The sequence below is a fragment of the Balaenoptera physalus genome (assembly GCF_965194825.1).
Source record: "Balaenoptera physalus genome assembly, chromosome: 4".
Lineage (NCBI taxonomy): Eukaryota > Metazoa > Chordata > Mammalia > Artiodactyla > Balaenopteridae > Balaenoptera > Balaenoptera physalus.
The window spans coordinates 32,827,026-32,899,114 of record NC_138891.1 but is presented as its reverse complement, the minus strand read 5'-3'; the positions used below and the strand labels follow the sequence as shown (position 1 = coordinate 32,899,114).

The window sequence follows — 72,089 nt, the reverse complement described above, 5'->3', positions numbered from 1 at the left end:
GTTCTCATCCAGGGTAAGCTGACTATGTTTCAGGGAAGTTCAAGACATAAGACAGAAGCAGGGTCCAGAGCCTCGCCAAGGGGCGGGTTAAAACTTGAACTGAGAAGACTGGTATCAAGAAAGAGCCAGAGAGAAGGCAGTAAAAGTTAAGGGACAAAGAATGAGGTGGAGTAGGAGTCAGGGACAGAGGGAGCAAAAGAAAGTGAGAAAACAAAGAAAGAAGGGGGGGAGGGAGAAGTCTGAAAAGACAGAGAGAGAGAGAAGCACTACAAAGAAAAGTGAGGAATAAAGCAAGAAGGACGAGGTTAACTCCAGCTCTGGAACCAAGAAGGCTGCCTGGGATCCAGCCCCTCCCCTCCAGCTGCCTTGGGATTTGGGCCTGGGGCCCCACCCGTAAACCTCTCCTGTTGGCACCACAAATGCACACCCATTCCCACCCATGGCCTCCACCTACTGCTTGAAGACCAGGCCTTTTTGTTTTAAGGTCTCTGCCGATTAAATGGACAGTGGTTTCCAAGAAGCTACAAGGATATAACTCAGCAGAAATTTCTCCCCTTTTTATTTTTTAACCTCCATGTAAACATAACAGGACACCGCTAAGCCTCAAAACCAGTCTACTTTGCTGACAAAAGTTAAAGCAAATTGAGAGGTTTAAAACTTTCTTCAGCCGTTGGCTGGTTAGGTAATCACGGGTCCTCCACTTAAACTCTGAGTTCCTGTAAACTTTTTTTTTTAAGTCTGTAAATCCATTCATCTCATCAGTCTACAAAATGACCTTCTCTGAGTATGAAGGTACAAAGACCTCGTAACACTCTGGTTTCAAGGAGCTTATTAATCCGCAGAGGGTGAACATATGTGTGGCCACAATTTTTTTAGGTTATGTCACTATCAGGGTGTCTCTTATTCAAGGAGCTGTTAGCTTCCTCTAAATATCCCTTAGGTGTTACTCTAGTTTTTTTTTTTTTTTTTTTAAGACTTTTTTTTTTTTTTTAAAGGAATTCCTTTATTTTTATTATTTATTTATTTATTTATTTATTTTTGGCTGTGTTGGGTCTTCGTTTCTGTGCAAGGGCTTTCTCTAGTTGCGGCAAGTGGGGGCCACTCTTCATCGCGGTGTGCGGGCCTCTCACTATCGCGGCCTCTCTTGTTGCGGAGCACAAGCTCCAGATGCGCAGGCTCAGTAGTTGTGGCTCACGGGCCCAGTTGCTCCTTGGCATGTGGGATCTTCCCAGACCAGGGCTCGAACCCGTGTCCCCTGCATTAGCAGGCAGATTCTCAACCACTGCGCCACCAGGGAAGCCCTACTCTAGTTTTTTTAATTGTTATTTTGTATTTGTTTTAAATAACAGCTTTATCGAGACCCACACTAGTTTTTTACGTGGCGCCCTAAGCTACCCCACCACCATCTTCCAAATGGTTTGCCTTCTTAATCCCCTTGTTCTAGAAATTCTGGAGTTCCCAACTGTGTCATAGGTCCCCAAGACCACACCCAGTTTTGGTGATTCACTAGGATTCACAGGACTCAGCAAATAATCATATTCATGGCTGCGATTGATTATGGAGAAAGGATATAAAGCAATCAGCAAAGGGAAGAGGCACATGGGTGGAAATCTGGAGGAAACCAGCATAGGCTTCCAAGAGGCCTCTCCCAATGGAGTCACACAGGATGTGCTTAGTTCCTCCCACAATAAATTGTGACATCAATTTCACATCAGTGTGAAATGTTGTCTACCAGGGAAGCTCACTGAAGATTCAGTGCCAGGGTTTTTACTGGGGGCTGGTCACACAGACATCCTCTGCCCAGCACATACCAAAATTCCAGACTCCCAGAAGGAAAGCAGCTGTTCAGACAGTTTAGGCAAGTAAGCCACTCTTACCGCTCAGTTTTCTATCAGTGTAGAGAACGGTTTACCATTCAAGTTCCCAGATACCAGCCAAGGACCAACCTGGCAAGTGGCCTTTTTAAGCATAGCAGCCTCAGCCTTGCTGGTTCATTATTTTCTGCATACCAACATTATTAAGCTATTTATTAGTTATAATAAATTCACCCTGCAATACTACCTTGGAATACCTGTCACTAACTAAAATGATAATATATTGTATATGTTATTCAGTTGCCTACTTGTTTATTTTCTGCCTCTCCTACTAGAACGTAAGCCTCAGGAGGGTAAGGACATTTTCACGTTCACTGCAGTATCTTTCCCACCTTGAACAGGGCCTCCCCCATCATAGGCACTCAACAAATATTGGCTGAAGGAATAAAAGAAGAGATCAACAGTTCAGCCTGGGCCAGATTCAAGTGTGAGCTTCCCGGGAGCATCTGGGGAGTAAAACTCCTTCATGGGTGACAATGACCATCAGATAAGACATGGGCCTAAGGAGTACTTTTCAAAGGCAGTTTCGTCACAGAGATCCCTGGTCTGGTAGGCATCTAAAGTCAGAGTCTCTGCCATGGAAGCAACCTAAATGTCCATCAACAGATGAATGGATAAAGAAGATGTGGTATATATGTACACAATGGAATATTACTCAGCCATTAAAAAGAATGAAATTATGCCATTTGCAGCAATATGGATGGACCTGGAGATTATCATACTAAGTGAAGTAAGTCAGACAGAGAAAGACAAATCTCATATGATATCGCTTATATGAGAAATCTAAAAAAAAAAATGACACAAATAAACTTATTTACAAAACAGAAACAGACTCACAGACATAGAAAACAAACTTGTGATTACCAAAGGGGAAAGGTCGGGGGGAAGGATAAGTTGGGAGTTTGGAATTGACATATGCACACTACTATATTTAAAATAGATAACCAACAAGGACCTACTATATACCACAGGGAACTCTGCTCAGTAATCTGTAATAACCTAAATGGGAAAAGAATTTGAAAAAGAATAGATATTTATGTATATGTATAACTGAATCACTTTGCTGTACATCTGAAACTAACACAACATTTTAAATCAGCTATAGTCCAATATAAAATACAATTTAAAAAAATAAATTAATTAAATTAAAAAAATAAAAATAAATAAAGGTCAGGTCGACTGTCAAAAAATAAATAAAGTCAGAGTCTCTGGGATCTCACCTGCAGCTGAGTCAAGAACAAAATGTAAGAATGTTCTGTATCTGCTTATTCCTTTCCCTCTCTCTTACAAAAGATAAACACGGCGTCAGTGAGTTTTTCATGTGTTCCTCCCCACTCTCGGAAACATTTCTAATGCCCAGATTAAGTAGCTCCTGGGGGTAGGAAAAACTATATTCCTTTCAAAAAATGGCAATCTGTGCAGCCTTGGAGAAACCCTCAAGGACTCATGAATGGAAAGGGATCTCCGGACCGAAAATCAGTTCTCACTTAATGTCTCCTCTCGCTGTTGCTCTGGCAGTTGAATGGGGTCAGGCTTTCATCTTATGTAATATGATGGGACAATTCAACTTCCAATGAGTGTAGCAAATTTCCCTAGAGCTACATAGGACAGAGCTAAGTGGTTACATAAACACATACGGAGACTTAGAAATTTTAAAGAGAGGCCAAATACTCGGAGGGATGTGTCACCCGCAGGGGAAATTAACAGCTGGGTCAACAAGCAGAACTCTCCAAGTTACACGTGGATCTAGGACACTTTGATGACTGCACCTCAAGAAGAGGAAATGGCTTTAGGTACACATTCTTTGTGCTCACTCTGAGAAGAAGAAAATCAACAACACATTTTATCTCAGGATACCAGGAGGAAGAAAAAGTACTGCTGCCAGAAATGACCACCAGGTGAAGGATTTGGGGTCAGAACAATGTATCAGTTGGGGAAACACACGCTCGGAAGGACTGGCTGAAAGAACTGAATGAAGGGACTTGTTTCAGGGGTGTGGACAGGTTAAGGGAACAAGGAGTGTGCCTTGTAAGGTGCCTCACCTAGGGACTAACAGCGGCAGGCAGCTTCTACTACGTTTAGGCCTGATGAGAGCAAAGGGCAGAAGGGGTGTCATTGGAACCAGCAAGCTCTGTAGTCCTGGAGGAAGAGCCACCCATCAGGAGCTGCAGCTGGACGCAGACGGGGTCCGAACCATAAGAAAATTCGGGGGAGCAGGGAAGGGGGATGATAAGTATCCCAGTCTCTTTTTCCTCCTACTCATCGATCTCCCGCTGATGCCTCCCACTGGCCAAAGGCAACAGGAAGCCAGGGGCAGGGAAACCTGTGTAAGATGGAACACGGAGGTCAGCTTCCTTGGGCTCAGTCAAGTCAGAGAAGTGATGAGCAAGCTGGAGAGGGCATGTGCACAAAAGTCAGCACAGGTGAGCTCTCCTACCCTCACCAGCCCTCAGCTGCCAGCAATGGTTGACATCTGTTGAATGGGTTAGGCACTGTCCTGTGTCCTTTACACGGATAATCCTACTGCGTACTCGTGAAGTGATTTACCATGAAATGAACCAACTTGAAGCTTCAGGGCCTCTCACTTCCACAGACATCTTTGAAGATCTTTAGAGGGATCTAAAAATGAGTTAACACAGTCACATTTTTAGAAAGTTTGTAAGCGGAAGATATATTTACCTTAATTAAGATGACTGACCAGGCTTCCCTTCTTGACCAGGCTTCAGGGGGCATTAAGTATCTGTGGGAATTTTTTGGATCTGACTAATGAGAAGTTGAGTTGGGATTACACTTAATTTGGATGCAGTGGCATCTTTTTAGGTGGTTTATAATCATCCCAGTGTAGGGATGGCTTCTAGAAATGCTCCTTCTGTCCACTATGCTGATTCATCATGAAATAAAGCTCAGGACCAGGGATCATATCCTGAGACGAAAGTGACCTACAGCACATGGTAGTGGGTATGTGGATGTGGAGGAGAAGCAAGATTTGAAAGCCACAGAGCCAGAAGCTAGTCTTTGGAAAATTCTTCCAATCATCAGACGTGAATTCTCATTGATGACTGGACAAAGTGGAAGTTCTCTCTTGGCAAGAATGATTCAGTGCATACAGTTGTAACTTCATTGTACTTTTCCCTCCATTTTTGATGGGAATTGTGTGAAATAATAGAATTCCTGTGCCTGTGGGGCATAAACCAATATCACCACCGATTATACGCAAGTTATGTAAGTTATTCTATATCTTACTATGTATTTTGTAAATTATATAAATAAAACTAGAGAAAAATAAATATGTAAATATATTCTAAAATAATGTATAATAATAACAGCTAATATTTACAGAGCTTATATGATGTGTCTGGAACTGTATTAAGTACTTGATAGATAATTCATTTAATCTTCACAAGAAACTTTTGAGGTAGGTATTGCCATCATCCTCTTCCTGGCTTTCATTTTCAAAAGCCGAAACCCATTGTGGAGACCAAAATTAGAGGTGAGAGATGAGTACTTTTCCGAGAAGCACGATCAAAGGACTTTTCTAGAACAAAGCCCCAGGGACTGGACCTCAGTGGCTGGGCCCCAGGCTGTAGCCATGATTTGCTAAGGATCAGCAAGGCCAAAGTGTGGTATGGAAATAGCTATAAATTAAAACATGATAACCATTAAAACATTGTACAATGGATAAACATGTTTTGTGAATTCAATGAGTACATGGAATATTTTCATGTCTGTCCTAAAAAGTCCTTTAAACACACGTAAGAATACTCAGTGGTCATCAAGATCAAATGAAATCAGCCACCATCCCATGTAAAATAATAACATTTAGCAAGTACTAATGTATGTGTGTGTGTATATAAATATATATGTATATTTTTTATACGAAACACGTATTAGCAAATAACACTAATACTTGCAGACCCTAAGGAAACACTTGGTCTGGGACAATGGGCACTTCAGCAGAAATTAGTAGACCATCTAACAGGACAGAGGCCTGAAATTGTGATAAAGTTGCTTTATAAACATTTTAAAAATGAATTTTTTTAGACCTCTGAGTTTGAGGACTAAGATGTATATCTGCTATCTAAGTTTAACGCTGAAAGCTGAATCGAAGGAATTATACAGTTTAGCTTCACCTCGTTTAGTATCTGAGTTAACTGACAAAAAGAACATTGGCTTTGAGCCCAAAATAACTAGCTTCAAATCCCAGTTCTGCTATTTATCAGCTAAGTGACCTTGGAAAATTTATAAAGTCTCCCTGAGCCTCAGTTTCCTCAACTGTAAAATGGGCGTCATTGTAGGAACTCACTTAGGTAGTACCTTTAAAACTCCGAGCTTGCTACTATATAATAGGCACTTAAAGATCGGTTCCCTTTTTAAAAGAAAATAAAATCTAAACACGTTTTCTGGAGGAAAGTGTTACAGAAGCACAAATTACATAGTCCTGTTCCAACACCACCTAGCTAATATGTTTTATGAAGAAACCCAACTGTAATTTAAAAAAATTTTGACTCACCCAACATTTTCCCCCTGCTTTCTAAAACTGGAAACCAAGGAGGTAACATGTATCCATCTGTGCACCCACACCCTTCTGAATATGAAATTTACATAAAAGCCTTCTCAGTCTGTTTATCCAGGCCTCCTTGGCTTTGAGGCAGATATATCTGCTTCAATTAGAACCTAATCCTGCTCACCTCATACTAAAACCAGTGAGAAAGAAAAACAATAGTCCATTTAATTAAATTATGCTAAAGCCTGAATTCAATCCATCGGTGTATTAAGAAGGAAGATTTTGAATATTGATTACTGTTCCCTTCATAAAAACCCCACTACCTTCTCCTGAATCTCCCCCTAGTAAAGAATGATGTTTCCCCTCCCCCCCAACCCCGGCAGATTTTATTTTATTTAAAAACCAATTAAATAAGTCCAGTTGTAGACAAAAAAAGAATGAGAGTTTCCCCTTCTCCCTTCTTTCAACAGTCTGTTTCTGGTTTCTGGGACTTTCTCTCTGTCCTTATCCCAACCATACGATGCTGGGGGAAGAGGGGCACCGTCCTCCTGGCGCCCACTGTGACTTTTCATTCCTTGGGCGGCACCCTGGGCTCCTAGGGTCTCTTTCCTCTCTGCCTGCCCTCTTTGTTCTGCTAACTACCCTTAAAGAGAGGCTTGGCTCTGCCTGGGCCGAGACCCTGAGCTACACTAGGCATCTCCCATTTTTGTTTGCCTACAAGTTACACAAACGGCTGTGCATAGAAACCTTGCGTTAACTGATGTCCTGCTTCTCACCTATTTGGGATGATTTGGAGGCTCATACAGAATCTGCACCCCAACCCAGCTCTGAAGGAAGGTGCACAATAAACTTCAGATTCCATACTGCTCTGTGTGAAAGGGGAAGGGGCTCCCCCTTGCAGGAATTGGCTAAGGAGGAAGAATTGCTGAGACAGATTGGATTCCGGATTAGATATTAGGGCAGTTACTTGCAAACCTGATTGTACCATGGAATCATCCAGGGAGCTTTTAAATAATATTGAAGTCCTAGCCCCATTTCACCCGATTTAATTCATCTGGTTGGGACTTAGGATGATATATATATATTTTAATTGTGGTAAAAAAAAAAAAAACCGCATAACATTTCCAGCATAACCATTTTAAAGTGTATACGTTCATTAGTGTTGTGAAAGAGATCACCAGTTCTTTTTTACCTTGCAGCTCTGAATTCTAACCCCACTAAACATTAACTCCTCTTTTTCCCCCTCTCTCCAGACCCTGGTAACCACCATACCACTTTCTGTCTCTATGAATTTGACTACTTCAGATATTTCATTTAAGTGGAATCATGCAGTATTTGTCCTTCTGTGACTGGCATATTTCACTTAGTATAAAGTCCTCAAATTTCATCCACGTTGTAGCATGTGACTAGTTTCCCTTTTTTTTTTTTAAAGGCTGAATAATATTCCTTTGTATATTTATACCATATCTTGTTTATCCATTTGTCTTTTGATGGATATTTGGTTTGCTTCCACCTCTTGGCTATTGTGAATAATGCTGCTTATGAACACGAGTGTGCAAATATCTCTTCAAGACCCTGCTTTAGATTCTTTTGGATACACATCCAGAAGTAGGATTGCTGGACCATATGATAGTTCTATCTTTAAGTTTTTGAGAAACCTCCATACTGTTTTCCATGATGGCTGCACAATTTTACATTCTTTTTTTTTTTTTTTCTTTTTTTTAAATTTTATAGCTACTTTTTATTTTTATTTATTTATTTTTATTTTTGGCTGTGCTGGGTCTTTCGGTTCGCGCGAGGGCTTTCTCTAGTTGCGGCAAGTGGGGGCCACTCTTCATCGCGGTGCGGGGACCGCTCTTCATCGCGGTGCGCGGGCCTTTCACTATCGCGGCCCCTCCCGTTGCGGGGCACAGGCTCCAGACGCGCAGGCTCAGTAGCTGTGGCTCACGGGCCCAGCTGCTCCGCGGCACGTGGGATCTTCCCAGACCAGGGCTCGAACCCGTGTCCCCTGCATTAGCAGGCAGATTCCCAACCACTGCGCCACCAGGGAAGCCCCACAATTTTACATTCTTATCAATGGTGTACAAGAGTTCTAATTTCTTCACACCCTTGCCAACATTTGCTATTTTGTGGGGTGTTTTTTGGTTTGTTTTGTAATAGCCATCTTAATGGGTGTGAGGAATGATGGTGATATCTCATTGTGATTTTAATATGAATTTCTCTGATAATTAGTGATATTGAGCATCTTTTATATGCCTGTTGTTGGCCATATATATATCATCTTTGGAGAAATATCTATTCAAGTCCTTTAGCCAATTTTTAATCAGGTTATTTAATTTTCTGTTGTTTTCGAGTTGTAGGAGTTCATTATATAGTCTGGATATCAATCCCTTATCAGATATTATGATTTGCAAATATTTTCTTCCATTCCATAGATTGCTTTTTCACTCTGTTGATTGCATCCTTTGATGCACAAAAGTTTTAAGTTTGACGTATTCCCATTTGTCTATTTTTGCTTTTGTTGTCTGTGCTTTTGATGTCATATCCAAGACACCATTGCCAAATCCAATGTAATTAAGGTTTTCCCCTATGTTTTCTTCTAGGAGGTTTATAGTTTTGGTTCTTACATTTAGGTCTTTACTGTATTTAGAGTTGACTTTTATATGTGGTAAGGGTCCAACCTCATTTTTTTTTTTTTTTTTTTTGCATATGGTTATCCAATTTTCCCAACACCTTTTTTTTTTTTTTTTGGCTGCGTTGGGTTCGTTGCTGCGGGCTTTTTCTCTGGTTGCGGCGAGTGGGGGCTACTCTTCGTTGAGGTGCACGAGCTTCTCATTGCAGTGGCTTCTCTTGTTGCGGAGCACAGGCTCTAGGTGCTCGGGCTTCAGTAGTTGTGGCTCACGGGCTCTAGAGCGCAGGCTCAGTAGTTGTGGCACACAGGCTTAGTTGCTCCGTGGCATGTGGGATCTTCCCGGACCAGGGCTCAAACCCGCGTCCTCTGCATTGGCAGGCGGATTCTCAACCACTGTGCCACCATGGAAGCCCCCAACACCATTTGTTGAAGAGACTTTCCTTTCTCCATCGAGTGGTCTTTGTACTTTTGTTGAAGATCATGTGACCATATAGGTAAGGGTTTATTTCTGGGCTCTCTATTCTATTCCACTGGTCTGTATTTCTGCCATTATGCCAGTTTCACATTGTTTGGATCACTGTAGCTTCATAATATGTTTTGAGATCAGGAGTGTGAGTCCTCCAACTTTGTTCTTCTTTTTCAAATTGTTTGGGCTATTTGGGATCACTTGAGATTTTATGTAAGTTTTAGGATGAATTTTTCTGTTTCTGAAAAAAACTGCCACTGGGATTTTGATAGGAATTACATTAAATCTGTAGATTATTTTGAGTAGTATGGACATCTTAATAATATTAAGTCTTCTAATCCATGAACACGATGTCTTTCCACTTATTTGTGCTTGTATTTTCCCCAGCCTCAGTAATTTCTTCAGAGATGGGTTCATTGCCCCTTCAGAGCCAATGAGACACAAGGAGAATTTTATTGAGATTTCTGAAACAAAAGCAAGCTCTAGTCCCATGTGCCTTGAACCTGAGGGGATATAGAGACTAAATCTGTTGTTACCATCAAGCCATGAAACCCGAGATGGATGTCAACACAGTAAAAGGCTGAGATAAGAGATGGAGTGATATCGAGCCTGGAGGATTTCCTCCGAGCCCTGAAGGCATCACTACTCCTGATCTTTTCAGTTACATGAGCCCAAACAGTTCCCTTTCTGCTTAAACAAGTTTTCAGGGAATTCCCTGGTGGTCCAGTGGTTAGGACTCCATGCTCTCACTTCCTAGGGCCCGGGGTTCAATTCCTGGTCGGAGAACTAAGATCCCACAAGCCGTGCAGCCAAAAATAAATAAATAAATAAAAATAAGATAGTTTTCGGTTGGCATTTCTGTCACTTGCAACCAAGATCCTCACTGATTTAGAAAACAAGATAGCTGTCAAAGAGTGGGTGACCAGGCAGCCAGAACCCAGGCCAACAGTCCTGGGCATGAGCTTTCAATGATCAGAATAATGCTGCCCTTGAACAGAACTTGATCACTGGTTGAGGCCAGTCTGCAATTCGAAAAGGTAGCCCAGCTTGCCAACCTTGCAAGAATCGCCAGAGTCCCCAAACCCATCACATCTGACTGGTTCTTGCAGATTACTCTTCCCTTCCTCCCAGCACTCATCTATTCTGCCCATCAACACTGCTCTCAGGGAATGATGTAATTAATTCATTCACACTAAGGTTTACATGACTCATATGTTCCTACCTGTTAGAATATCTACATTTCAAAAGGGGACAAAATATGCCAATAACGAATAACATTTCTAGTGATGGAATGTTTTAACATGAGAGTAGTCACTTATTTAAAATTTTAAATTGTCTTGGTTCACCGTACCATCTTTGAAGCCCAATTCATTGCAGACAAATGAATTTGTCTATGCCTATATAGCTCTATACTGATCATATAACTCAGTGATACAGTACTTTATTAATCATTATAGAATACAGCAATTCACAGTAGGCTCAGTTTACTCTCCTCCTATGCAGAAAAGTGCAAAGTGCCCTCAAAAACATCAAGGAAACCTCAGTATCATTGATACTTATTGAACACTTATTACACGTTCTGTATGCTAGGCATTGTTCTAAGAACTTTACGTAGGTTACCTGGTCTAATCCTCACTGGCTCTCCATGAGGCAACTACCTTACGAATCACATATCGCAGCTGAGGAAATTAAGGCACAGAGATGTTAAGCAACTTGTTCAAAGTGGCACAGTTACTTTTTGATGAATACTACAGAGCAAAAAATTAGAGCCTCCAGGGTGGAGCTGGCCTCCAGGGTTCCTCTGAGGTCCCCCAGGATTCACAACCTGGAATCTAATGAAACTGTGAACTGAAAAAAATTATTTTAGAATCACAGAAAACAGGAGTGTCCAATGTGCCATTAAAAATACAAGAAAAATGAGATCCAGCCCGAATATCAGAAATAAGACGAGATCACAAAGCTGGTACTTCCTAGTCTGTATTCTTTGCATTCATTCACTTATTCATTCATTCAGCATAAACATTCCACAGAAAATGTTCATTCACTGCAGATGGAAAATGTTGGGGGCGCCAAAATTTAAAATGTAAATATATAAGCAAAATAAATAAATAAGCTCTTTGTCCTCAAAGAAACAATAGTGTTGGAGGGAAAGTGTGAAATCGTTGCCATAAAGTGTGATGAGGCACTGATCAGCCACTTGGAAAGGGAGAAGCCAGCTCTGCCTGCAGGTACCGGAAAACTTCACAGGGGAGAAGGAGGAGGAACTTTCAAACGAAGCCAAGACAGGGAAGGGCCATCCAGAGAGGGAACCACAGAGGCCAGGAGACAGGGTGGGAGACAGCAGCGGAAGTGTTTGGGGAGCTGCAGGGGCCTTGTTGCTGAAAGTGAGGCTGGGAAGATGGGCAGACAGGGTGGTGAGAATTCTTACACCAGACTGAGAATTAACTCTTTTGGGGGGGGGCCATGCCTGTTCTTGGTCACATTTGCAATTGGAAACAGATTCAAGTCTGGGATTAACATATACACACTATTATATATAAAACAGGTAAACAACAAGGATCTACTATATAGCACAGGGAACGATACTCAATATCTTGTAATGACCTATAATGGAAAAGAATCTGAAAAAGAATCACTTGCTGTACACTTGAAACTAACACAACACTGTAAATTAACTACACTTCAATAAGAAAATTTGTCTGTGAAGAAGGGGTTAGAACTGGGTAGGTGTGCTGAGTGGGGGATTTCGAGCATGGAAGTGACCTGGTTAGATTTGCTCTTAGGTTTGGGGTGGGCTTCTGAGGAGCTGGGAAGAAAATGGATGAAGTTACAGGGCGTCGGGTTCAGAGGCCATTGCATTAGTCAGAAGAGCGCTCACGAGCTCTCACGAGGGCTGCAAAGATGGGGGTAGGGGTGCACGGAGAGATACGTAGGAAGTAAACTCACAGGGCTTGGTTACTGAGCATATCAGGTACGGGGGGCAAAAGGGAAAAAGGCAAGTCTGCCTCCTGGTTTCTGAGCTGGGAGATGGAGTAGATGGTAAGGCCTCAGGTTTCTTTTCTGCATTAGTACACGCAGGCTGTAAACAAGTCAACCAGGCAGACCTGGAAGAAGCCACAAGTAAGAGCTCCCTTCTCTTCTTCCTGCCTCACCTCCAGGGCCACTCCCAGAGGCGGAACCATTGTTAGTGCTATCTTCGTGTATTCCTTCAGATGTTTTTCTATGCCCATGCTGAACTCAGTTAATTTTTTAAACACAAAGAACGATTCTGCTACAAAGACATCTTGCTAAATTGTTGAAGTTTCTAGAGAGAATGTTTGCAATCAACTATGCATATCACAGTGTTGGGCAAAGTTTCAGGAAAGGGGACAGCGTCAGAGATGACGCTTCTGGGAACCACAGCGCTGAGAGTTTATTTGGGGCTATGACACAGATTCACCCCTTGTTACAGCACAGTCATTCAGAGGACTGAAAAACTGTCACACGATGCCCAGGTATAATGCACCAGTAATGCAATTAATAAACCTTCTTTATTAACAATTCTCCTATAATATAGGTATATTCATCTCCAAAAATTAAATATAAAAATATATTCTCTTTGGTATTCAATGCCCTGGAAATGCCAGCAGAATTGTTTGTAGGTACATCAGCTTTCAATTGGAGAATTAGCTTTGGAAATTTTTCTTTCCCCTGTGACCGAGATAATATTACTTCTACAAATTAAAAGTAAGGTAAATGTCATAAGGATGTGAAGAGATGATTTTGACGGCATATGCAACTGCAGTTAAATGGGATCTCTCTCTCTCTGTATCTCTCTCTCTCTCTCTCCACACACACACACACACACACACACACACACACACACACACACACTACATAAAAGTTGCTCAGGGCTTCCCTGGTGGCGCAGTGGTTGAGAATCTGCCTGCCAATGCAGGGGATACGGGTTCGAGCCCTGGTCTGGGAAGATCCCACATGTCGCGGAGCAGCTGGGCCCGTGAGCCACAACTACTGAGCCTGCGCGTCTGGAGCCTGTGCTCCGCAACAAGAGAGGCTGCGATAGTGAGAGGCCCGTGCACCGCGATGAAGAGTGGCCCCCGCTTGCCGCAACTAGAGAAAGCCCTTGCACAGAAACGAAGACCCAACACAGCCAAAAATAAAATAAAATAAATAAATAATTAAAAAAAAAAAAAGTTGCTCAAATTTTCAGAGGAAAAACAAAGTCTACCTTTTTTATGGAGCTAAAATAAATCATATTGCACACACTAAATTGTGCATGTTCCTATAGGGAATTCACTGGTTGGGAGCTGCTATCAAGAACTAAAATGGAACAAAATAGTCCCATTTAAGAACTCTAAATCTTTCTAAAGTGACGTTTCAGAGAGAAACTGTAACAACAGTTATATTAGAATGGTAACTAAGCATACGAGGGCATTGGGCAAGAAAAATTTAAGTCTTATGTTTAATATTTTTAACTTGATGTAAGAATAGAAACTAATATGTAGCAACTGTTAATTCTTGGTCCCTTGGTTTTCTTCAAATGTGCTTATGATTTTAGCTGTTTCCAGTGAGGCATCTCCCCAGTTCAGGAAGTAATTATAATATGTTATAATATAATAATATCTGTTACTATGATAAAGAATAGATAACATTCACTGAGCATTTATTAGGTACCAGGCACTATTTTAAGGTGTTTATATCATTATTCTATTCATCCTTGCAATCCATTATTATCCCCCATTTTAGACCATTCCTGACTTCTAGTATTGGGTATTATAGACTTGAGGGCTGCTTAATCAGGGTATTGTTTTGGGGTGACAAAACATTAAAATGGTTTCAAAAACATTTGTGCAAGGAACGCTGTCCAACTCAGGTATTTGGGGCTGCTTCACAGCTGAGAGTAAATTGCCCAGGTTGGTTACAGCAATAAAATGGAACTTAAAGCACTTGGTTCCACCCTTGGCACACAGAGAGTCCAAACTCAGAAGAAACATTACCCTTTTGCATCTTGGACTACAGGTTGCCAGGATAGGGCATTCAACATGGATGCAGAAGAGAACTGCTTCTAGATCTCAAATTAGGGAGACGGTGTGTATATCCTGGGAAGCTGCAGTGGGAAGCTGTGGATACGTGCATGGATAGAGTGCATACATCATCAATGAGATCCCACCACAGAGTCAGTAAAAGTTGAATTTGTTGCTGTCAAAACAATCAGACCAAACAACCAAAACAATCATATGTATGTTCCCATTAGAATGTTCGCAAAGACATTTTATTAAATGAAAAAGCCAGACGTAGAAGAGTCTGCGTGGTACATTATCAATTGTTTAGAAAGCAGGTGGTGGAGAGCATAGATGTATTTACATCTATGCTAAGATGGTCAGTGAATATAACAGGAAAGTTTCACAGGAAATCACCTCGGGGGAGAGAGCTTGGGAAACTGAAGGTCAAGGATAGAAGAAGACTTAGTTTTCACTGTTTATATTTTTATCATTTTTAAATTTTGTAAACCATGTGTATACATTACTACTTCAGTTAGATAGATAGATAATAGAAGGATGGATGGAGGGATGGATGGTGGCTGGTTGGATAGATAGAAAGATAAATATTTATAGTCAGCAAGATTTCTTACATTTCCCCCTTCATATCCATTTCCCCTACATATCAATTTTCCACTCTTCTCCACCATGCCCGATGCCCTGAGAGACTGACTTTTGGTTTCCAGTTAGGTTTGGCCAATGGGAGCACCAGTAACAGATCAGAGGAGAGGAAAAGGAAGTCAGGTCATCTTGCTCCCTGTGGGGTCATGGTGGACTCCAGAAGTTGACAGAATGGCACAGTTGCTGTCAGGTGGCTCTCTCCACACAGCCTTCTTTATCTATAGATTCTGAGAACTGTGCCCTCTCCAGTCCCCTTCACTTCTCATAGAGGATGACATCATCCCTTGTGATTTCTCTAAACTCTGCCCACACCTTTGTAAGTTGTCCCTTTTTTAAACTCTCCTGCTCAGATTACCACATTTGAGTGAGCCAAAATTTCCAGCTGGGACGCTAAGACAGACAGAGATGGTAGACTAAGATAGATAGATAGATAGAAGGAAGGAAAGGAGAAAGGAAGGAGGAAGGAAGGAAGGAAAGGAGGGAGGGAGGAAGGAGGGAAGGGGAAAGAAAATAAGTTTGAAAGAGGGTGGTTTAGACGTGTTGGTTCACCAGGGCACCACATTGCAGAGTCTGGCACTCAGCATTTCAGACGCATTAACTTGATTCTGCTAGGGCTCTGAGAATGGTTCTCTTCTTGGGGGTAGACTCCCACTAACAAAGGTCACAAAAGACTGAAGAATAAATCAGAACACAGGTTCCTTATTTAAGGCACAAACCAGAACTCCCAAAGGGACTGGCCATTTATCTGCTCTGGACAGGGCCCTCCTCCCAGGAGAGGAATCCACGGGTAAAGCCAGATTACCCTCCGGGAGCAGACAACTAGGGTCAGAGCAGTGGAGCTCAGTGAGTCTCGTGTTTAAAGGATCAAGGTGTCATCATCTTTTTGTGTCCATCTCTGTTGCAGGAACATCTTTGTATCAGGAACACAACATATCAGGTTTAAAGGCCAAAACCTCCCTCTCCCAACAACTGAAGGCACATTACTAACTTTTTCTCTCTCTGACATTCTCTTTTATATTTTCCCTGCTGATTCTTCTGATTGACTTTTTTTTTTTTTTTTTTGGCTGCATTGGGTCTTCGTTGCTGCACGGACTTTCTCTAGTTGGGGTGAGCTGGGGCTGCTCTTCGTTGCGGTGTGCGGGCTTCTCACTGCGGTGGCTTCTTTTGTTGCAGAGCACGGGCTCTAGGCGCGCAGGCTTCAGTAGTTGTGGCATGCTGGCTCAGTAGTTGTGGCTTGCGTGTTCTAGAGCTCAGTTTCAGTAGTTGTGGCTCACGGGCTTAGCTGCTCTGCGGCATGTGGGATTTTCCTGGACCAGGGCTCGAACCTGTGTCCCTTGCATTGGCAGGCGGATTCTTAACCACTATGCCACCAGGGAAGTCCCTGATTGACTCATTTTTCTCTTTAGACATGCTAATACCATTTACTCTGCAAAGATTTTAGACAGGCTATTATTGTCAGATTTTGCTTGTTCTTCCCACTTCTGATTTGCAGAAACATTTTGCCTACACATGCACCCATTTATTCAGTTAATGGTATTTATTTCGGGTCCTCCCTGTGTCAGAAGATATGTGTTCCATGCCCTGGAGACATAGTGGAGAACAAGAAAATTTCCCTGTCCTCATGGAAATCTTATTCTAATGGGAGAAACAGACAATAGTCAAGTTGACCAACAAACAAATTATATAATACAATTTTAGGTGGCAATATGAAGAAAATAAAACAGAGCAATGGCACAGAGTGGTTGGTCAAGGGGTGCTTTCAAGGAGGGTGATCCAGGAAAGACCTTCTGAGAAGGCAATGTTTGGGCTGAGATCTGCAATGGAAAGATGGGACCAGCTATTGGGAGGTCTAGGGTATAATCATTCCCAGTAGAGGGAAGGACAAGAGCAAAGTCCCGGGGGCCCACACAAGCATTGACTGTCCCGGGAAGAGAAAGCAGACAGGTGCTGAGCCCAAGGAGAGAGGGAGAGAGTGGTAAGAAGAGATTTCATGGGGTAGATAGGCTGGAGCCCAGAGGAGCTTGTAGGTCACAGTAGAGTCCAGATTATGTTACCAGTGAGATGGGATGTCACCAAAAAGCATCCATCAGGAGTGTGATGGGATCTGATTTACATTGATAAAGAATCATTGTGTTGGCCGAATTGAGAATAAATTGTACAAGGGAGAGAACCTAAGAGGTAATTGCAAGAGCCCAGGCCAGAGCCAATGGTGATTAAGACTAGTACGATAACAACACACAGTCAGGATCAGGATATAATTTGGAGACGGAGATGGAAGCATGTACTGATAGATTGAATGTTGCAGAGTAGAAGGTGGTGGCAAAAGTCAAGAACAACTCTGGGGTTTGGCCTGAGCTGAGCGGAGACAGGGATGCCGTTAACAGTATGGGAAAGGCTCAGGATTAGGGAGTGGGGAGGAAGCGTTCTGTTTTGGTTTTGTTACATGATTCTTCCAATCATTAACATCTGATGGTTCATGTCTCAGAGTTCTGGGGGGGGAAGATTTGGCTCACATTTTGCCAATCACATTTGGCTCACATCTTACTCTTGGAATTCCTTGCTCCCTCTTTTATCCCCCCATAATACAAGCAACCAGAAAATACAAATAAGTGGATTTTTTTCCCTTCCTTCTATTTCTATGAAAAAGAAACACATGACAAATAAACCCAAGTCGATTTATTTAAAATAGAACTTGCAGGGTGTCATAGGGTCAATACAGCTTCAGCCTAATGCTCTGTACCATCTGTACTCTCTGCTCTGCTTGATGGGAGCTGATGGTCCAAGTGACCGTGGTGATGATCCCAGGACACTGCAGGGTATGTGTGTCTTCTGAATCGTCACAGAAAGATGAACTTTTGTGCAGCATCAGGTTAGTGTTAGATAGACACTGTTTTACCCATATCATGCTCTCAGCCGAATCCCAGAATGAACTAAAATGCTTCATGGAGATTATTTAATACAGTAATTTTTCAAACAAGTAGAGGGTGACTCCCTCAAGAAGTTCAGATGTGTGAGAGCTTTTAAAATGTCTCATTACTGGGACTTCCCTGGTGGTCCAGTGGGTAAGACTCTGTGCTCCCAATGCAGGGGGCCTGGGTTCGATCCCTGGTGGGGGAACTAGATCCCACATGCATGCCGCAACTAAGTGTCTGCATGCCGCAACTAAAGATCCCACGTGACGCAACTAAGACCCAGCACAGCCTAAATAAATAAATAAATAAAATATTTTAAAAAATGTCTCATCACCCCCAAAGATACTAAAATGACCCCTCGAGGGTTATTTTCTCCCTTGGCTGCTTCCCCTAACCCATTGGAAACCACTATCTGTGATGAAAACTCCCCCCAGTGACAGTGGATTTTATCTGCTGCTTCTGTATAGGCAGAAAAAAAGGTTGAGATCTATGAATCATGTCAAATTTACTAGTGTGAAGTAGGAAAAAATAAAAGCCAAAGAGGAAAATTACTTGTCCATGGTCATTGGATAAGATAGTGTCAAGACCTTTAGGTGAACCCAGGTCTCCTGACTATGCCACTTCTAAAACACATTGAAGGTTTATAGAACAAATTTTGAAAGAAGTATTTCTTGAATTATAATTCCTTTAGAAACAATGTTTCCTGTTAAAATATTGACTTGACTAGTATATCCTATTTTTCTATTCTAAGAAAAAGGTTAATTCATGTTTAACTTTTTTAAAAATTAATTAATTAATTTATTTATTTATTTTGGCTGCATGGGGTCTTCATTGCTGTGCATGGGCTTTCTCTCTAGTTGTGGTGAGCGGGGGCTACTCTTCATTGCCGTGCGTGGGCTTCTCATTGTGGTGGCTTCTCTTGTTGCAGAGCATGGGCTCTAGGCACGTGAGCTTCAGCAGTTGTGGCTTGCGGGCTCAGTAGTTGTGGCTTGCGGGCTCTAGAGCGCAGGCTCAGTAGTTGTGACGCACGGGCTTAGTTGCTCCGTGGCACGTAGGATTTTCCCGGACCAGGGCTCGAACCCGTGTCCCCTGCATTGGCAGGTGGATTCGTAACCACTGTGCCATCAGGGAAGTCCCATGTTTAACTTCTTGCACGAGAAAATATATGGAGAGCTATATGCCGAGTGGTGGCATTTCAAGATATTTTCATTTTTTCCCTTTTGGGGGATATAATTTCAATATAGTAGAATTCTCCCTAAAAAGGAGAGTTAGGTGTGCAGTTCTAGAAATTTTGACAAATGTTTTCAGGTATGTAACCCCACCACAATCATCACCCAAATTTCCCTTCTGCCTTTTAATAGTCAATAGCCGCCAGCTCCAGCTCCTGACAATCACTGACGTAATTTTTGTCCCAATAGTTTTGCTCTTTCCAGATATCGTATAGGTGAAATCATACAATTGAGTCTGACTTCTTTCACTTGGCAAAAAACATTTGAGATTTATCCATTTTGGTGTGTGTGTCAGTAGTTTGTTCCTCTTTGTTCCTGAGTGGTATTTCATTGTGTAGATGTACCACAGTTTATCCATTCACAGTTGGTGGACATTTAGGTTGTTTCCATTTGGGGGCAATTATGAATTAAACCACTATAAACATCTGAGTACAGGTTTTTATGTGGTCATATGCTTTCATTTCTCTTTGGTAAATATCTAGAGTAGATTACTGGGTCATATTGAAAGCGTATGTTTAATTTTTCAAGGAACTACTAAACTTTTTCCCAAAGCAGCTGTGCCATTTTGCCTTCCCACCAACATGCATTAGAGTTCCATTTGCTCTGTATCTTTGCCAGGACTTGGTGTTGTCAGGTTTTTTGTTGTTTTTTTTGTTTGTATGTTTTATTTTCTTTTGTTTTAATCATTTTATAAGTAGATTGTAGTATCCCATTGCGGTTTTATTTTGACCAATGATATGGAGCATCTTTTCAAGGGCTTATTTGCCACTCACATCTCTTCTTTGGTGAAATGTCTGTTAAAATATTTTTCCCACTTTCTTTCCTTAGGATATTTATTTTCCTATTGTTGAGAGTTCTTTATATATTCTATATACAAGTCCTTTATCAGGTACATTTTTATTTTATTTTTTTCTTGTAACAACCCCGGGGGCCGACCTGAGGCTCAGAGTAGGAAAGCAACTTGCCTAAGGCCACCCAGCCAGGAGGGGTAGTGTGTGCTGGGGAAGTCCTGGCCCTAGATCCTGAGCTACTTACTTCCAGGAGGGAATGGGGGCATTCCTGAGGAGCAGGGAGCTAATTCTCAGAGCCCTCTGGCAGGGTGGGCCTGGCCAGGTACATATTTTTAATATATTTTCTCCCAGTCTGTGACTTACCTTTTCATTTATTTTTACAGTGTCTTTCAAAGAGTAGACACTTTTATCAATTTTTTAATTTTATGGTTCATATTCTTTTTGTCTAAGAAATCTTTTCCTAACTTAAGTTTACAAAGATTTTGTCCTAGAAGCTTTATATTTTAGGCCTCATATTTAGATCTATAATACATTTCTAATTAATTTTTAATAGGATATGGTTCTCCTTTTAAAATATCTTTGTTAAAATAATCTTTTTCATAATGATAAAACATTTCCTGTGTCATCATTGATATGAAAAAGTCATTGGCTAGCCTAGCTTACATTCCAACAGAAGGGAAGGCACAGAGTGAAGTGTGGTTCTCTTTCATAAGCATCCCAGGTTCACTGAATTTATATCTATTCTCTGTAGTGCCCAGGGCTTTGACATCATTTAAAGACACAGCGTCATGTCTGATCTGACTTGCTGGTCATTTTCAGCACATGACGAGTCAAAGAGTTTTGGCTCCTAAGTATGGTAATTCCATAGGCTTTTCCCAGACCAGCTTGGGTTTCCCAGCACTCACCACCCCTTTATCCATCCGTGGGTGCTTATCTTGGAAAGAGCCTTTAAAGATAAGGCATTTGTGGCCTTCTAGGTTGCTTTGTCTACAATTTGCTTTTATTATTTTTTCAAATAAGGACTATGCACAGAGAAGTCAGATAATAAAGATCTCATGTTCATTTCGATCTGAATTTCCTGGAAAGGGACTCTTAACCTAGAAGTTTTGCCTTGCTTTACAAGAGCTTAATGAAGCTATCTTGGCCACCAGGTTTAAACGGTTCAGTTTTAACACTTTGATGTCCTAGTGACTAGCTTATGTTTTACCATCTAAGGGGACAGTATTGTTTTACAAAGGTGAATAAATATGCACTTGGGCATGATCTTCTCACGGGTGAACAAAATATTTATTTTTCTAATTAAGCTGAGGAAGAGAGGGGTGGAGAGGCGGGGAGAGAATGGTTATGGTAGAAGGAAAGATATGTGAAGATTAATTCATGTGCAATCCGCCCTGAGGGTGGGCGGAAAGAATCAGATCTGAGTAGGGCATGCTTTGTTGCTTGCAAATTTGCTAAAGGATATTGTAGTCTGGGAAGGCGAAGAAGAGGAAGGGACCCAGTATTCAGGAGAGAGTGTAGAGGGAAACTGAGTTTGAGCTAGGGCTGGGAGTGGAAGTCAAGTCCCAGATCACCATACCTAACTGCACTGTTTTTTGGGGGTTTTTTTAGTAACCATTTTTAAAATTGAAGTACAGTTAATTTACAATGTTGTGTTAGTTTCATGTGTACAGCCAAGTGATTCAGATATATAGATATAGATATAGATGTATATACACACACGCATACATATATATGTACTCTTTCTCAGATTCTTTTCCATGATAGGTTATTACAAGATATTGAGTATAGTTCCCTGTGCTATACAGTAGGTCTTTGTTGTTTATCTGTTTATCTACAGTAGTGTGTATATGTTAATCCCAAACTCCTAATTTCTCTCTCCCCCTCCACTCCTCCCCACTATCCCCTTTGGTAACCATAAGTTTGTTTTCTATGTCTGTGAGCCTGTTTCTGTTTTGTAAATAAGTTCATTTGTACCATTTTTTTAGATTCCACATATAAGTGATAGCATGTGATATTTGTCTTTCTCTGGCTGACCCTAACTGCACGGTTACACAATCCGTCTCAGGACCAGATAGTGAGGCCCCGCGCTGAAGGGCAGCCAGCACATTGCCAGCTACGGAGCCGCAGCAGGGTTGCCTGTGTGTGCCCCAGGACTCAGTTCAGCCCTACCCACCCCCTTCTGTTCTTCTCCATGAAGTCAATCCCAGGAAGGTCAGCAACCCAGGACTCCTGTGGTTCCTCCAGGATTGGAGGGTGGGGTCCTGGACACCTATGGGGGTAGGGGCAGCATGAAAGGAAACTGCTCCTGCTTGATGAAGGAGGGACCAGTCAAGACCAGCCCGAGCAAAAGCTCCCATGAGCTAAGGCAGGGCGGGACACAGGGGCTCTCTGACTGGCACTGACACACATCTGTTCGTGCACTGCACACGGAGTCCAAGGCTGATACCACACACCCTTCACTCAGGTGACCCTCCCAGCCAGTTCCAACTGGTGTGACAAACCAAGTACCAGACGGTGGGAGGAGCTGAAATCAGTGCTTCCCAGGAAAGCAAACAAACAGGTAAAAGACTTACGAAAACTTTGGCAGCGGAGACCTACATTTGACTTCTGGGAAGAAGGGTGACAGCTGGCAGAAAAATGGAGCAATCAGCTAGAGCAGTAGAGGACAATTCAAGGCCCTCTTTGTGGGGCAAGACTGCTTCCTTCTTTCTGCAGACTGGCCTCCAAAGCTTTGACCTTGTGCCTCTCAATTCACCTCCAAATTTCCAGGAGACGGATTCTGACTGGTCCAGATGTCTATTCCTAATCAATGTAGGCGAGAAAGGGTGGGTCACACAGTACAAATGTGGTAGCCACAGAGTTGATATCTGTGTGTATTGAAGGAATTTCTCAAAGAAAGTGCTGGGGGCTGGGCAGACACGCCAAAGGCGTATGTGTTACACTATAGTAGCACCTGCAGTAGTCATTTCACACTGTTGGCTCCGCGGGGCTCATTGTCTGGTTAATTGTCTTTTCCCGTGAAGCCCTGCCAACCCAGATTTCCCCAGGCAATTAACGTTTTCAAACCTGAAGATATCTTGTTGCTTTGGTCCCATCCTTAGAAACTCTTAAGACAATATCGAGTCTCCATTTGGTCATCCATTATTTTTAGCTGTCTCTGCCCACAGTCAGTGTTCAGATAAAGGTTTGATATGAAGCTAACATTTTGAATGAGAGACTAGTCTATGTTTTTAAGTAAGTCACTAATAAAAATGTATGTCTGTGTACACACTGCTATATTTAAAATAGATAACCAACAAGGACCTACTGTATAGTACAGGGAACTCTGCTCACTACTCTGTAATAACCTAAATAGGAAAAGAATTTGAAAAAGTGTAGACACGTGTATATGTATAGCTGAATCACTTTGCTGCACACCTGAAACTAACACAGCATTGTTAATCAACTATTCTCCAATATAAAATTAAAAAATTTTTAAATGTCTAAAATTTAGAATTAACACAACATTGTTAATCAACTATACTTCAATAAAAAATAAATATATTTAAAAAGAATATGGTAAATATGTGGAAAATATTAAAAATCACTCATTTTTAATAAGCGATGTTTATTATTTTTGCTTTAAGCAAAATAATGTATATAATAGTGTATTATGGAGTTTATAACAAATGTAGAAATAAAATATACAACAACAACAACAACAAAAATAAAATTTAGAGTTAGTCTAAATCTCTCCCTAGCTAGCATAGCTCCATAAGTCAACACTCCTTGTTTCTACAGATTTGACAAGATATAAATCCACCTAATTGTACTATCATTCAATTCTCCAAGTTGAGAATATTTTAGGAGACTTTGTGATCTGCCTGACTGAAAATTAAGCTATCCTACTACTTGGAACATCTTAACCAGAGAGGGGTAGGAAATCTAATAATTGTCCCAGTGTGTCTGAAAAGAAATGAGTTAATACGTAGAATAACAGCTGAAACAGAGTAAGCCCCGCTATGTATTACATTTTTGTTAATATTTTGTTAATATTATTTTGATGCAAATCATCAAGGAAATTGTCAGTATCTTAAGTGTCACACACCCACACAAAGGAAAACATTTATACAATAATAATAGTTGGTAATGACAGATTCAAACTACTCCGAAGTTTACCATCTCAATACACCTACCCCGGGTTATATCAACGAGGAAAATTATTACTATTTCCCTGTACTAGAATCTGGTTCATCTATTCTTATTAAAGGAGGTATCTCAGACTGTGTCTTCCTTCTGTAATAGCTTGGGCATCCTGCTGGGTTGAGGTTTAAAAATCAACCTAGCCTTGTAATGAGATACCAACAAGAAACCCAGAAATATCAGGGGTGTCACACATCTTATCTGACACAGGCAGCAACTTTCCTCCACTCCGGCTCTCCGGCTGTTCTGTATAAGAAGCCCAACTCTTATACTTATCCCACCATCATCACCAACCCTGATAATCCCACAATCACCACCAACCCTGAAAATCCCACCATCATCACCGGCCCTGAAAATCCCACCATCATCACCAGCCCTGAAAATCCCACCATCATCACCAGCCCTGAAAATCCCACACGGAATTCTCCCTCCAGTCCAAATCCACAGAGGCTTCATCTGTATTCTAAGAGAACTTTGTTTTCTTTTTCTTCCCTCCCCTCAACCCTTTTAATCCTCTAGTTCAAGCAATTAGCTCTACAAATATTAGCTGCAATCAAGGTCTAGCGCATGTGGTAATTTTCCCCCTAATAAATCAATCAATTCTTTCTGTGGAGTGGTTTCTTTTCCCCTTACAGTCATTAGAGAATGACAGTGCTACTTCAGGATCACCAGTAACTTGAATTAGTCAAGGAACGTCAATCAAATTTGCCAGATTTTGCTTTAAAGATAAGAAAAATGGGATAGATTCACAAAGGCCTCTTGTCTTAGAATAGGAAGCTTGATAAACCCTTGCTGAATCTCTCTTAGAGACGCCTTGGCGTATAATGATCCACTTGGAAGAAAATCGAAATCACTCTTACTAGTGACAAATCAGACAAAACCCAGAAACACTCACCAAATAATCTAAAAACTAATAATTGGAATAATCAACCATCCAGTATTTCTCAGCCGTGCAATGTTCTATAATACATAACAGGTTAGTACAGCAAATAAAGAGAGAGAAATAATCTAGCAAATGGACAAATTTTAATTCTATAACTTGTGAAAAAAATGTTTTGTAGTTAGAAGGGAATTAAACGATCATGTGGTCCATGCTTATCACTGTGCTTCTCAGAGCTGACTTTAGGGTTGGGATGGGGGCTCTTAGGGAATAAGGAGCGAGGGGGGTGCCCAGTGACAAAGCTCCTGGATCCCCACCTCTCCCAATATAAAAGCTCGATTTGTATCTCTTATTACACCCAAGAGTTCAGTTGAGGAAACGGTTTCTCCAGTTAAAAATAATTTGAGAATTGCCTATACATATAGCCAAGACCACTCTTTTCATAAATGACTAAAACAAATGCGAGAGAAATTAAAGAATTCTTAATTTAGTGACGGACCTAGAGCCAGACCCTGGAGCACATCTTTCTCCCCAGCTCTCTCTCCACACCCCACCATGCCGTGCTCCCTCTTACTCTCAGGGGACACATCAGGTGAGAATCTCTATGCCTTTGGATTGGAGCCTTTTTTTTTTTTTTGAATGGCCATAAGGAAAAACCAATGAAGCCAAATTAGCGTGAGAAGAGACACAAATACTATATTGGAAGTAAAAACATCGTCTGCAATTGTACTCCTTTCTCGATATTTTTTCCAGTCACACTGGGGAATTATATCATCATCCAGCACCGGAAAGGGGTCACTGAGGAGGCTGGAAAGGCTTCGTTCCCTTTTCTTATGTCACCAAATGTATTGCTATTAAGATTGAGAGAAGTAAAGAATACTTGGTGAAAACTTGCTGACATTAATGACTCACATTCTCGGAGAGGCTGCAAGGAAAATGGTGTCATCACTGTAATTCAAGACACTTAAGATGAAATTTCAAAAGAAGGCTGTCAGGCATAATGACTGCCAGGTTCTATTATATCATTCTCGGAGGGTGGATCACACACACTACTATGCAGCCTGTGGGTGGTTGATATTGAAGTTTGAAAGGGAGCTGCACAGAGAGGAGGGGAGATAGGCGCAGGACCCGAGGGGGACCCTTCACAACCGGGAGACATCACCGCTAACGTTCATGTGGTGACTTGCCGTAAAGCTATGATCCACGACCTGGTCTTTCATCTTGGAGAGGCTGAAACTTGACCTCATCGGGACAATTCGACAAGATGACGTGCTCTTGGTGCTGAACAGAATTCAGGAAAGTCTGAGCTGTAAGTGGTTGTGCCCGTTTATTAATTTATAATGAGAAACTTCCTCTCAAGTGACCAGATGGCCATGCCTGATACATTCCACCGCTGAGATATCTGCAAAGCCCAGTCAGTCATCAGAAGGCAGCCGTTTAGAATGGGGTCTGAACCCTGGCTCCGAACCTTGACTGCACAGTGCAATCACCTGGTGTGATTCGACATGAAGGCCATCCTCTAAAATCAAACAAATCTGAATTTCAGGGATTAGAACCCAGACATCAGCGGTTTTTAAAAAAATCTCCCCAAGTGATTCCAATGAGCAGCTGAGAACCACTGGCTTAGGGCAAAGAGACCAGCCAGGTCACCATGAGGTTTGAGGCCTCATTGTTTCCACATGGGGATCCATAATTGGTATGTCATAGACAAGTAGTTGTTTTTTTTTTTAACTGGGAACAGATAAAGTTTTGTCAGTTTTTTAGCTTGCCAAGTAAGATGTTAAAAATTCAACTACTATTATTCCATTAAAGAAAGGAAATCTTAACAAAAATTAGGAAAGACAAATTTCAGAATAAAAGGTGAACTTACTACGTTGTATTTATTTTTCTCGTGTTTCTACAGATCAGGGAAAACTTCACTAGAGACTGATGCAAACTTAAGAACTGACGTGATCTAATTGCTGTGCACACACATAGTCAGGGCTTTTCTTCTTGGACAGCTTTAGGTACATTTGGCTGGGTTTTGTTCATTAAACCAACATCCTATGCTGACTACCCTTCTCTCACCATGTCCTTTCTGTAGAGGTATTAGTTGTATTGGTTAAGGTGTAGGTGATTCCTGCTTCTAGGCTTGGAAGTGCTCTGTCTCCTCCAATTACAGAATATGTTGATTTAATTAACTTAGCTCTCCTTAGACATCTTAAAGTTTCTGTAATGGGTGTGGCATATGGACCCTCACATAACCACTTACTAGGGGCACTGGTGCCCCCTTGTTTTGCTAGTGGGCAATGATGGCAATTATTCTAAATCCAGTGGAGAATTCATTGGGAAGTCAAATGAGTTGTTTATTCTGTGTGTCAAGTTACATGAAATAAATAGGCTTACTTACATTGTAAACCTAATTTTGAGTGACTCTTCGGAATCTCGTGTGTGCGCCGTCCTGCGGCCATTGTTTATGTTCTCCCCTCCTCCCCTGAAGGGACATTGGCATTATTGAATTGGTTCTATACTTAGTTGTCTATCTCCAACAAGACAGCCTCTGGCAACCACTAAAAGAGGGTAGCCGTGCCAAGAAGTCCAAGAGTATACCTTAAAGTCCCCCCCAAAGCGCTATTAACCTAAGACTCATTTATGCTGCCAGTGGTGTGGAATCTTCACAGATTAATTTCTTCTAAGCTGCCATGCTTAAAAGTGGATCAAGAGACTAGAAGCTAGCGTAAACAGGTGCTTCTGACCAACTGGGAAAGTTCTATTTGCAGATGTCTGTGTTTCCCAGGCACCCAAGATGTATAACAGATGATGGGCTACCCTGCCGTGACTCCCAGCCCAACCCAACCCAAACTGAAGAGCTGGTCATCTCCTCAAGGTCAAGGGCTGCTACGAATAGCACATACATCTCAGAAGGCCTGGATTTGAATCCAGTTCCACTACTCTCTTGGGCAAGTTGTTTGCTCATTCTGAGCCTCAGTTTCCGTATCTATGAAATGGGGATATCATGGTGATCTTCTTCCTCATCACTTTATACACTAATCGTGAGAATTAGATAAATTAGGTAAAACACTTAGCAAGGTGCCAGATGTAATATAAGTTCTTACTAAAAGTTCACTTTGTAGGTCAGAGCCTAGCACAATAATGTGGCATAAATAGACATTCATTAAACACTTACACACACACACACAAACGAGTACTATATCTGTTTGCAGAAAGAGGAATCTCACTGGAAATGCAGTGAAAAAGCTGTCACTGAATTCTGAACTTTAGCTTTCAGATCTTGACAATTTAACCAAACTCACTTTGCTATTTAGTCTTGCTCACACCTTTGTCTCTTGTCTCTCTGGCCAATTACCTCTGTTGGGACCTGTGCTTTTCAGTGATGAATTCTTAGTGCCTTCCATCTGACTACAATCCATTATTTCCATGACAATGCCTTTGTCTTCTTTCCAGAGTCTGGTATTTCTCAGATCCAGAACCACATTCCCTTGCCATTGTCCCAAAGCAGTCAAATGTTTTAAAGGAAAACATTTAGAAATCTAGATATTTGCTCCTGCCTCTCCATATTTTTGTGTGCCAGGAAAAAACTGAATCAAACTCTCTATTGACACACTGGTTCTAAATCACTGATCTGGGAGAAAAGGAGTTAGGAGCCCTGGTTGTTGGTCTACGGTGCTTCAGATCCATACAGAATCCCCTTCAGTCCATTATTTTATCCTGCTACAATGAACATTTTCCAGAATCAATTAATTGCCAATATATATGTGTGTGTGTGTGTATACATATTCTTCCTACCTCTAATGACACTCCTCTTCTCTCCCCACCAAAAGCAAAAACAAAAATAAAAACACATCAATAAATGAACTTCTCAAGTTGCTGAAAATTTACCGTAGGAACCAAACCTGTTTCTGAAAGTTTCAACTCACCCAATCAGACAAAAGGCAGAGGAGAGGGGAGGCATTCATCAAGTTACACGGAGGACTCCATCTGTTATCTTAGACCTCTGTTACCAAGGGACACAGGAGGAGATACTTGAAGGCAGTTTGAAAGAGTTTTATTTTACAGATTCTTAGTCCAAAGATTTCAAATTAGAAGCAGCAGCAGAAAAGGAGAAAAAAACCAAGTGAGCGTGATGAAGCCACCTTCATCCTGGCATTCTGACATTTAACCTGGTGAGAAACGCCATCGATGGTGAAGTTGCCTTTTCAGCGGGGTTCTGTCTGTTCAGCTTCCATAATAAATGCAGTCAAAGGGGCAGTCACTTCTCATCGGTCACAGAGGTCTGGTTTGTGAACCTCACCCTCACAAGGGCCATTTCTCATCATGCCAAGCCAACAGAAGAAAGTCATTTTTTGCATGGCTGGGATGTTAAGCTTTGTGTGTGCCCTCGGAGCTGTGACAGCCCTGGGGACACCTTTGTGGATCAAAGCCACCTTCCTCTGCAAAACTGGGGCTCTGCTCGTCAACGCCTCGGGGCAGGAGCTGGACAAGTTCATGGGCGAGATGCAGTACGGGCTTTTCCATGGAGAGGGCGTGAGGCAATGCGGGCTGGGAGCAAGGCCCTTTCGGTTCTCATGTAAGTAACTACTGCATTTGAATTATTTAATACTTTAGGCAAACTCTTCCAAGTGTTGCAAGAAATTATTTTTAAGAGCCTGGCCCTGTCTATTGCAGGATTTTTTAAACAGGTATTTAAACTATTTGAAATACCTAGATCTCTTCTGAGCAGTTTCTTCTTCCTAGTTTTTATTATTTTGTTTTTATTATTTCATTCTTGCTATTTTTCTTATGACAACTTATAGTTCATGAGTTGCCAGGGAATTAAACTTTTTGAAAAGACAAGCAATTAAAATTCTTAAATATTAATATTTATGTAAGAAATTATGGGCTCCTTTTTTAAAAAGGAGGAACTTGTGCAACAGGAAAGCTGTAAGAGATGATCTTGGTTTTGTTCTTTAAAAAAGAACCAGTGTCATGGGCTCCTTAACCAACTCTAGCTGCTTTTCCCCCTTGCACAGAACTTTGTTTCCTGTCTACACCCTTATTTTCCCTCCTAGGAGCTTTGCTGTCGAAAAATATTCTTTTTTTTTTTTTTTTTCCTTACCCAATTTGGATCATTTGACTATAGAAATTTAAAATGATACACTGTGCTAACTGGGGAAGAATTAGAAGCCTATTTAGGATAGAAAATTTGCCACTGATTAACCTTCGAATCACGTACAGAATATGAGACAGATTTTCCTGTCGCGATATTTGTGAAATGGAAGTGTTACCTGTAGTATTTACAACCTGTTTATCTTAAGAAGAGAATTTTTAAAAAATTACCATGTGAATAGGCAACTCATTAAATGAAAATTAATAAAAAGTCATTTGTTATATCTCTCCTAGTGCACATTCAGAAATTATTATTATTTCAAAAGGGCTGGTTTGGAACAATCTTATGAAGACACAGCCAGTAAATTACTGCATAAATCACTCTTCAGGAAAGGAGGTTACCAACTGAGGCATTTAATATGAATTATTATTTTGCCTGGGTATTTTTTTTCTAGCATAGGTAGAAGGCTAAATTAATTGAATTTATTATTAACGTATGCAGTGTCTAATTAAATTTCAGTGCTGGCCTATTTATATTTCTGCAACATTCCTGACAATTTCTTATCAGTCATTGGATACCAGCCTTCAACTCACATAGGCTGTTAAGTGATATGAATTTGCATAGGGCTCCAGAAAATCCCCAAGAATTAGTCTTCAGCTTCTCAAGAAATTATCATCTACTAGATTTGATGAAGTGGATACCCACCCTTTTCACTGCATGGCTTTAGTTCATTAAGGTAATGGGGCTCTTAGAGTTGCTTAGCTTCCCTTAGGGGGGAAAAAAGAACAAAGCAGAATGTCAAGTGATTTGCAACTGTATTAAAAAACAAAAAAGGAAAAAAGATGAGTGAAACGATTTAACCATGAGTCATTGGCAGCTAAAGCGTGAATAAAGCTTCTCACAAATGAATTTAGACAAAAGCAGGGAGCCTACAGGGGATTTTTCTGGAGCCTTTGCATTTTGTACAGTGAAATGAAGATAAACTTTACTCATAGCACAGGACATGTTCCAAAACAATATGTTTTCTAAATACTTACTTCACAGTAAGCGCTATGCATAGCCTGTCTCATTTAATCCTCACAGGGCCACAGTCCTCTCTGGTCCAATGAAGGATTTTTTATGGCTGTGTCCTACGCCGGCTCTGTCTATAATGAAGTAGTTCTAATCAGGTGCCCCTTTGCTTTCTGTGAAGACTCCCAGAGCTGGTGGGGTTTAAACAATACCCTAGCCTATCTCACAGGATTGCATTAGTCCCCATGATACTCTGAACATTTTCCCCAGCCTAGTGAAGAAAATCTTGCATTGGACAGTGCAAATTTAGTTGGAGATTTACTCTGAATAAATTGGGCATTGACAGTGTCCTTATTCTAAATGAATTTTTGCTTGGTTCTGCTGTACAAGTTTATGTGTGTTATTTTTATGTGCAATGTATGTGTCACTCTGAAAACCCAGATGTATGGTACAACGTGAGGATGAAGAATGGACCAGAAAAATAGTTAGGCGATGCTGTCATATTTGTTCCTATTAAATGTTCCCTATTGACCATTCTATCTCTTTTAATTATAACAAAAATCTTCCCTGCCAGCAGGCACAATTATGCTGGGAAAACTTCTGCCTCGTTTACTCTGGCTGATTCTCATCCATTTATGGGTCAGCGATTCATCTTCTAGAGGTCATAGCCTTCATACCTAGCACACAATTTCATTCATTATAATGAAGGACTGTTTTTCTTTCTAGGCAACACAACTGGTCGGCTTAGTTTTTCCTGATACGTCACCTGTAAAATTTTAATGATGGTGTTTAAACTCTAAATGTAGTCATCAAGACAAAAAGGACCGGTTTCTGAGCGCAGGGTGTGTGGGTGGGTTTCTGTTTTGGTTTGAAACAGTGCGGCGCATCATCAAAATATGATACCCAAGAATCATATGGTATCAATCATTCCTAGATATGCTGATCTCTTCATTGCCAAGACAGTTCAATGAGCTGGGGAAAACATATGGAATATTTTTTTTGACATGTGAAAAATAAAATTTAACCAATCACGTATCACAGCTTGCAGCTTGAGTCATACTTTTTAAAGCATCTTGGACCTTATGATGGAAAATTTGTAAAATTTTCTTAGCAGAAATTTAGCTGACTTCACATTTTAGAGAAGCAGAGTTTCTTGACCAAATGAGGCATATGACCCAGATTGCAGAGGGAATGTTGAAACTACTTCGGTGAGCAAGCAGGTGGCTTCTCAAACATATTTTGGGGTAGAATAGTTGGGATTCAGGGTCTCTGCGACCAACACTGAGAGCTGGCACTCGATCTCCATGGTCTCCTGCAAGTGTGACTCCTGTCTCCTGCAGATCCCACCTGTTTCAGGTGATCTACCTGCATCTCTCCCGTCACCCTACCTACGCATGGCGGAGCTGCAGAGGTCTTTGACATACCACCTTCTAGTAACAATGCCTATCTCTCCCCGCCTCCTTAGTGCACCGCCTGTGTGGAAGCAGGCACGGTGTGGGCAGGAGGGACACCTATTGAGTTTGAGGAAGACTACCTGGTGGGAGGGAGGAGGCAAGGAAGCCACCTGTACTGTGTCACCCAGCATGCAGGGCCCCTCTGGCCTTTTAGCTCGGGGTGGGGGGTGGACTACTGTCTAGTCTCACTCACCCATTAAAACAATCCAGCTAATAGAGATGTTGTTCTCCTCCAATTGGGGGGAAAAAGTGATTAGTGGGATAGCAGAGCATAATGTTTAGGAAGCACTAGCATGAAGGGGAAAGCCAAATTCTCACAGTCAAATAACTGTTTCCTCCTTTATCCTTTCCAGACCTTAATGTTCACTCTGTTATTTCAAATCACCTTGTACTAAAAGTATTTGAGGATGTGTATTTCACTGCAAGGAGAACCGGAGCCCCAAGAAGGCAAGGGGCTGTGTATCCCTCAAACCATCCCGTTTCTCCCTCAAACCAGGACCTAGCATGATGCCTGTCACAAAGGGGTGCTTAGTAAACGTTTAAGCAATTTGCGATGCAGTTTGCCACTCACTGGAGGTTAGACTTGCAGCAAATCATGTCACTTTGTTGGTTTTCAGTTCTTGCATCTATAAAATGCGAGGTGAAACTAGGCTATTTCTAATGTCTCTTCCAGTTCAAACACTCTATGATCTATATAACAAGGGGCTGGCTGTCCTAGACAAGGCCCTTCCAGCTTTAAATTTGCATGTGACTCTTCTAGCTTCAGTTGCTTGAAACCCCCACTGACAGATTTTAGCCACCATCATTAGAAGCGGTGAGTTTTGTGTGCCTTTGCTCTTTCATTTTCAAAGCTCCTGATTTTTAAAGTGAAGTATTCTGAAATACCTACCATTTATTAGGACCCAGATGAATTTCATTATCAAAGTGAATGCTTCTTTTTTTCCCCCTGTCATAACCTTTTACTTTTTGTGTAGAAAATTACAGGTTAAAGAAGGAGAAAATGAAAAATGGGGAATTCTGGAATTCTAGGGAAATGGGTTAGTGGGTTCCAAACAGCAGGAATAGCCGTAAACACTCACGTAATTAAGAGAGGATTATTGAGAAAGCAAAAAAAGGGAGAAAATCAAAAGGCAGGGAGAGGCTGCCCTACTTCCTTCCGTTCTTTTCTTTCATTTTTCCTAGAAACTCTTCTTCCATTCTCACCGAAAAACTCCTCTTCCCTGAATCTGATTTCATAAACTGGTAACGGCAAGAAATGAGGAATGACTAGTATATTTAACACTCCACGGGTATTCTTTACCCAAAGGCAGAACTTAAGCAGAAATTATCCTCAAATTAGCGAGAAATATGGAAAAGGTGTTTTTGAGAAAAGGAACTTCTGGCTCTCCTTGGCTAGTACAGGACAAGAACGTTTATTTCTCTCTCCTCCCTAACGACTACCTCTAATATCCTTACCGGAAAAAAAATCCACAAAATCAGGCTTGACAACTGTAATTTTGCATCTACATGTACACACACACACATACACACACCTTCCTTCCCTTTAAATTACCCTCCACTCTAACAGCCAGTGAAGTCATTGACCTGGGCTTTCCTGAGAGATGAAGTAGAGGCTGACAAGGCTGTTTCTGAGGCTGTATGTGGCAGGACCTCAGTGGAACTTCCAGAACTTAACCCTGGAGTGTGAACTTTACCTGTTGGAGGACGACTCCTAAATCGTTCTCACAATTTGCTGCTCTGCCTTCTCTTTTAGTCTCTGAGGGTGACTCATCTTTCCCAAGGACTTTCAGACAATCCAAAAGAGAAAATTACTAATTTCAGCTGCCCATTTATTGGGCGTCTCACGGGTGCCAGGCATTCTGCAGATATGAACTCCAACCCTTACGTGGGAGGTGTTATGATACTACTTCTCTTGAACAAATATAGAAACTGGAAACTCAGAGAGGTCACAAAACCTTCCCAAAGTCACAGACCTAGTAGGTAGCAGACCTAGGATTGAAATTCTTGATCTGCTCATTCCTCTGCCACATTGTCTCCTTACAATATGCAAAGAAGGATGCAAAGAGTTGAGGAAAATGTAAGAGTAGGACTCAGTTTCACCACCTATTTAAAATATTATGTTGGGTTGGTGAGGACGTGGAGAAAAAGGAAGCCTTTGTGCACTGTTGGTGGGAATGTAAATTGGTATACCCACTACCCACTATACCATGGAGGTTCCTCAAAAAATTAAAAATAGAACTACCATACGATCCAGCAATTCCACACCGAGATATTTATCCAAGAAAGCAAGAACACTAATTCAAAGAGATATACAGCTTCCCTGGTGGCGCAGTGGTTGAGAGTCTGCCTGCCAATGCAGGGGACACGGGTTCGAGCCCTGGTCTGGGAAGATCCCACATGTCGCGGAGCAACTAGGCCCGTGAGCCACAACTACTGAGCCCGCGCGTCTGGAGCCTGTGCTCCCCAACAAGAGAGGCCGCGATAGTGAGAGGCCCGCGCACCGCGATGAAGAGTGGCCCCCGCTTGCCGCAACTAGAGAAAGCCCTCGCACAGAAACGAAGACCCAACACAGCCATAAATAAATAAATAAATAAATAAATAAAATTAAAAAAAAAAATTCTCCCTCCCAGGTTCATAAAAAAAAAAAAAAAATCCCTATGTTCATAGCAGCACCATTTATAACAGCCAAGATATAGAAACAAAGTATCCATCAACAGATGAATGGATAAAAAAGATACGTTTTATATATACAATGGAATATTACTCAGCCATAAAAAGAATGAAATCTTGCCACTTGTGACAATGTGGATCAAACTGGAGGGTGTTATACTTAGTAAAATGTCACACAGAGAAAGACAAATACCGTGTGTTTTCAATTATATGTGGTGAATTACAAAATACAAATATAAGAAAACAGAAACAGACCTACAGATACAGAGAACTAACTAGTGGTTAGCAGACGGGAGCTGGGTGGGGCAGGCAAAGTAGGGGAAGGGGATGAAGGGGTACAAATTCCCAGTTATAAAATAAATAGTTATAAGGATATAATATACAACACAGGAAATATAGTCAATATTTTATAACTTTGCAGTATAATCTATAAAAAGATCAGATGACTATGTTGTACACCTGAAATTAATATAATATTGTAAGTCAACTATACTTCAGTTTAAAAAAAAAAACCTCAAAGGTGAAAAACAATTATGTTGGTGCTTCACAAAAGCTAGTTCTCATATAACCGCGTGATGGTACTTGGCCTTAAGATTTGAATTCATTCATTTCCTCTTTATTTCACATTTCAGTGGCCCTGATATCTCAGCCCCTATCTTTGACCTTTGGAAAGTAAAACTGTCAAGCCAAGCCTGTTTAAGAATCTGGGTTGAGCAGGTCACATGGGTTACGTAATTATATTACCTTGATGTTGATAGTTTATGTTGAAGGCAGAGATATCTGACCGCACATGTGGTCAGCTGATTTAAAATCTCTGCCTACGAAAATCTACATGATATGATCTTCAAAGTTAGCTACTTGGACTACAATAAATGTTTCACCACAGCAATGATGAAAATGGCAGGCTCCTTCCTGAGGTGACATGAACAGTTTCAAAACAGAGGCAGGGATGAAAAAAAAAAAAAAAAGCAGGTACATTTGATTCACTACAAAAACTGATAATTTTTTTATGAGGAATCAATGGGATAGATGGGATAGAATGAGTATAAATCCAGATCTCTTTTTTCAAAAGATGAAAAATAACTCATTTTAATCTCTGGACTATATCAGGGTTTTCATAAAGCTAAAGGCATATTTCTTTTAAAAACAAAACTCATCTAAATTAAACAATGACAAATGTGCCTTTCGTCTAGTCATGCAGCTGGTCTATGTGCCTTTCGTCTAGTCAACCCAGGCTGGTTGTGGTGTGATGCTCTTTTATTACAGGTATGAGAGCACTGACGAATAGCTAACTGTACCTGGCAGACTAATTTATGCAGGATTCATATTTCCCTCCCTCTCGGCATGTTATAACTGTGGCAAAGCCATTCTTGGGAGTTATTACCCCAATATAATCATACCCCATGGATTCCAAGCAGTTAAATGGGTTCTGTTACCAGAGACACAGATGCACCAAAGCATCTGCCGCCCCTCAGCCACTGTGGGTGATTAAGACTCACTGATGGGGCTGCTTGCAATAGGCTGGAGTCAGGTAGATACAGTTCAGCTGAGAGAAATTCAGGCGCGGTACCAAGAAAACTGTATTATAAATGGTTCTATCATATCATCATGTCTCCTCCTTTTAAGTGCTGGGGTCATGGATTTCATTCTCCCTGACCACGTAGCCATCAGAAGCCTGGCTCAATACCTGGGTGTGCGACTAGGGGTGATATTAAAGGAGATGAATGCACTGAGTTTATGTCAGGGAATGTCTTTTACTGGATTTTCATAATGACTGGCTGCAGATGGGCTGAGGGGAAAGTCAGATCAAGAGCATTTCTGTAAGAAGAAAAGAAATCTTCCCCCTTATTCCCTTTCAAGAAAATGAATAGCTGAGCACCAAGGGGCCAAATACAACTTCTTTTTGAAACCTACCTTTTATGTGAAGGACAAGTTGAGAAGAAAAACAGGACCTCTGAAGCTACCATCACGGCTTTAATCTAGGAAGAAGTGGCGGCACCATGGCTAACATCATCACCAGAGGGGCTGCCTTCATTCTGAGAGCTTCACAGATGGTGTTACCTGCAGTTTACATCTAGCCAGATGAAGACGAATAGGGTCGATGCGACCTAAACCATTAGATCAGTGGTCTGTAACCCTGGCTGTGATTTAGAATCACCCGGGGAGTCTTGAAAACTACTGACGCCAAGGCTCCATCCCAGACCAACTGAATCAGGATCCCTGGAGGTGGGGCCTGAGCACTGGATAGTTTAGAAGCTCCCCAAGTGATTCCAATGTGTAGCCACGGTTGAGAACTATTGCGGTGGATGACGGCCAAAACAGGTAGAATCAGGTGAGGCCAAGAGCCAGAAGCCCTCAGTGTTAGGGCTGGGCAGGTCACCAGAAGGAGGGCGGTGAGGAGAAGCAGTAGTTAGTATTGTTTCCACACAGCTGGGAGGTTTTCTGGTCAAATTTGAGTTGGGATGCTTGCCTTCCATTCCTTTAGCTGCATATTTCTGTGAAGGGTCTCACACTTCATCCACACCCACCTGGCCTCGGAGGGAATGAGAGATCTGATTGATGGGTTTGCAGGAAGACGCTGAGCATACTTGGCTCCCAGCCCCAGCGGCTTCAAAGGCTTCCCCTCTTTCCAAATCTGCCCACCAGTTACCGGAGTCTGCTCTTCCCCTGGCCACGGTAAGGAGCCAGCTCTGCCCTGGATAGGGAGGCCCTCGGCTGTCCAGCCCTGCCTGTGGCCGGCAGGGAGTGGGGGGAGACTCCTAAGTCAGCGGAACTGGGGGGACGGCACATTCTCCAGCACTTTGTCAGAAATAAAGCTAATGTCTTGGCCTCCATCTACGTGTCTCCTGTGCAAGGGCTCTGCTCCTTCTAAGCGACTATCACGATTCCTCTTTAGAGGTGTGTCATCAGCCCAAGCATCATTTTAGACAACCATTACAGAGAATGTGCAAGCAATTGCACAAGGGAAACAGAAGCGAGACTGGGAACAGTAGATCAGACACTGAGGGGAGTGTGTGACAGGTAGCAAATAAGTGATTAGCTCTAAATCCAAAGTTCTTAGATTACGTACAGCAGTAGTCACCCACCAGGTCAGGAAAAAAAAAAACTCTGAGCTACGAGATAGTTTGCCTGACTTCCATGTAATCTAAGGGCTCCTCTGGGAGGATCTTAGGTCCTAATGTACAGATATGATCCCCACCTGTGGGCCAACTAACTCCTTCCCCTCCCAGTGATCAATCCTGAGACTTGAAAATGCCAGCAATCTCACTGCACTGAGTTCTTAAATCCACCACTCTTGGTGGAACTACAACTCTTCTGCCATTCTTGTCATGTTAAAAAATATTTAAGTGATTGCGTAAAATTTACAAAGAGCTCCCACATAAATGATCTCACTGTGTCTCTCAAAAATTCTGTGACTTATTTCTATTACCACCCACGTTTACAGGTACGGGAGCTGAGGTAGCAGAGACCCCCATGAGCAGTAAATGGAAAAACCAGATTAATCTCAGACTTCCCTAATTCCCAAAGCTATGCTTTTCCAAACCTGCCATATTGTCCTTTGGTTGATGCCTGGCTATTTTTCTCTCTTCCCACCAGCTCCCCGCCCTTCTTGCTTTGGTCATGTGTGATATTCTAACCACCTCATAGTCTTGGTTAGTGCCTAAACAGGTTTAGACTGGGTTTACTGATTCCTGTTTTAAGAATTGCAGGATGAAAGATACGACTGCTAGACTGGAATCAGTAAGAGATAAAAAGAGAACAAAGTTTCAGGATAAAATATAACAGAAGAACCCACGAGATAGAAATAAAATAAATTTTAAGGCAAGTGAAATGAAAGCCATACATTTATAGCAATCAAATAAAACATGGATTAATGGCAAGTAATAAAAGAACATACTTAGCAGTTAGTAAAAACAGTTTTTTTATCTTATTACTTTCCAATGATCTATTGAAAACAGTGTAACCTCACAGGCAAGACACAAATCCTTTGTAAGTTAGAGTATATGTGCCCACATCCCCCTCACGCCCCCCAAAAAGATCATTGGTGCTTATGTGCCCAAGTGTTCTTCTAGACTCTGAGGACACAAAGGGAATAAGAGAAACAACTAAGAATCTAGCAGAAGTGTTTTTAAATAACTGACCACTTATAAGAGCTGTACAGGTTCCTCAGTCAAGAAGGGCTAGGTTGTGTTTTAATAACAAATATGTCCAAATGTTATAGGTTTAAATCAACAAAGAATGGGAGTTCCCTGGTGGCCTAGTGGTTAGGATTCCAGGCTTTCACTGCCATGGCCCGGGTTCAATCCCTGGTCGGGGAACTGAGATCCCGCAGCTGCGCAGTGCGGCCAAAAAAAATCAACAAAGATTGATTTCTTGCTCACAGTACATATTTGTCAGAGATTAGCTATAGGTCTGTTTCAGGATGCAGCTACCATCCGGAATGTCACCAGTTGTTGCAACAAAGAGCTGTGGAGACTCTCACACTGGCAACTAAATTCTCCGACCCGGAACTGACACATGCCACTTCCACTTATATTTTCTTGGCCAAGGTTGTTACATGGGGCCTCCAAAGGGGCCAAAACGTGCAATCCTATCGTGAGAACAGAATGGGGAAGAACCAGAACTATGGATGGTGGAATAGCACCCTTTACCATCACCATGAACGTTTTCGTTCAGAAAGCTCAAAGAAGGAGAATTACTCTCTGTCTGGGCAAGGCACAGAGAAATCAGAGGAAAGGGAGGATTAGAGTTAGATTTCACTACATGGTATTGGAGAAGCCAATGTGAGCAAAGGAACAGCATGAGCCAAGGTATGAAGAGCCTACTGTGGCCAGAGTGCAGAGGTTGCATGAGAGACAGGAGGAGGAGGAGGAAGGTGAGGCTGGAGAGGAAGCAGGGACCACAATGTGAGGGGCTTTGCTGAACGGAAGCAGTTAACTTTATCCTGTGGCCATTGGGAGACCGTTTAAGGATGTTTAGCAGGTATGTGTCAGGACAGAAGATGGATTAGAAGACCAAAAGAGAGGTGGGTCAGAAGGCTCCTCCAAGATTTGGAGGTCCAAACCAAAGCACTGTTAGAGGTCTGGAAAGGTTAGCAAATATTTCCAAGATAATCAGAAGCAAAAATCAACAGGACTTGGTGACAGAGGATGAACCCCAGATTTCCTCTGGAGGGATGGTTGTGATCATTCACCAAGCTAAATACAGAAGGGGAAAATTTAGAGAGAAGATGAAATTACTTTTGGTCATGTTTAACGAGGTTCACTTATGGGCCAGCAACAAGAGACGTCCACAGACGTTACGCAGATCCGGAGGTCATGAGCGAGGCTGGGGCGGAGGCACAGTGCTGGGAATTGGCAGATGGGGGGTGGTAGTTGGAGCTACAGCTGAAGAGGAGGCTAACCAGAGAGGGGAATCGAATGAGAAGGCAAAAGGAGATGTGTTCTAGAAAACACCAATATTTCCGGGTAGAGGAGGAGGGACTTGCGAAGGAGACTGAGAGGGGATGGCCAGTGAGCTGGGAGGGAACTGTGGGAGGAGCAACCTTCAACCAGGAAGCAATGGTCAACAGTCCTGACCACCACAGAGGCATCGCATGAGAGACAACGAAGACAGCCCTGTGGCTCTTATAGACGATCATGGGGGACATTTGCTAAAGCAGTCTTGATGGAGTGGTCCTCCTTTAAGAAGGGAGGTCCTTGCAGGAGCCGAGGAGGGAATGAAATGTAAGGACCCAAAGAAAGACTGAGGTCAGGGAGTAGTTAGAAGAGTCCTAAGGCCAGGCTAGGGGTGTGTGTGTGTGTGTGTGTGTGTGTGTGTGTGTGTGTGTGTGTGTATACAATGGGAGAATCTTGAGTATGATTCTATGCTGAGGGGATAGACCAGTAGGGAGGAAAAAGCTGAAGGCAGATAGGACACGTAGATAATTAATGGATTTAGGAAGGACCCTGTGAAGCAAAAAAGGGTCTGAGAGCACAGGGAGGAGGCCAAGCCTTGGAAAGGAGAAAAAATTTTTTCATTAAGAATGGAGGGAAGGTTGGCCTGGACCAAGAAGAAGGGTGGCCCTGGGGTACTGAAAAGTTGAGGGAATTCCTCTGATAGCCTCTGCTTTCTCTGTGAAATGGAACACTTCGGTTCTCTAGATATTTTCGAGCCTTTTGTAGGCCAGGCAGACAAGACTAAGGGAAATGGAGTGGCGATGTGACAGGTGCTTAAAAGCGGGGGGAGGTTTGGAATATCTGACGAGGGACAGAAGAGGGAAAGACTGGAAAAGGCTTTGCAGAAATGGGGGTGCCACAGATCAGAGGCTCAAGGAGAGTGGGAGTCCAGAGGCAAGACATACAGCCCAAGGAATAGAGCCCCCCCCAACCCCGGCCAAATGACAGCAGGAGGGTAAATTTCCTAAAGAGAGCATCCCCTGTGACTGCGTTTTCACTCCCAGTCATTAACTTGTGACTTACTCAGCTCTGTTTCATAATAGTAGACTGTAGTCATGAGGGTACCACAGCCTTCCTCTGTGCTGAGCGAGCTATGTGATGTGGGTTCCCTTTCTCTCCTCTCCCTCCTGTGACTTGGCTGCCTTCTATTCTATTGGTAGAGTCAGTCCAATGACTAGTTTCTTCTAGCTCTGTTTCTGACTCGATATCTTGTCAGAAATCTCCGCTTTCCAGACTTCACAGAGGGGAAATTGAGCTTTGAACCAGGAGTTTAACATATATGTTACAGACTCTAACTCACCATCTTTAGGTTCCCTCGACCTTTACATATCGAGATAGCATTCTCTTAGAAAGCAGGCTGGCCCAAGTAATTCCTTTCCTGGGAATTCATCCAGAAAGGTTATTCCTGCTCATCACCCACCCTCATGATAAGAAAGAAAAAGGTATGTGCTTGAAAATGTTCATGGAAGCATTAGCTATAACACTGAAATAATAGAAGGCTACCTAATGGACAGTACCGCATCAGTTTGATGGAAAATCCATGTAGTTATCTAAATGGTAGTTATGAAGACAATCTGTGTGACATGGGAAATGCTTATAGTCTGAGTAAAAAGAACAGAATGTGACCTTGAAACTTCATTGTGATTATAGTAATGTATGAAATAAATAGTAAGATGGACAAAGATTTGAAAGGAACAAAAATAAAGGAAAAGCTTGCTTTTAATGTTGGTGAGGTTGTGGGTGAAATTTGTACCTTAATTTCCATTTCACTGTTATAATGTTGTTCAGTTATAAGATCCCTCCATAAACAGCTGGACCTTTGCTCAAACTAACAGAAATATGGAGAGAGCAAGTCCATCTTCCCCCATCCTCCTGCCCTGCTAACAAAAAAGAGCTGTGTCATGTTCAAGTCTGAGATGGATTCTTTCACAAATCCCGAACTTTAAACCTTGTTATTAAACAGCCATCAGTTTCCATCTAACATGTTGACAATCTCCCAAGTATGTTGGATTAAAATTTTTCTTTTAATAAAGAGATTTGAAATTCCATTCCAGTTGCCAGCCAGGTCTTTCAACTTCTTAAAAGGAAAAAAAAAAAAAACCCACACTGGCTCCTATCATCCCTTTGGCAACTATTCTATTTTATTACTGCATTGTCCCAGATTCTCTCCAAAAACTCAATTCAGCTTCTATTACCACCAACCCCAGAAACAGCTTATATCAAGGTCACCAGTGACTGCCTGACTCAAAGGACAAATTCTGGTTCTCAACCAGAAACTCCCATCACACTTCAAACTGCCAACCCTCTTCTTCTCCTTTGGCCCTGACGTCGCTATCTGTATGGTCCTCTCCTCTCCTTCCTTCCCTCCTCACCGAAGTGGCACTAACTCCTTTCCATCAGAATCACTGGCTTCCACCAGGAATCCCCAAACCTGCTAACCAGACTCCATCCCTGCATCCTACTCCAAGCAAAACGTATCCATCCAACACATCTGTGTCCAGCAGCTGCATTACGCCTTCTCCACAGCAGCAGAACCCCCTAAGGAGGTGAAAATTGATTCTTGGGGGCAAGAAAATATCCCTTACTCCTTAGAAAGTATGTATTATATGTGTATAAAGTACACATACAAATACAATACAGAAACCAATATACAATATATCTGTGGTATTAAAATTTCATGCATGGGGGGTGATTAGGAGGAATGTCTAAAAAGACTCCTTGGGTGAGGAGCAACAGTGAAAACAAAAGGTTGAGAAATACTGCTTTGCCAGCATTCTTAGGCGCTAGGAATACAGCAGTGGATGAAACAGACCAATGCACCTGTCCTCATGTTACAGGGGAAACAAAGAAACAAATAAGTAAAAATATACCACTTATCAAACGGTGATAATTACTATGGAGAAAAAGAAAAACAACACAAGGTGTTGGGAGTTCGGGGGTGGCGGGGGTGACTGGGCAGGGGGTTGCAACTTTAAATAAAGGAGGCCTCCCTGACAAAGTGGCGTCTAAGTAAATACATGGAGGTAAAGGAGCAAGCCATGAGTTATCTAGGGAAATATACAGGCTGAGGGAACAGTATGTGCAAAGGTCCTGAAGTAGCAGTGTTCCCGGCTCGTTTGACGTACAGTAAGGAGACTAGTGGCTGGAGCACACCAAGCAAGGAAACAGGTAGTAGATGAAGTCAGAGGTCTGACAAGAAGTCCAATCATGTACTGCCTAGTAGGCCACTGTATTGACTTGGCTTATACTCTGGGTGAGATTAGAATTTTCTAGAAGGGTTTGAGCAGGGGACTGAAATAACCCCATTCACTTTTAAAAGATTCCACTGGCTATTGGGTTGACAGCAGATGGCAGGATGGAGGGGTGGAAACAGGGAGACCAGTTAGGAAGCCCTTGCAGTCCTCCAAGTGAGAGATGGTGTTGGCTTAGACCAGTTGGAGCAGTGAAGACAGGGAGATGTGGTCAGGCTCTGAAGGTGGTGCCAGGAGGTTTTCCTGATGGATTAAACATGAAATGTAGGAGTTACAGAAGAATCAAGGATGAGGCCAAGGAAGAATCGGACTGCCAGCAACCGAAGGCTTGCAAAGGGAGAAGGCTAAAGGAAGCAAGGGTGAGAAGAGGAGATTATGAGTTCAGTTTGGGACACCTTGAGATGCCTATTCAATATCCCAGTCAAGATGTTCAATAGGTAATTGGAGGACATGCAAGGGTGGAATTCAGGGAGAAGTCTGGGCTGGAAACATCTGCTTGCGAGTACTTCCAGTTAAAGCCATGATACTGCATAGAGCACCAGGGGAGTACGGGAAGAGGGAGAAGAGGTCAAGGAACTGAGTTGTCCCCTGGATGGCTCAGGAGATGAGGTGAACCAACAAAGTAGTTCAAGATGGTAGCCAGGGAGGTAGCAAACCCAGGAGAGTGCAGTTCCTGCAAGCCAGGGGGAAGAAAGCGTTTCCAGGAGGAGGGAGTGAGCCGCTGTGTCAAACGTAGACCAGGTAAGATGAGGAGAAACATGGACCATTGCGTTTGGCAGCTTGAAACTCTCTGGTGCCCTGGGAAAGGTAGCATTAGTGCAGTGGGTTCAAGAGAGAAAGTGGAGAGAGGAATGACATGCTGAGAGTGTAGGCAACTCCCTGAGAGCTTTTGCTGTAAGGGAAACTGAGAAAGGGGGTAATAGCTGGAGAAGGACTTAAGTGAGATTTTTTAAAAAAATATTTATTTATTGATTTATTTTTGGCTGCATTGGGTCTTAGTTGTGGTGCGAGGGCCTTAGTTGCCCCGCAGCACGTGGGATCTTAGTTCCCCCACCAGGGATCGAACTCTCATCCCCTGAATTGGAAGGCAGATTCTTTACCACTGGACCACCAGGGAAGTCCCAGATTTTTTGTTTTAAGATGAGAAAATGATAGCATGTCTGTGTGATGATGGAACTGATCCAACAGACGGGGAAAATTGATGCAGTGGCAGAGAGAGGAGAGGATTCCTCAGCAGTGTCTTTGAGGAAGTGGGAAGGGGTGGATTGTGGTGGAATTGGCCTTAGGGGCGCACCACAGCAGACCTCTACTGAACACCTACCATGAGCTAGGTTCTCCATACGCCGATGCCATTGAATCCTCACAGATGTGAGAGAAAGGTGGGACTAGTCTTATTTTTCAGATAAGGAAATCAAGGTTTAGGGAGTTCAGAGAGTTAGAAAAGAAGCTGAAACATGAACTTCCTTTGTCAAATTTCAAATGCCCGGTCATTTCCCAGGCTGCCCCATGGAAAACTCTCATTTTACAGAGAGAAAGAGGGACCAGTTAACTTGCTCAGGGTCCCATAGTGGACCAGAACCTGGGCGTCTGACTCTTGGCCCAGTGATCCTTTTCTTCTCGCTAACTAAGCTCTTCCTTCCTCCATGCCAAATGGTCACCTTTGCTGAGGCTATCACTCACGTCTGGAGGACCCTGCTCATTCTAGACCTTGTTCCTCCTGCTGTTTTCTGTTTTCAGTGAGGCTTATAGAGGTATAACTACATACAATACACCTCGTCCTTTTTAGGCGTACAGACCTCTGAATTTTGACTGATGCATACAGGCATGTAAATACCACTACAATCAAGATATAGAACACTTCCATTACCCCCCAAATTTCCCTTGTGCCCCTTTGTGGTCAATATCCTCCCCTACCCTCCAACCCTGGGCAACCACTGATCTGTTTTCTGTCCTTATCATTTCGCTTTTTCCAGAATGTCACATATATGGAATCATACAATACGGAGCCTTTTGAATTCACTTACTTTCAGTTAGCATAATGCATTTCAGTACACCCATCCTACTGTGTGCACCAACAGTCTGTTCCTTTGTATTGCTAAGTAGTATTTTGTTTTATGGACAGGTCACAGCTTGTTTGTCCATTCACCAGTTGATGAATATTTAAGATGTGTTTCAGTTTTTAGCAAATATGAATAAAGCCACTGTAAACATTTACATACAATTTGTGTGTGGACATATGTTTTTAATGCTATTAGGCAAATATCTAGGAGTGGGATTGCTGGGTCATATTTTAAGGAGTGGGACTGCTGGATCATATGTTAAGTCTATGGTCAGCTTTTTAAGTACTGAAACAATTGGATATTCATATGCAAAAAAAAAAATTTAACCTTGGCCATACACAAAAAATAACTCAAAATGGATCATAGACTTAAATGTAAACCTAAAGCCAAACAATGTCTAGAAGAAAAACATACAGGAAATTATTTGAGACCTTGCATTTCGGAAAGACTTCTTAGATTTGACCTCTAAACGTGATACCTGAAAGAAAAAAACTCATAAACTGGAATTCATAAAAATAAGGACTGCTCTTCAAAAGACACTGATAAGAGAATGAAAAGACAAGTCACAAACTCAGAGAAAATATTTGCGAATTACTTATCTGATAAAGGGCTTGTATCCAGCATGTATAAACAATTCTCAAAACTCAATAATAATAGTAATAAATAACTCAATAAAAAATGCACAAAAGATATGAACAGACACTTCAACAAAAAAGATATATGGAAGGCAAGTAAACTCACAAAAGGATGCTCAACATCATTAGTCATTTGGCAAATGCAAATTAAAGCTACAAGATAAACTACACTTCTATTAAATGACTACAATTTTTAAAAACCTGCCAAGTGCCAGTAAGAATGCAGAAAAACTGGGACCTTCATACATTGCAGGTGGGAAGGTGAAATGGTACAGCCACTGTGGAAAACACTTGGCAGTTTCTTATAAAGTCACACATATAGGAGCTGGGGGTGGAGGATGTGTTGACTACAAAGGGGGAACAGGAAATTTTGGGAAATGTGGAATAGTTCCATAACTTGATTGTGGTGGTGGTCACATGATCGTAAGCATTTGTCAAAACTCACAGAACTGTACGCTAAAAAGAGAATGTTTTACTGTGTTAACTTTACTTTGGTCTTAACAATAGGGGGAGAAAGTAAAAGCCAAGGCAGCAATGCCACTGTGTGACTTTACACAAGTTACTCAACTTCTCTGTGCTTTTTTTTTTAACCTATACACTGAGGATAAAATAGAACTTTCCTTATATTGTTGTAAGAATTAAGTGTGTTGATTTATGCAATATACCTAAAGCACATGGTACATAGCAAATGCCATATAATTAGTGGCTGTTATTTTTATTCATATTATTATTACTCACATATTTCTCTTTGAGGAAGTCTGGTAATGAAATAATGAAGAGAAAAGAAGGGTAATTAGGGGTTTGGGGTGGTTGAAGGATAAGGAGACCTAGACACACAGACTCATAGACAGAATGGAGGAAATCGGTGATAAGGGAATGAAAGAGAGAGAGAGTAATGCTGAACCCACAGACCAAGCCTGTGCTGCTCACGTGGCATCGGCTGCCCGTTTTCATAAATAACTCCCTTTCCTTGTCAACAGCTAATCAAGTAATTTCTCAAGGCCAGAAGCAACGCGGGATTAATGACAGCCCCTCGACAGATCAAAATGTTCAAATCCTTTCTCTGTGGTGTAATCCTACACCTCAAAGAATGGAAAGACCGAACAAATCTACCTCCTAGATACACAATATCCAATATCATTAAAGTGACACCTCCCAATATTTATTTGAATGGTCTGCTCTCATCCTCCGCAAAGGAAAAGTCATATCAGTGTTGGCTGGAAAATGGAGGGTTGTTATCGGAGTTCTGATTGGTCATTACAGACTCGGGGAATTTTCATCAAACAAAGAAACCTGATAAAATGTAAGCATAACATGCAGGGATTAGTGCCCTCCTGGGTGACTTTCTCACAGGAGTAGGAATTTTAAGAGACTTCATAAGAATTAATATGCTCCACATGAAATTTATTTTAGCTTCTGGCTTTTCTTTCCAGGAGGCAAATCAGTGCAATTTCTTCTGCCTTTGTTTCAATTTGGTAACGAACCTCAATTTTCAGACGGGCTTCACCTAGCTGCCCCATCAGACACAAAGAGGTGGCTACATTTTCTACAAGTGGGGAGATGGAAGGAAGCAAGGTTTTCGATAACTGCTAGTCAAAACCAAGTCAACAGCTAACCAAGTGTAAGAATAACAGGTTGGATGGATTGAGCTATCTCCGCAGCTGGAATTTCTGGAGGGCTGGTGATCATAGACAAGCTGCTTCGCTCTGCGCCCCCAAAGCACAGGGCAGTGTGGACCAGTACAATCACTGACAACCGAGGCTCAGCACCTGTGCACTTCCACACCCCGTGTGCCTCTGCACCCTCTTCCAAACAAAACAGAGGCATTTTCTCATTTTATCTTTATCTATCCAACCACCCATCCATCCATCCATCCATCCATCCAATTTCTAATTGATAAGGACTTTTCAAAATGCAATCACAATACCTTTAACATAACCAACAAAATCAATAATAGTTATGTAATATCATCTAAAACTCAGTCCATGTTCAATTTTCCTTGGTTATCTCAAAATGTCTTTCATAAAGTTTTGTTCAGATCCCAAATAATACCTATACATTGCATTTGGTTAGTACATCTCCTAAGTGTCTTTTAATCTAGGACAGTCGTGGGAATTTTTTGTCTTCATTTATCCTTTTAATTGTTTTTGTAAAGTATTCATGTATTTATTGAATAGATAATGCTTGCACAGTGGTAAAAAAATTTTTTCCAAACTGTACTAAAAGGTACATAATGAAATATCCCTCAGTCTCCTCGCCCAGAAGCAGTGTTACCAGTTTCATATGTAATCCTCTAGAAATAGTCTCTACTTAGACAAGCATGCCTGTCCCCAGGCTGTAGCCTGCTGGATAAGAGTGAGGACATGAGTTCAAGTGTGTACTCTGCCACTTACTAAGTAAAAATCTTGGGCACATCGCCTCTGAGCCCCAGTTTTTTCCTCTGGTAAATAGAACTAATAATAGTACCTATCTCACGGCATTGCTGAGAGAACTAAATCAGATAAGTTAAGTACCTAAATAATTACTTGTTATTATATACATTCTCCTTTGGCTTTTTCCCAAATGATAGAATGAGGCATTTTTCTCTGTTTGATGTGTTTTTTTCATCTAACATCGCATTTTGATGATAATTCCATACCTGTTCTTAAAGATTTGCTTCATTGTTTGAAATCATTGACTTAATTCTACTGTATGGATGCCCTACTGATAGACATATAAGTTATTTCCAACCTTTTGTTTTTACCAAAAAAATGCTGCCATGAATATCCTTGTAATATTTTATTGGATTCATATGCAAAATATCCATAGGATAAACTCCTGGAAGTAAAATTGCTGAGCTAAAGGATATGTGCATTTTAGTTCTTTATAGGTAGTGCCCAACTGCCCCAAAGGAAGCTGTACCAATTTACACTCCCAAGAAAAGTGCACAAGGGTCTTCATTTCCCTACACCTTAGCTCACACAGGATATCACTAAACGTTTTAATCTTTGTAAATATGATTTGTGGAAAATGGTATCTCATAGATTTAGTGTGCATTTCTCTTATGAGAAGGTGAAAGAAATATAGCGCAAGTAAACCTCATTAGTCAAATGACCTGCCCATGACTTCTGAGCAAGGACCCTGAGTGAGCGCCGGCAGGGCACAAATGACCTTGTCTGTACCCGTGAAGAGGATGTTCCCTATCTGATAGCGCTAAGCATGTTTTATGCATGTCCGTATGTAGTTAGTTATATCTAGCAGTGGTGAAGGGTTTGTTCTGAACCCTTCAACTGGGTTGCAACTCCTTCACCTGGTTGCTTTCTGACACGTGGTCAGGAGCACAGCGTTGTGGCCTTAGGACATGTATTTGCACAGCCGACCACTTCCTCCTTGAAACATTTTCTTCCCTTGGCTTCCTGCTGTCCAATCCATGGATTTGCTCCTAACTCACAAGCTCTCTTTCTCTCCTGGGCCCTTCTCTCCTCTAGCTACAGCTTCTCCACAGGTGATAGCCATTCCCCTGGCTTTAAATATGAGCTCCAGAACCAGAGTGGGGCCACTGAGGCACCCAGGTCATAAAAGTTAAGGAGACATTTACTCTTGGGCTTGTGCAAGGGCAGGCTTGGCCCCAGAGCGTGACTGTCTCCTTAAATTTCCCTATTTGCCCTAGGTACCTTGCTTTCCTCACCCTAGTTTCACCTCCTTAAATACCTCCGCCCTCTCCATGGACCTCCAGACAAATCCTCTTTGTCATCTCTACTTGGATATCCCAAACACAACTCAAACTTAAAATGTCTAAAACAGAACTCTTGCATCACTTCCCCCTCCCCTGGCCAAACCTGCTTCTTCTGCTTATCTGTCTCAATAGCATCAAGGTTTATTCAGTTACTCTAGGAGTTATCCTGGATTTCTTTCTTTCAACAAGTTCTATCTTCCACCTCCACATCTGACAAGCTCTCACCACCTCTACTGCTACACCTTAGGCCAGGCCTCCATCTCTTATCACTGTAAATACCCGCCACCTCCCCACCCCCACCCCCAGTATCCCGGCTTCTACCCCTGCTCTCCCCCCCCCCCCCCCCCCGCCGCCGCGTACCCATTACTCGGCAGCCAGAGCGATCTTTTCACTAGATTAGGTCACTCTCCTACTTAAAACCCTCTCGTGGCTTCCAAATGAATTTAGCCTAAAGGCAGACCGCCCCCCCTGCCACCAGGGTCAACAGACCAGGATCTAGCAGGTGCCAAGAATCTGATCCCAGCCTAGCAACCCACTTCTTCCTCCACCTCATTCACCAGGAACCGTGGCCCACACCGGCTCACTGCTGCCTCAGCTGTGTTCTTCCCTGCAACGCTCTTCCCCAGATCTTTATACAGGCACTTCCTTCTCAACATGCAGGTGTCAGCTCAGGCAGGTGTCACCTTCCTGACCACCGCCATCCACTCACCCAGTCACTCAAAATCCCATCACCCTGTTTTCTTTCTCCACAGCATTATCACTATCTGAAAGTGTCTTGTTATCAGTGCATAACAGCCGCTCAAAACTCTGGGGCTTGAAACAAAAATTTACCAGTTCAGCTGGACAGTTCTTGATTGGGACTTTCCCTGTTGCAGTTAAACAGCAGCTGGGGTTGGAGTCATCTGGAGGCTTTTCTGGGCTGGATGTCTAAGGTTCTTCCCTCCCTTGTCTGGTGCCCCGGTGCTCCTCCGGGTGGCCTCCTTTTCCAGCAGAGAACTGGACTTCCTGCATGGCAGCTCAAGCCTCCAAGAGGAAAGAAGTGGAAATGGTTGGTCCTCTTATAAGCCAGGCCTGAAAGTGGCACAATGTATTTCTGCTGCCATATTCAAATGGTCAAAGCAGTCATAAGCCAGCCCAGGTTCAAGGGGATTGAGGAGTAAGTTCTACCTCTTAAAGCAGAAGTGACATGTATGTAAAAGGAGGAAAGGAATTGATGGTGGCCTTCTTTGGCAATAAACTATCACATTCATTTGTTTACCTGGTATTTGTCTATCAACTCCCATTAGGTTATAAACTCCATAAGACAACAGGGACCTTGTCTATCTTATTTTATGGCTCTATTTCCAGCGCCTAGAACAATGTCTGGCACACAGTAGGTGCTCAATAAATAAAGTTTGGGAAACTAAAATGGACTAAACTAAACTTCTCCAGTTTGGTTTTTCCAGGTTCACTAATGCTAAGCTTGCTGATGACTCACCAGATAAGAGAAATCCTACATTTATAAAGTATTTCATTTCCTCTGCAAACAAGAAAAACTTGCCCTGAACACAAAATCTAGAAATAGATTTGGCATGTTTTCTAAATGGAAAATATTTCTTGTATCACCAGAAATTATTTTCCCACAGCTTGTGCTACATCAAAATATTGAAGTTGACTGAAAATACCCCATTCTTTGATCTTGGTGTGGACAAGAAAAATTTTTGTTTTTGTAGCAAAGGAAGTATAGAAACCTCCTGATGTTTGAACTCCCCCAGTTCTGAAAATGTCATTACAAGTTAAGACAGACTTTTTTTTTTAAAGACTAATGAGAAATGTCATTAAAAGTTTGGTCATCAAAATGTATAGATTTTGGTTATAAAGCCAGCACTTGTTTATTTAAGTAATTACATATGACCGAGGGCAAAAAAAAAAAAAAATTCCCTCAAATCTCCCCCTTTGCTAGTTTTTACTGGTGAGTTCTATAAAATAATCCCATGTTTAAACCTTTTTGTAAATCCCTTGTAAATTAGTAAGTGAGAATGTATTCATCGGAAGGATTTTAGTGGTTTTTGAAGTTAAAAAAAAAGAGGGATTTAATTTTTTTAAATTACACTTGCAGATGACCGCTGATGAAATTTCTTCTAATCTTTGTTTTATCTTCAGTTTTCCCAGATTTGCTCAAAGCCATCCCAGTGAGTATCCACGTCAATGTCATTCTTTTCTCCACGATCCTTATCGTTTTAACCCTGGTGGGGACAGCCTTCTTCATGTACAATGCTTTCGGCAAGCCCTTTGAAACTCTGCATGGTCCACTGGGGTTGTATCTCTTGAGCTTCATTTCGGGTGAGTACAGAATTCTATCTCTGAAGACAAATGGGCTTTTCAATGCGCAAAAGACAGAGCTACCCAAATGTAAAGTGAAAGTACATATACGTGGCACTATCTATGAGAGCAAAAAGTGGAGATAACTATAATTATTCAGCAATAGGGAATTCAGTAAATTCATTATGGTGATCTATTTGACTAGATGGCATTGAATTATATTTTTGAAGAAGATGTAATCAAAAGGACAGATGCTTGTATCAAAAAGTTAAGTGAAAAAAGCCGTATATAAGATTTTATAAACATGAACCTAATTTGATTTTATATATAAATATAGAGAATATATACATATATTGCATATAGACTCTCCATATATATAGCCTCCATATATATACATAAATACATATATATATATATACACATATATATATATAGAGAGAGAAAGTGTATTCTGTTGGTAGTAGTTATCTCTGAGCAGTAAAATTATGGGTGATTTTCATTTTTTCTCATACTTTTTACTATTTCCAAACATTCAGGAATGTGCATTTATTTATTCATAATCAGAAGAATAAATAAAAGCCATCAAAAAAGAGTAAAGAGCCGGTGTTCCACCCACACATGAGTTGCTATATTCAGGCCTATAGGGTCTTTGTGTAGCCTAAGTAGGTGTATCTGGGCAAGGAGAAAACTCTAAACCCCAAAATTAGTTCATTAATAAACACGTCCTACTCAATAACTAGGGCTGATGGGAAATAATATGAAACCCAGTCAGTGCCACAGGGTGCTTAGGATATATTTACAAGAAAGAGAAAGAGATGAGAAAATCAAAAGTGTCTATATAACTCATATGCATCATCCTTCAGTGGGAGGTCTCTGATTTCACCCCACTCCAAACTTGCAAAAAAGACTCAATGCTTTGTCATATCCCCAGGAAGCAAATAATTGTATTAGTGATTTCATGGAGAGATGAGAGAGAATACAACTCACACCAGCAAACAGTGTATTGAAGATCAATATCAGACTCTTTCCTTCTCTGCAGCTGCCCTTTGGCTGCCAGCCCCCAGCCCCCAGGCCACCAGGCCCCTTCCCTCTCTTGACACCACTCCCTTCTCCCTGCACAATTCAACTCCAGCCACAAACTCGCACAGCTCCCTCTCTAGCAAACAAAGCCTTGTAGTTAACGGGTGTAGAAAGCAGTATATGAGCCTCTATTCATGAACACTTGAGCACCCTTTGTTACCAACCTGGGTTCTTGGGCTCCTTAATCAATAGAAATTAGTAAAATGCGGAATTCAGGCAAGGCTTTACTGGGACTCGTGCTGAAGCACAAGGGAGTAAGACCAAGTAACAGGTGCCCTAGCTTGCTCGCTGAGGTGGGGGGAGCTGGTTCTTTAAATGCGGTGAGGGTGGGAGCAGATCGGTGGGTCAGGCTGGAGGGGTGACAGGTGGTCCGCTCACCCCCTTGGTGGTGCTGTGTGCAGGGATCCTGCAGTACCCCGCTTTTGCTCCCCGCAGAAAGTGGCAGTTGCGCTTTGGCCTTTTTGTATCATAATTTGCCCCACGTGCACATGCGTGCAGTGGTTTTTAATCCCTTGTAGTTTCTTTGTATTCTTTCGCTCGAGGAGACATTTGTCCAGGTGCAAGCACTCTGGTAAAAGGGTCCCAGGTCTCAGCCTGTCTCAACCTCTTGGGGTCTTACGCCATCTACATCTTGCTCTTCAAATTATTTACCCAACCAAAATAGTTCTCTCTCTAGCGGGGGTTCTGCTAATATGTTCTCCATATTTTTCACAAGCAAATAATACAGTTTCAATTGTGCAGAAATGATTACCCTATGACGGCAGTGTCTAAGTCCTTCTCATCTTTGGATCTCTAGCGAAAGCATCCAGCATGGGCCTCTGCACACAGTAAACGATTCAATACATGTTCACTGACTTGCGAAAGCAAGCCCAGAAGGAGATGTTAAGCCGGTCACTTAAACAGCACAGGTTAGAGGAATCGGAATGCGAATGGGATGGAATTAGCAGAGTAGACCTGCAGAGGCGGTGGGACAAGATCCAGAGAGACGGGACAGAGTAATGTGAAGGAAGGCCAAGAGCTTTGCGATCAGGGCAGAGGAGCAAGAACCCAAGTACAGGGTGCACACAGACAGGCAGAGGCAGTGGTTCAATCTCAAGGGAAGGTCAGCTTAGAAGTGGGTATTGGGATTACTTCACCCCACCCACAACAGCAAACCAAACTGGAGGATCTGGGTGGTGTGCCGTTTTAGTGAAGGCCCTTGAATCAACCAGGGACCAGCTAGACAACAGGATACACACTATTTTAACAGAGGGAATATAATGTTCAGCAGTGGTTCTTCAAGGGGAGTCCCCAGACCAGCGTCATCTGCATCACCTGGGATCTTGATAGAAAAGCAAATTCTCCAGCTTCACCCCAGACCTCCTGCATCAGAAACCCTCGAGTAGGGCCCAGCCATCTGTGTTTTATCAAGCCCTCCAGGTGATTCTGATGCAAGTTCAGGTTTGAGAACCAGGGCTATAGGGAGCTGATTAAATAGATGTTGGAGGACTGAAAAAAAAGGAGACGCTGAGGTAACTCAGAGATGGCAATGTCACAAAGCAGTGGCCAGTCCTAGGGCTAGAGAACACAGGGAAGCGTTTAGTGTTACCAGACCTAGAGGCTTGAGGAGAGGCCTCGGGGCACTGGGTCTAAGACCTCTGAGGAGGTGGCACTGTACGTTGAGATGGCACCGTCATATGACACCAGCAGGCAGCTCTGGGAATGTGGAAAGGGCTTGGGAACTCCTCAGCGGAGGCCCAGAGAAGTGCTACCCCATGGCAAGGCCAGCCAGACCTTCCTCCCCTGCCCTGGTATCCTCCCTATTGGTAGAACTGGGGCAGGTGACAAGGCAGAACCAGAGTTGGGGGGGAGCCTGCACCCAGCATCACAAAGCACGGAAAAGAAGAGCTGGTTTGATGCCAAGACACAACAGCTTATTAAGTGGCACAGCCATCTCACACTCCGGCTTCTGAATGAAACTGAGAACAGCCCATTTGGAAGACAAATTATTTGACAGTTCTAACGGACGACCAAACTAACGGTATTTGAAAGGCAGGATGACTCAGAATGCAGACTTTAATCCAAGTCCCAGATCTTATCTCGGCTTTCGGCCAAGTCTAACGCAAAGAAAACCTGAGCACAGAAATATATGCGGGAACACAGGCCCTGGGCTTACACTGTATTGTATTTATCCTTGAACTTGTTGCAAAAGCAGGTGCTCAATAAAGGTTTGTGGATGAGGGAAGGAAGAGAGAGGGAGAAAGGAAAGAAGGAGCCAGCTCCAAATCTGCGTCTTACGGAGGATAAACGCCTAGTGTTTCCAGATTATCTGTTTTTTTTTTAAAACAGATATAAGAATTCTTATTTTTTTTTAAAGGATATTTATTTTACTTTTTTTTTTAAAAGGAATTCCTTTATTATTTATTTATTTATTTATTTTTGGCTGTGTTGGGTCTTCGTTTCTGTGCGAGGGCTTTCTCCAGTTGCGGCGAGCGGGGGCCACTCTGCATCGCGGTGCGCGGGCCTCTCACCATCGCGGCCTCTCTTGTTGCGGAGCACAGGCTCCAGACGCGCAGGCTCAGTAGTTGTGGCTCACGGGCCTAGTTGCTCCGCGGCATGTGGGATCTTCCCAGACCAGGGCTCGAACCCGTGTGCCCTGCATTGGCAGGCAGACTCTCAACCACTGCGCCACCAGGGAAGCCCAAGAATTCTTATTTTTTAAAACCAGAATTTTCAACAATTTAAAAAAAATTCTTATTTTTAAAAACCAGAATTTTCAACACTTTTTTAAAAACTGTGCCTGACAACGAAACATGTTTGAAGGTCAGATGGACCGACAGTTTGTGACCTCTAGAGGTAACAAGTCACTCTTGAATCACAGACTAACTACTTCATTCCCTTTGATCTACATATAGTACCCGTGAGCCCCTGGAGGCTTGGAAAAGTTTATCTAAAGTTGTAATATTCACAGAGACCTCAGCTTTAAACCCCACTCGTGGAAAGATGGGGATTTCACGGCCCTTATCACAAACACTCGAAATGTGAGCCAATAAATCACACACTCAGAGGCCAGAGCCTGTATTGGGCGGGGGGGGGTGGGGGGGGGAGGGTCCCTTAATGCCCGTGGGAGTCACACTTCACTAGAGACCTCCTTCCCCTGGGGCAGCTCTCTTCTGTTTAGTTTCCTCCCCTGTTTCTCTACCCCGGCGGCCTCCCTCATAGCCAGCAGAGAAAAACTCCTTCCTCCCTTTTCTTCTTCTCCTCCTACTCAACCCTGGGTCCCCCAAGATGCCACCTTTCCTTGTGCTGATGTCATGCCAGGGCTCATTCTTCAGCTGTCTACCTCCCTGCTGGATGGGACCCCCAGGCTTGGCATCCTCCTTGGGGGGAAGAGAAGGGAAAAGAGCTCTTCCTGCTTGTCTGTCTGGGACCTTGCCTGCTGCCTAGAGTAACAATGCTGTGGGCATCTCCTTGTGTTCCCTGATGCCCTGCAAGCCAGACCTCCGGGGGAGAAAAGGAAAGGGCGCCAGCCTCTGGATGAGGTCAGCAACCGTTTCAGTCACCACAGCCTGCTTGTCCTTGTGGCCCCATATCCTGTTGCCCTCCTGGACCAGAAAAGTGCCTTCCACTTCTCATGGCCTTCAGTCTGGCTCACATTCCTCGGCTTTCTTCGTGTAACTTTTCTTCCCACTGTCATTGTTCCATGAAACCCACCCAAGTCAGTTAATTTGTTCTTTCTCATCTTGTCAATCATAACCCAGGCCTGAGAAGTCTTTCCCTGAGTTAGGATTTTAGTAATATCTTAATGATCTCCCATGGTTCATTTTGGACAGTGATTCTCTTCCCGGACCGTGCATTAGAATCACCAGAAGTAAGTTCCAAAAATACTGATGCTGGGTCCCACATCACAAATTGGAGTCTCTGGGGGTGGAGCCTGGGCACTGGTCTTTTTTTTTTTTTTTTTTTTTAAGGCTTCGTAGGTAATGCTAATGTGTGACCAGTGTCAAGAACCACTGATACAGGTGCACTCGTTTCATTTATTCAACAAACGCTGACTGAGTGCCACCATGTAGCAGCCATTAGGAGAGGTACCGGTGTTACCACAACCCATCAGGCACACAGTCCTGCCTTCGTGGAGCCTAAAATCTAGTGGGGGAGTCAACAGAAGTTTACATAGGGAATTAAAGATCACAATAAGGGTGATGAACAGGCTGTCATGATAGAGAATGAAGGGAAGGGAGGATCGGGTCTTGATACAGTGGTTGGCAAAGGCTACTCCAGGTAGCTGAGTTCTAAAGATACAAAAGAGCTAAGGATCCTCAGAGAACTTCCCAAGGAGAGGAAAAAACGCACATGAGGATGCTAGGGAAAGAGGCCAGCTTGTTGTAGGCACTGAAAGGAGGTCCATGTGGCTAGAGAACAGGCAGTGAGGGGAAAATGGGCAAAAAAAAAAAAAAAATTAGAGAGATCAGTTGACGTCAGTTAATGTCAGACCTCAAAAGCCACGGTAAGTCTTTCAGAATGGATTCTAATTGCAATGAGACACTTTTGAAAGTCCTTAAGAAGCTGTCTGATAGCTGATTTACCTTTTAATTTTTTATAAATTTATTTATTTTATTTTTGGCTGCATTGGGTCTTCGTTGCTGTGCATGGGCTTTCTCTAGTTGCGGCGAGTGGGGTCTACCCTTTGTTGCGGTGCACGGGCTTCTCATTGCTGTGGCTTCTCTTGTTGTGGAGCACGGGCTCTAGGTGCGTGGGCTTCAGTAGTTGTGGCATGTGGGCTCAGTAGTTGTAGCTCTCGGGCTCTAGAGTGCGGGCTCAGTAGTTGTGGCACGTGGGCTTCATTGCTCCCTGGCGTGTGGGATCTTCCCAGACCAGGGCTCGAACCCATGTCCCCTGCACTGGCAGGCGGATTCTTAACCACTGCACCACCAGGGAAGTCCAACTGATTTCCCTTTTAAGAACTGTCTGGTGAAAGACTAGGCTATTGCATTGGAGATGGAGAGAGATGAATGTATTCTAAAAACATTTTGAAAGTAGATCCGAAATGTTTTGTAGGTAGCTTAAGCAATTAGTAGACAGTGGTGGCATTAATCAAGCTGAATAAGACAGGGGAGGAACAGGCTTAGAGTTTAGGGCAAAAAAGAAGTGGGGAGAGGAGCTTAGCATTAGAAATCAAGCGTTCCATTTAGGGCATGTCAAGTTTGAGATCCTATGAGATGTGCAAGAGGACATGTCAAGTAGACAGTCAGATATATGAGTCTGGAGCTCAGAGAAGAGGTCTAGACAAAAAAATGTAAATTTAAGAGTTGTCAGGATATAGATATCATTCAAAGCAATGAAAATGGATGAGATCATCTAGGAAGAGAGTGTAGATAGAGAAAAACTGGCCTAGGACCAATCCCTGAATAACACCATCAGTTAATTTTGGGGCTGAGAAGGAGGCAGCAAAGGACACTGACTTGGTGTGTCTGGAGAGGAAGAAGGAAAATCAGGAGACGTGGTGTCCCAGAAGCTACAAGAGGGGGACGTTTCAAGAGTACAGGCCAACAATGGAAAACAAACTTATGGTGACGAAAGGGGGAAGGGGGTGGGGGAGGGATAAGTTAGGAGTCTGGGATTAGCAGATACTGACAACTAGATATAAAACAGATAAACAGCAAGGCCTACTGTAGAGCACGGGGAACCATGGTCAGTATCCTGTAATAAACCATAATGGAAAAGAATATGAAAAAGAATATATATACATACATACATACATATATATATATATATATATATATACATACATATATATATATATATATATAAATAACTGAATCATTTTGCTGTACACCAGACACTAACACGACATTGTAAATCAACTCTACTCCAATTAAAAGTTTTTTAAAAAAAAGAGTACAGATCAACAATGAAGTATGTGGAAGGGAGGCCACCTGCGAGAGTCAAGGAAGGGTGGCAGGGGAAGACAGAATGGGGAAAACGGTGAAAAACACTTTCCTCAAGGTTTATAACACAGTAGGAGAGAGAGAGGCACTCAAAATAAGGAGGTAGAGAGAGACCAGGAGCCCAAATAGAAGGAGCTGAGTATAGCAGCAACTAGACCCATAGTTTCACACTGGAGCACTGATATATGCCTTTTTAAAAAATAAATTTATTTATTTTATTTTTATTTTTGGCTGGCTGTGTTGGGTCTTCGTTGCTGTGCACGGGCTTTCTCTAGTTGTGGTGAGCGGGGGCTACTCTTCGTTGCGATGCACGGGCTTCTCATTGCAGTGGCTTCTCTTGTTGCAGAGCACCGGCTCTAGGCGTGCAGGCTTCAGTAGTTGTGGCACACGGGCTCAGTAGTTGTGGCTTGAGGGCTCTAGAGCGCAGGCTCAGTAGTTGTTGCTCACAGGCTTAGTTGCTCCCTGGCATGTGGGATCTTCCCAGACCAGGGCTCGAATCCGTGTCCCCTGCATTAGCAGGCGGATTCTCAACCACTGCGCCACCAGGGAAGCCCTGATATATGCCTTTTATACATTCCATTGGAGAAGGTTCCCAATTGATGATAGAGAGTCTAACCCACATATGCATGTAAGAGAGCAGGTTACGTGGAAGCCTTGCCATGGATCCTTAGTGGAACAGCCTAGACAGTTCAGTGAATATCCCCTGAGGATGCTATGAAATGTATTGGTTCAGGCCTTTTACAGGTGATGAAAACCACCGAAATGTGGACTTATTGCAAAGTGTATTTATTACACCTTCTCTTACATGTAGCATCATGCTTGAGTTACACCAAGCAAGGCAAACAAAGAAAATAACTGCCTTTCTTTAAAAAGGGGATACTCCTAATATGGACATAATTAATTACGAAAATTACAGCCGTGGCATGGAATATAAATAAGCTCAGTCATATGTAAAACATGAAGACAGGAAAACAAATAGCAGTACAGGAATAGAAGGATGCTTACGTTATATATCAGTTTCAGTATTAATAATATCCTGGCCTCTGTAATAAGTCTAGGGCATATTATTCTGCAACTGTTCGTGAAAAACCATCTGGAGCTTAGTTCCGCTTCAGTCCTTATGGAGGAGCTCTTGCTCAGAGTCTGAGAAAGACCCAGGGACACCTGGGCATTAAAGCCACAGAGCCTGAGGAAGGAGAGGATCGGTGGCAGGAAAAGTCAGCATCAAAAAGACTAGCTTCTCAGCATAAGCTTTGGAAGGAGGCCACAGAAGGAAGAGAAGTAATATTAGCCAGCCCGTGACGGTCAACGGACAAGGAATTTTGTTTTGAGATACAGGGCAGCATCTGAAGGGGCAGAACCGTAGTGACGGGATTGCATTCAGCTCATTCACGGCAGGGACGCAACAGAAGGACTGTTTAGCTCACTTTGCACAGGGCTTGCAGTGCATGATCTGGTGCAAGGAGATGCTCAATCTTGTCCCGTCACAACTGCAAAGAGACTCCTGTCCTGTTCAGAACATGCACAAGTGTCTCCCCTCTCTTTCATTTAGAGTCACAACCCAAGTCCTTGCTACGACCGCCAAAGCAGCACTTGCTGTGCCCGCCCTAGAAACCCGCACACAAACCTCACCGCTTATTCCCCTCTACCTGGTTCTCTACTTCTCTCTGCTCAAATCCCCTGGTTCCCTTTGCACTCGCTGTTCCCTCAGCTTGAAATGCTCTTCCCCTCAAATACCTACCTTCTCACCCCCTGACTTCTTCAAGAGGCACTAAAGTGTCATCTTCTCTCTGAGGCCTCCCCAGGCCATCCCTCTTCCCTGCTTTATTTTATTCTCCTTAGTACACATCACACTTTGATAAACTACAGAATGGAATTACTTATTTTGTTATAGCCTCTCTCTCCACTCTCTCTACCACTGAGAGCTCCGTGAAGATAGGGATTTTTGTCTGCTTTATTCAGTGCTGTATCCCCAGTGCCCAGAATAGCTCAGTCAGCATCCAGTAAGTAGTTGTTGGTAAATGAATAAAACAGAAGCAGCTCTACGTATTTTCTAGTAACAAATGACAATCTCCTTTCTGAAAATCAATTCAAATGAGAAAAAGATCTTTGCATGAATCACTCTTCTCACTAACATGACATTTGTAAAACTTAAGTTAGATATGGGCTCTTCAACTCTCCATTACAGAAGACATTGTATCACAGAAGAGGGGGAAAAGCTGAACCCAACTGGTGTTATAACTTCCTCCACACCTGCTTTTTGGAAATACATGACCAAATTGTTCTCCATTATGACCTCAAAAGCTACTCTTAGGTATTAGCTTGCTTTACTAGTCTAGATGGTAGCCATTGGTCTCTAAAACAGTTTGGAACTGGAGAAGCTTCCATTTGGGGAAGAAACCATTGCTGGAGACCTCACCAATAATAACTGACTTCCTAGTGAGATTACATAATTTCACAGAAAATTAGCGCTTACACCTGAAAAGTTGTGGCTTTTTCAACCCCATGTATCATCTCTCAAGACTCCTTAAAGAAGGACATTTTCAACTTATCATTCTGTAGAGGAAATGGAATGCCTCTGACAGTTGTCATTGTAGGGGAGAAAAAGTTTTCACTCTTCCCTTCCAGGTTCTTTGTCTGCCTCATAATTAAATTGACATAAGACAGGTTAACAGGAGAAGAACAAATTTAGTTTCATACATACAGGAGCTCATAAAATATGAGACTCAAAGAACTGACCCAAGCAGGCCGCTTTTATACCTTTCAGACAAAGAAACAATACATTTGTGAAAAATTGACCAAACTAGTTTGGGCTTGGGGTAGTAAATTAGTGAAGAAGTAGCAAGGTTTTTTTTATACAGCCATCTCGGCCCTGAATTCCCTATCTCTGGTGATAAGGATGCCTTCTACCCTCCAGGTGCAGGGAGGGTACGCTTCACGTGGGAAATTTATTTCCTGATTTCAGGGAGACGGAGGAAGGTCAGAGTGTCCTTCTTGCACTAGTTGTTTCTTAAGTAACTTTAATTCAAAATAATCAATCTGTTGACGTGGTATATTTGGGAGTGGCAAATCCTGCTTCCCCTCAACATCTCTAAGAGAGTTTAAAGATGACATGTTAGCTTTCTGGAAATCTTGGCCATTACTTTAAATGGAATAGAAATTCTAATTTACTATTTCCGAAATGCAATCTTAGTGATAATAGGAGAAAGTTTCAGAGGTTTTTTTTTCACCTTTGAGGACACATTTCTACGGAAACCCATGGTACCCTAGACTCCCATGGACCCTGGCAGGATATTCCCACCCATAAAGTATAGTCACTCTCAGGGGTCACCGAGGGATAAAGAAGCAGCTTTCTTGTTGGCTGTGACCCTCATTCCCTATATTGTAAGGGACTGGAGGAGAGAGGTGACCGATTCTGTAGTCTCAGCTGCCAGAGGAGAGCCCTGAGTGTGTAGTGTCTAGTACATGACACATGTTTGTTAATTGACTGGTAATTCATGGTGTGACAGCCCTATAACTCAGCTATCCTATTCAGTCAGAAATTAACTCAGTAATCAAAGTCATTAAAAGGAGAAGGAAAAAAACAACAACAAACCCCACTACGGTACCAGCCAGATGGTGGGGAAATCAAACACATGAAAGGAAAATGGCTCGTCTTTGAGTAAGACAGCCGGAGCAAAACCTCGTATGCCTGGTTATATTCCAAATTCTGGCTTGAGCAAGGCTTGTCGGGTTTTCCTAAATTTGGTGTACTTTAACCTTTCTTGTGAGCTGGAGCAGTGTTGGTCAGATAGACGGACAAGGGGGAAATCTGTCCGAATGGCCCCAGCTGAGTTTGGGCTCTTGGGGGACAAGGGTAACGGGGAGGAAGCGGGCAGGCCTGATCCTAACCCTTGGGCAAGAGCACGAATGAAAGCCCACACACCACGTGTCTCAACATTTAAAAGTTATAAGCTAATAAACTATTCAGTGAAACATGTTTATCCTTCGCCCTTGACACACGTCCCTCTATAAGGACCTGGAGGCCAGATTCAAATTTAGACTTCTTGAGCCCTGGGAATTCTGCACCTGATGTGGTGATGAGAGGAGGGCCGAGCCCTGTCTATTCGTCTCTCTTCCCGTGGCTGGTTCCATCCACACTGTAAAGGGCCTCGAGCATATGTGTGTGAACACTCCACCGCGTATCTGAGATCTGACCATGCCCCCCAAACAGCTGTTCCTTGGCCACCCTCAGGCCTGTACAGCAGAAGCCACAAAATCCACCCCTGTGTAAATGGACCCAGGGAAGATGCTCGTGCCAGCCCAGGAAGTATGCTCGTGCCAGCCCAGGAAATATGCTCAGGGCTGTTTGCGGAGGAAATTCCTGGGTCCCAGGGGTACCATCTGGCATGTGGTCAGGGACTCCAGATGGCCCCATCCCACTGACATCAAGCATTCCTCACCCCATAGGGAGGGGTGTCAACAGGAGAGAAAGCAGGACCCTCTAAATGTGGGACCCACAGCAGGAGCCCCCTTGCTGGAATCTAAGGTCCAGACAGGAAAACGTGCTGAGCCCTGTTCCCACCACCACTCACATCCCTTACACACCTCTCTTCATGTCCCCAGAGGCCAGGCCACAAACAGAGACTCTTCCTGGGTATCTTTTGGTCCATAAGCCATAAATAGGTATTGGTGGTCCCACATTTCCTTTAGAGCCATAGACAGAGAGAGGCAAAAATATCCTAAATTCACACTGAGTTGTTTCCCTCCGTGTGTCCTAGCGTCGCTGAGGGGTTGGCAGAGACTCAGGCTGGGTTTCCATGCTCTGACTCTGAAATGACCAAGTCGACCTCATGGACAACCCCAGACTCCAGAGCAGAATCTCAGACCATCCTCTTAACGACTACATCATGTTTGGGGAGCTTGCATGCTTGAAGTATTAGCTCCAGCAAAGGGCTATTGGTCTTAGATACCCAAGCAACTTTTACTTTAAGAATTTGAAATGCAGTCTCAGTGTGATGCTTTCTCCTTAACAAAGCAGTACCTTTAAAATATTTAACAACTTGAAAAAGGAAACCGAGCTTGAATTTTCCTTTCAAGCACCAGGGAAATACAGTGTTTCGCTTCTGTCTGAAATTCACCATCTCCTCACACAAAGAAGGTTCTTATGGTAAAAGCAATGGCATTTTCTCCACAATTTTCAAATAAAAGATAAAGAGAAAACAGCATCGCAGCCTCTTTGTTGGATCTAACAATAAAGGAATAATACAGTATTGCCAGGGGAGAGCTCTGGTTTTAAGCTCAGAATACAAAAATAGGCTGACAATTTTTACAAAGGAATATTCTCCAAGGCTGGTGGGAAGTGAAGTTTCAAGAAAATTATATCACTTAATTACTTGGGGATGTATGATGGTGAGGCTCAAGCTGGCGGGAGCCGGTCCCAGGTGAAATTCTCACAGAAGAAATGGGATTTCACCTTTCCTCCTCACCCCCAACCCAACCCCACCCCCATCTTACCAACCCAAACCCAGCCTTTGGAAAAGGAATGGGAACATCATTTGCATGGTAGCACCTCATGTCTGGAGCTGTTCTCCCCACACAGCCCAACCTCCCTTTGCTAACTTTTCCTACAGCTACTTCCAAAGGACTTTCTAGGGTGCTGCCCACCTTCTCAGTAATAGCCACCTGCACCTCCCTTACTATGACACCCACTGCGATTGGTTTATAACTGTTTTATCTGAGTTCCCTGCCTGATTATACTCTCTGTTACAGCAGAAACCATCTGCATTTTCTTTAATGTTGAGATCTCCACCACTATTCCCATGCTTGGCCCATAATAAGTCTAATGGAATAAATGAATGAGTGAATTAATGAATGGGAACTTAAGCCACTATGTTGGTGCTCCCAGGGCATTTGAGTTAACTGTAATTGAAGGCAAAAGCACTTACCCCTCCTCAAGGAGTCATAAACCTAATGGGAGAGCATGTGGAGGAACGAAGTAAGGGATGATGGTAAAGACTTGCAAGATGAAAAAATACATAAAAACCAGAGGAACAGCTACCAATTAGTGAGCACTTCTATGTGCCTATTCTAATACCAAGTGTTAATCTTGAATCATCTTTACTGTCCACATTTTATAGACAAGGAAGTGGAGACATGGAGGTTAAAATTGACTACTTTCACATAGCTACTGGCGGAATCAGGGTTTGAACCCAAATTGGTTTGACCAAAGTCTGAAAACCATCTCAGCGAGTTTCCTGTTAACTAGCGCTCCACTGTGGTGGCCCAGGATGCAGATGTAGCTGTGGGAGCCCTGGGAGCCCTGGCTCGCCTCGGTGCCCCTGACTCTGACCCTCTTGCCACCTGCTTCTGCCCCCTGTGCCATCCATCCATCTGGGGGGCTCTCATTCTCCATCCTCACGGGAGAGGGCCTATTAGAGTTTCCAGGCAGCATTCAATATGACGTGCTCCTGTCCTGCAGAGATCTCATCCAGGCCACAGCCACACCACTTAAGGTTAGATTAGGCTACCAATGAGTGATAAATAAGGGGAAAATAATAATAATAATAATAATAGGGCTTCCCTGGTGGCACAGTGGTTAAGAATCTGCCTGCCAATGCAAGGGACACAGGTTCGAGCCCTGGCCCAGGAAGATCCCACATGCCGCAGAGCAACTAAGCCCGCACGCCACAACTACTGAGCCTGAGGTCTAGAGCCCGCAAGCCACAACTACTGAGCCCATGTGCCACAACTACTGAAGCCCGCGTGCCTGGAGCCTGTGCTCCGCAACAAGAGAAGCCACCACAATGAGAAGCCTGCGCACCACAACGAAGAGTAGCTCCTGCTTGCCGCAACTGGAGAAAGCCCGCGCGCAGCAACGGAGACCCAACGCAGCCAAAAATAAATAAATAAATAAATTAATTAATTAAATAATGGGTTTAAAAAAATACATGTTTATTATTCTCTCACACAAAAACCTAGAGGTTAAAGTCCATTGAAGACACTGGTGGCTCCCGGTGTCTGATATCCAAAATTCCTCCTTTCCTGTTTTTCCATAATATATGGCTTCCATTTCTAAGGCCACCTTGTCTAAAACGTCTGCTGGTGCTCCAGCCATTGCATCCATATTTCAGCTACAGGAAGGAGGACAGGGGAAAGAAAGTGCAGGCCCCTAATACCGCAAACTTCAAGGAAACTTTCTGGCCCCTACATCCCAGCCCCCCCTCAACCAATGTAGCCCTCATTCAAGTCAGCCACGTGCCCAGGTAAAAATCCTGAGTTCTATTACAAACAAGGAGAACAGATACTCTCCGCCTCGACACCTTATCCATGGCTGCCTTTGCTCAGGGACACGTCTGGGCAGCTGTGGCCAGGTGGGAGCCCGAGGAGGGGGAGGAGCCACGTAAGCCTTCTGAAGGAAACCCTCAGCCCTTTCCCAAGGGGGCTGGATGACTGCCATTTCTTCTGCATGACCTGTGAAGTACAGAGAAATTGTTCTTTTGAAGCCACACCATAGCAGTGGCTGCTTTATAGCCTGATTCCACCACTGTGCTTTTAAGGTACCCAGAAATTCAGCCTTCTCCTCACGCAAAGTGGAACGTCTCCCAGTCTTTGTAAGATCGGCTTGATTCTACCCACACCACCCCAAAAGTCTTCTCACGCAGAGCCATAACCCAGGCACTACCAGCCATCGGTTGGAGAACCAGGCTCGTGATTACAAATTTGAAATATATTTTTGCAGAAGAATGCAAATGAGGATGATGGGAAAAGGCTTTCTTTAGTTTGCACATAAACCCTCTTCCCTGTCCCTTACAATCAGGAAATATTTGTCCCAACATGCTGTTTGTTCTTTCTCTTGCAGGCTCCTGCGGCTGTCTTGTCATGATATTGTTTGCCTCTGAAGTGAAAATCCACCACCTCTCAGAAAAAATTGCAAATTATAAAGAAGGGACTTATGCCTACAAAACGCAAAGTGAAAAATACACCACTTCATTCTGGGTGGTTTTCATTTGCTTTTTTGTTCACTTTTTGAATGGGCTTCTAATACGATTTGCTGGATTTCAGTTCCCTTTTGCAAAATCTAAAGACACAGAGACAACTAATGTAGCTGCAGATCTAATGTACTGAAGGGCAAACATGGTTAATTTTGTCCAACCTTTTAGATGCACGAATTAAAGTACCAAACCCTCTGTGATAACGTTTACAAACTATGTACTAAGAATACAAGCCAGGAAGTAAGGGGAACAGAAAGAAGGCTTTGGAAGGTTGTTTAACCTGGTGGGAAATTGCTTCGCCTGGGTAGTCAAGACAGTTGACTAGAATGGACAAATTGTTACTCCATATCCACACCAGAGTGCAAAATGCCTGCTCCATCAGGGAGGAATTGGAAGGCATGGGGAATATATTTTAATACAAATAAATACTATTTCTGATGTATCTACACATTTGTTGCCACAGGTACCAGATAACAGAGCTGGAATCATTTTCCTAAAATGATAATGCATTAAATGAGCATTGATAAAGTATATCAATGCACTTTTTTAAAGTCATTTAAAGCACAGTCTTACTATCCATGCCTGTTCGTCAAAATGTATAAACCTCTAACCGGAAAAAAGAAGAAACACGGTACTTTCAACAGACGTAATTGCTGGGACCACTGAGGAATCGTGAAAAATGATTCTTCCTAGTAAACCTGATGCAGAATGACTCACTGGGGCTGTTGCTTCTAACTTTTTAGTGTTTTCAAGCACTAATTCCCAATTATGAAATTATATTACATTCTGGGATTACAGCAATATCACTGTCATCTTGGGTTTTGGTCTGTCACAAAAGCATGACTCAAGTCAACTTTTTTTCCTGAATTACCCATGAAATTGATCTGCCTCTGACCAAAGGCCACAAGTGAGCCTGGAACTGACCGTTCCTCTATCATCCACCTGCCGCCCTCGAGAAAGCGCTCAGGAAGAGGCAGAGAATGACAGAGAACACACCGCCAGGCCCCTCACCACAGCTGCTCGGTACCCAGCCGCCATACAAGAGGTATTGAAAGTGCTTGTTTTAAAAAATACTTTTTTCTCTTTTGGAACAATTTACCAGAAAAGAACAACTGTCTGTATACCTGAGAAATAACTTGCTCTGATGGTGACCTGCAGCCCACAGGCTGACATCAGGACACTCCCTTTGTTTCCAGATGTTAGTCTCTCTACCTTCATGCAGGAAATATATCTGGAGAATGTCTAGAAGGCTACAAGTCAGTCTAGTGATGAAGAGGATGCTTATTTCAGTAACGGGCTAGTGGAGCCTAGTTCTGGAGGTCTTCATGAAACAGTTAAACACAGGAGCATCTCGGGGTCCCGTCTGCTCCTCTAGGAGTGGGCAGGAAAGCACAGGACCTTCACCGCCAAGGTTAACTGGCCTGAGATCCTGGAAGTCCCCAGAGTCCCATTGCATCCCTCTCTCTCTTCTCAGAGTTTTGAAAAACTTCCAACACGAAGCTTTCTTCTTTAGAAAACACCTCCCTGGTAGTTCTCTGTTCTGTAAACAGAGAAAACTCAGAGCAGCCGCTGAACCTTCAGTGACAGCCTAATAGGCAAACTAACGATCTTGCTGATGGGAAGGAGAGGAGGACCGCCGATCCCTGCAAACTGGGTGCAACACACAAATACAAAAAGACGCAACCTGGGCCCTCAGAGGACAGCACGTAAGCTGTCCCCTTCTCTTCTCTCGGATGAAACGTTTGGGACCCATGGCCTGAGAGTAACCCTTCCAAGAGGGATACGGCCAGCGCATTCTCTGTGGCACCCTCTGCGGGGATCAGAGCCCCCGGGGTGACAGTCATCGCACTGTGTCCGACCTCCCGCCCCAGGTGGCAGCCACTGTCTCACACTCTCGCTGGGACTCGGGGCCGCCTGCTGGCTCCAGGGCGGCAAACGCAACACCACGGTTGGGGGCTCCTTTGCCGGCCTCCGCACACACCCTCAGCCCCCAGAGCATCCGTGCTTATTACGCTGTGGGTAAGAACAGCAAGAAGCTGTGAAGCTGGGTCCTTTGGGGCAGAGCTGGCCGTGGCCAAGGAGCAGGCGGAGGCTTCAGAACCGAACACGGCACAGACGGGGGTGGGGGGGGGGGGTGGCGGCGGAGGAGGAGGGTGCCTTCCCTCTGCGCTCACTTTACAGTTTACAAGTCTTTCGCTCTGGAGGTCCCATCTACTCCTTCAGAGCCGCTGCCCTCACGTCACTTTACAAGCATTCAAGGTTGATCACTCTGGCTGGTGACTCACACATCACACAGCCCTGGGGCAATTCCTCTCCCCTCTGGAGGCCCGTTTGCAGGGAGAGAGGTGAGATGGGGAGGTCCGCCCATCTCAGCTCTGGTGGAGGGAGGAGGGGTCCACGCTGGCAGCAGCGTCAGGGTGCCCCAGCTGGGAGGGATACGCTAGCCTGCCATTACAGGGGATGTTGTCCCAATCATTTACCTATGGAAACCTGAACAACGGGCCAGGGAGAGGCTGGGGACCAGAGAGCTTAACCTCTCTCAGTTTTCCTCAACCTCTCCCCTTCCGACAAGGCCCAGTAGAGGTAAAAAGGGTGATTGTTTAGAGAAATGCTGCTTCAAGACCAGTCCCGAGCCATCAGCCCTGTTTTTCGAACTGCCTTGCTGCCCCTGACCCCTTCTGTTTAGATGTTAGGAGCCTGTGCTGTTCGGGTGCCCGGGGTGTGATCTGGTGGTCCGCCCATTCTCAACCCCCTTCATCATGGTTCATGGCTCAGGGCAGAGGGCTGCTTCAGAAGATAAGCCCCCTCCTCCAAGTGACAAGGGACAGAGCAATGCTGGTCAGTTTAGAGAAGAGGTACCTGCTCCTTGAAGCTAAAGGACAGAGAAAAAGACTGGGCAGGCCTGGGGCCCTGGCTTCCAGGATAAAATTTCCACTCAGGAAAACACCCTCTTGCTGATAAAAATGCTAATGCAAACTCAATAGACTTACACTTTGATTTACAGACTTTGCGATTCCCCCCGTACCGCCTTAGATAACCAGACACACCTGCCGTGTCATGCCCAGAGCTGGGGCTCACTGGCCTGTTTGGAAAGTCCGAATGAGCCCAAGACCAACTGGATGACCCTGTCAGAAACCTCCAGAAAGTGTCCCCTGCGGGTCCTACAGGACAGTATCACACAGTGGCGGTAGAGACCCTGGGGAATAGCTATGGTGCTCTGAAGGCCACCCAACAATTAAAAGGCACACAATATTGTAAATCAACTATACTTCAGTAATTTTTTAAAAGGCACATGTCTTAAACGGTAATATCTCTTTACTAGACTCTTGGTTGGAGGGACTTCAACTCACTCGGAAAGAACAGGATGAGTGGCAAGCTGGGTGTGTCCCTCACTCGGCGCAAGTTCTCTTCTCCCTGTGGGGCAGCAATCTAGTTCTGGAGGAGAGGGAGAGTCTCAGGGGCTCCTGGTAGCCTCTGTTCCCTCTCTCCTCCAGTCTGGTTTGTAAGGGGGAGCACAGAGAAGGTGCCTGGGCCCTCAAACAATTCAAGCCCGTGCCCCACCAGGGACACACAGTCTCAGGGCACACCAGCCGCTCGCCCTGTCGTTGCAGCCTCCTCAGGTTCCAGTTTGTCATGGACTTTACCTAGTGCAAAAAAGGGTGTCACATCTGATTCACAGGTATGCATTCTAAGATGCCCCAGCTCACTAATTGCACTTAAACTGCCATCCTTTCATTTAGCCAAGGAAAATGAAGAGTATGCCTTCACGTGGGGGAGGACCATGTTTGATGCACATTCCTGCCAGACAGCCCAGGAGAAGCTGGTGTAGACACCCATCTGCTCCCACATAGGTGCTCCCTTCGCCCTGATCTTTGGCTGTCACCCTCTCCCCACTGACCCTCTGTGGCAGACACTGCTAGGCACTCCCCACCCCGTTCCTCTTAGGAACACAGCTAAGGCACGTTTCCCAGCTCCTTTGCAGCTGGGGCCATGGGAGTGAGTCTGGATTGATGGGATACAGGCTCAAGTGACCCAGGCCATTTTCAGGCCTGGTCCTGAAGACCCTCCCGTGCGATGCCCCAGCTCTGCCTTCCCCTGGCACTGCAGCCTTGGAGGTCATGGGATCCAAGTGGCAGGGCTACAAAGTGGAGGCAGTCTTTGTTACCTGCCCTGGAGTGCGACAAGAGTGGTAAATAAACTTTCTGTAGAGCCGCTGAGTTTGGGTGGTTATTTGTTACTACTTAGCCTCGCCAACAAAGCCCAGCTCTCCAGGAAAGTTCTGCTTCGTGACAGTGAGACGCTCTCTAAGTCCCTCGAGATGCAGCCTGAGGCCAGGTACACCCTCTACCACCACCACC

The 72,089-nt window shown here is 43.2% G+C and overlaps 1 protein-coding gene across 1 annotated transcript; it reads left to right on the top strand.

Moving 5' to 3' along the window:
* Positions 1–24,611: 24,611 nt before the first annotated feature.
* On the top strand, positions 24,612–69,605 carry CLRN1 (clarin 1). The gene is made up of 3 exons (XM_082459474.1): positions 24,612–29,697; positions 52,593–52,772; positions 67,557–69,605. Exons 1-3 carry the CDS (start codon positions 29,445–29,447, stop codon positions 67,862–67,864), a joined length of 741 nt encoding a protein of 246 aa, XP_082315600.1. The 5' UTR covers positions 24,612–29,444; the 3' UTR covers positions 67,865–69,605.
* The last annotated feature ends 2,484 nt before the right edge of the window (positions 69,606–72,089 follow it).

Excerpts from the sequence above, each read along its gene's own strand:
- CLRN1 (XM_082459474.1), top strand. The coding sequence starts at position 29,445 with ATGCCAAGCCAACAGAAGAAAGTCATTTTTTGCATGGCTGGGATGTTA. Across the intron at positions 29,698-52,592 it reads AAGGCCCTTTCGGTTCTCAT|TTTTCCCAGATTTGCTCAAA; the intron begins GTAAGTAACTAC and ends TTTTATCTTCAG. Across the intron at positions 52,773-67,556 it reads TCTCTTGAGCTTCATTTCGG|GAAATATTTGTCCCAACATG; the intron begins GTGAGTACAGAA and ends CCTTACAATCAG.